This window comes from Biomphalaria glabrata, chromosome 13 (assembly GCF_947242115.1).
Source record: "Biomphalaria glabrata chromosome 13, xgBioGlab47.1, whole genome shotgun sequence".
In the NCBI taxonomy this organism is placed as follows: Eukaryota; Metazoa; Mollusca; class Gastropoda; family Planorbidae; genus Biomphalaria; species Biomphalaria glabrata.
The window spans coordinates 20,650,966-20,723,054 of NC_074723.1; the positions used below are offsets into that span (position 1 = coordinate 20,650,966).

Consider the following 72,089-nt stretch of genomic DNA (forward strand, 5'->3'; position numbering starts at 1 on the left):
AGAAAAACAAGTAATATTCCTAAGGAGATATCGTAAACTATACATTACAAACTTTAAAAAAAAAACACTTTCCTTTCTTCTTTCAAAGCAAATGTAATGTTAAAGAGAAACTAGGGTCTCAATGTATATCTTGTGTTCGATTGTACAAATGTTTGCTCTAATCATGGAACTATACTAATGGAACACCAGCTTCGAGATTTTATGATCAGAGTGCCGTCGCGCATCATTTTCGCGCACCATACCAATTTGAAAAATCGATGAGGATGCCAAAGAAGAAATTTACTCCGAGAGCCACTTGGATTGACCTTCATTGAGAGTAAAACTTCCCCACACTATATTTTATTAGATCTGTAAAAACTTTATCCATTTTCTGACTATCTGATAAAATAGATACAATTTCCCTGAATAATGGATCGTCACAAAAGATTTTTTTTTAAGGCCACTTCGTTAAAATAGGTGTTTCCAGTACTTCCTCATTTGGGTATTTTACACAAAATCTGGAATTTTTTTTATGTACATGTCTTTTTTATCATCTGTCCCGCGCAACAAAACCATCCACTTTTCCCGGTCACCAATGTTCTTAACAAGATATCAAGAGAGAGAGGCTGGTCCATTATTTGCGTAGTCCAGCCAGCTTTTTTTTTTTTTTGACAACCTTTTTTTCGTTCTCTCTCATGAAGGATATGTTTTGAAAATTAGTCTTACAAAATACAATTCCAAACCAACCCATGCAGTTATCGTCTTTTCACAGTTTTGAGGAGTCATCCTTTTTGCTAGCCAGAGTGTTAATTGGCAAAAGTGAAAAAATTCATTTTGTTTAATTTTTTAAAGTAAATATTCATAACTATATCTTTTATATAATAATATATTTTTAAAATAATAATCTTGTATATAGACATGCTTTAATAGATCTAATAAATGATTAACTCGGACCTACCAATATGGGTATATAAATACTTAAATCTGGGTATTTAAAATTTTGAATGCGAATTTTTAAAAAACCGAACTTATATTGATCTAGATTCTAGATCTCTTGTATAATATCTAGAATAATATAGATCTACAACACCTAGACTAAAGTTAAAGACTAAGGTCTAGATTTATTTAACGTTTAAAAAAAAATAATCAATAGATCTAATATAGACAGTCATGAGATCCACTCTATTTTATCTAGATGTAGACCATACATGAGATTAATAATTGTCAATATGAATATTTATAGATCTAGTCTAGAGTCTAGATCTATCGATCATCTAGACCTAGAATCTAGTCTGTCTATAGCTATAGTAGGCTATACTTATACAATACTATTATACACTTTTACAGTATATGAGTATACTCATACGAGTCATACTGGCTATACTATAGTATAGACACTATAGTTAGTATTAAGTATAGTTAATACTTTTTAATAGTAGATCTATAATCTATCAATTCTATCTAAATCTAGACTTCACTTTCACATCACATTCACACGATTATTGATACAGACAGTGAATGAAATGAATGCAGTGGTTATACTGATTATACTTAAAGTGACGATACTACTTACAGATCTACCAGTTGATAAACATCATCATCATAGATAATAATCTACATCTATAATCATAGTGCCCTTTATTTAGTCAATATAGTCAAGTCAAGATAGTGGAACGTAAACTCCAAGGTTTAATACAATAAAGTATGAGTCTATGAGTTAGTATAAGATCTAATTATTTTGTTACTTTGTATGTGACAGTAATTAAAATAATTAATATCATCAGCCATATCATTTTAAATATTTAAAAAGTAGACATAGATTTTTATTATATTATAAATAGATAGATTAGATCTACATATAATTTTACAAACTTTAGAAATGATTGATTTTATTTTTTATTGATAAGCCTTCTAGACTAGATTTTCTAGATCTAGCATCTCTAGTTAGACTCTAACATGTAGATTGTAGATCTTTGAATTGGATTGATATTCACCTTCAAGTCCTAAATTGTCTCTAAAGTCTGTAGCTGATTTGAGAGGCCCAACGAGACAAGACGAGTCTATTAGTACTATGTCTCTTGATCTATCTAGTAGGCCTACTAAGCTAGTGCATTAGCCATAGTGTAGTCAAATCTTTACAACTAGTCTTCTATATCTAAGCTTCTCGATTAATTAGATCTAGATCCAGTTTAGATTTAGAATATATAAAAGTTTTTACTACCTAAAATACTAAATCTACTGATCTAAATTCTAGATATATAGATCCAGTTCAGATTAGGATATAAAAATATTCCACTATAGCTAAAATTCTAAATCTACTGATTTATACTTAATATGTTAGATATTATATGACATCTACAAAAATTATTATTAAGATATAATTATAGATTCTAGACTAGTTATATATGTACATAAAATATATAAATAAAAGATACAATTTATGCAGGCCTAGATCCCATAAATTTATAATTGATCCAGATCTATCAGTAAAAGTTACCTTCGATTGGCAGTTTTACCCAATCTAATCTATACAAGACAATTTATAATCCATGCCTTGCCTACACCCCATATATATTAAATAATAGTTTCCATTCCATGCCATACCCAGACCCATGAGTTCATGAAATAATAAATGATGTGGTGTCAAGTTGGATCTATCCCCTGAAATTCAGTGCTTTAATTTAAAACTCACATATCTAGTTAATTATTTGCTATGACACTCTGATAAACTTGGACTTGTGTGATACATATATGTTTCTTATCAGATTTAATTAATGAAGTTTTGGTGCATTTTAACCAGTAATAAGGCTACAAAAGTAGCATCAGGTGTATTCTAACCATTGGTATTTTTCCTGGCAACATTTCTATTCTAGTCTGTGATAAATTATAAATAAAAAAAAATGTTTGTAATGTTTCAGTTATTAACAAGTAGAACCATGGCAACCAGTTCTGATGATGTCCCAGAATGGCTCAAGGATCATACTTATACTATTTCTACTCTCTGGGCATCCATTCAATATTTAATGTAAGTACTACTATACAATTTTTATTTTAGTTATCTAATAGATGTTTTATGAATTGTGTGATTTTCATGGTCAAGCAACATCCAATTATCTGGGATGGAATTTAACATTTTTCTCTAGTTTTTTTTTTTTTATTTATAACACTCTTAAGCACATTCATCTTTCATGAATGCCTAATATACCTTGGCTGTTGTGCAGGCCATTCCTTTACAATAAACTGTTAGATGAAATTAGGCAAAATTGTCTGATAATTTGTATGTTTGATACAACAATGTTTTCAATTTAATAATATTATTTTTTAATTTTAATGTTTTCAAAAGAAATTAACCAATATGCCTAATTGTATAATTACAGTTATGTTTGGAAATGCAAGAAAAAGGCATGCATTCCTGAAAAGTCAATGATTGCACCTCTTAAAGGTAAGGTACTGCAATTTTTCCCATGTACTTTTCTCATAAGCTGAAGTACTTGTATTTTTGAAAAACTAGTTTTCCATGAAAATGTAAATCATAATATATGTTATAGTTGCTTTTAGATTAGTTCAATGTGCATCAAATTAACTGAACATCTGCCTTCACCTATAGTAATAATTCATAACTATTAAGGTCAGGGCCATGTCCACACATTAACGCAGTAGCTCCTTTTAGGTACAGACTATTTTTAGAATGGCAAAATTATATAATTAATAACATATATACGTTTAGCATGGTCAACACATATGTCACACATATTTTTTAATTTTTTTAAAAATCCTTTTATTTATTTTTATAACTAGATAACTTTCTGTTATGAGAAAAGATGAGATTCTTTGACTCCTGCATAGCACCACCAGAAAGGAAAATCCCATCATGTTGCAAAATAAAAGTCTTGGACCAATTTTAATTTAAGATATATATATTATACTGTAAGCTGTATACATATTTATGTATATCCTGTCATTCAGCCAACAGGTTTGGATTTAGTATTTCTTTAAATCTGTTCGATATTGTACTTGAAAACTATTAATCTGAGCCGCATTAAAACAAGAGGGAGTGCAGTGGATGAGTGGTAAGGGAAATTTTACTTTTTTAAAATTAAAATAAGAATCTAACAAAAGTAAACATATAAAATATGGTGCATTCTCCTTAAAACTAAAACCTGGTGCAAAGGTTTAAAATGTTGGCAAAAAAAAAAGCAACATCAATTAAATATTTTTAATTCCCTTTGCAAAACTTACTGAGAAGAACATGCATGTTGTTCCCTCATAAGTTTCTTGACAGAGGAAATCTTGTTTATATTAGATTTGAATTAAGCAAATTAAGAAAAAAATTATAATCATTATTTCAAATGGTTGTATCTAAACCTTATGAATTATTTTTCAGTTATAAGTATATTGAAATGAATGGATAATCATGAAATTGTTAAATAATTGCTGCTATCATTCCATTGACTAAAGAACCATAATTTTTTTTTTTATTAATTTCAAAATTAATTAATTAATTTTCAAGCAGAGTTCACATAGATCTTGAGTGAAATTTTTCTTTTTTTGACTAATGCTTCAATTTTATTGTATCATTAGTTTTTTATTTTTATTACCCAGAATATTTTAAAAATGAGTACACTATTTTCATGTAATAATGTAACTTGGTATTCACACATCAAAATACGCTATAATCTTTAGGCCATATAGATTTGTATAAATATAAATTAACTTGCTTAAATACATTGTAAATGTATATTGTTTGGATAAGAATAAAGTTTTTCTGTAGACAATTATTGTTCAAGATTTGTTGATGCTCCTGCTTAATAAATTATATACACAGGTCATTAGTTTTAACACACTACTGACACAAGAAAAACTGGTCGCCCCCACTTCCATTACATAGATGTAATAAAACGTGACCTCAAATCAGTGAACATCAATACTGACAATTGGGAAGACATAGCTTTAGACCGCAACAGATGGAGAGACAGTGACCAAGAAAGCTATGGACAGTGAAAGTACATAGGTCTCAGCTCAGGAAGAAAAACGTACAATCCGAAAAACTGCCAGCTCCTTCCTACCACCGAAGCAAAAGCCACCTTAACCTGCGCTATCTGTGGACAGGAGTGTCTCTCCGAAATAGGGCTCCCCAACCACACGAGGAAGTGTGCTCTGAGATGAAACCTTAGTCTTTCTATTTCTACGACTGAAGGAGGCCAATGATGATGATACAGGTCATTAGTTTTAACACGTCTGATAATAAAAGACAGTACAAGTTATTGAATGAAAATTTGTCATTATTTCAGGTGCTTTAGGCCTACATCAATGTGAGGTACCAGTACTTTGATTGTGTCATATAACAATTTAAAGCAACATTTTGAAATGAATAGTGTGTAGAATTGACAGTAAATACATTTAAGTGATGGGCTGTGATCTGCATGAATTGAATTTGTGTTTTTGATCTTTACTTCAAGTAAATGTTAATGAACAATTAATTTTTAATGAATAAATAATTTAAAAATAAATACAAAGAAACCATAAACATCTACTTTATTTTAATAATTTTTTTTCATCAGAACAGAATTTCCAACTTTGCATTCTTAAAATAAAATATAATTTATTTAGAGTAGAGTCAGAACACAAAATCATAGTTTTGAAATTAAGTAAATTAAGCTAAGCTGTCATCTCTTATAAACATTTGTATATAGACTACACACAATTTAATTATTATTTTTCATCAAATTGCAGGAACTAGTACATGTACTTATGCATATTTGACAATAAAAAACCTTAGTCAATGAAATAGTAATACTAGTAAATGAGATAAAAGTAAACTAAATATCATCAATGCTATTGAAGCCACACTTGTTTCTTTTTATCTTGTTTGGTGGACAGCAATTAAAGTTGCTATTAATTTTACTGATTGTCTTAGCTGAAATGCCAGTGTCGTCTCTTTGAATCCTAAGCTTATTTTCTTGGTTACTGGAAGTCCAGATGTTTGGAGTTTCATTTTAAACACCTATATATTCCGAAACCTATTTGCCTAACATGTCATATGCACATAAAGAGGTACCACAGAAATGCTTTAAAGACAAGCTTAGGCGCCAACTTGCTTTAACTGATATAGAATAAGAGAGCACTTGGTTGCATACAGCTTCAGAGCGAGACAGCTGGAGGTCACTTACAAAGGTGTGGTATACACCAATGAAAATTAATTGCCGAGGGTAGGCGGCAAAAAGAAAAAAAAACAACTGATTCTACCACAGGTGGACAATGGTTATGCCTGTGCTCAGTGTGGCATAATATGTAGGTCACAGCTGGGGCTGAGTAGCCACTGGAAACATAGCATTCCTCATAAGTCTTCGGAATCAAAGACAAGCCTATCATTTTTGTAGACTAGTTTGTAGCTTCTGTAAATGCATGAAATGCCGTCACAAATGACACAAGTCCTCCGTGAGTTTGATCATAGTTTGATGGATTATAAACATCTTACTTCTTTGCCTTATATTAAATGGTCCTTCTGTCTGTTCCACTAGGTTTATCTAAATATCATTGATGTATCGTAACATGTCATCAAAATAAAAACTAGAATCTCTGCAACTGGTTTACAAGTCAGAAGTCATCAATAACATTTGCCATTTAAAAAAAAAAAAAACAATTTAGATTACTGATTAGTCAAATTAGTGACTGATTATTCGATTCATTTTAGGCCTATAATTTTTTTTATGTGAATATATAATGATCCTTTACACTTTGTGACTTTACTAGTAGATCTATACTTTGGAGTAGACTTGTTTGTTGAGCTAAAGTCGGAAGTACACATTGAATTTTACTGTGATCTAGTAATCATCTAGTCAAATGTAGTGATCTACTTGTACTAGATCTAGAGTCTAGTACAAGTAGTAGTAGAGAGAGTAGGCCTATCTGTCATATCGTGATCAGTAGGTGGCTGAAGTTTTATAAATCTATTCCATGACAAAAACCCTGGCTAGATTTAGATCTAGTGGTCTAGACATCTAGATCTAACTAGAATTAAACTAGAAAACTGAATTAGAGAAGTAGCTTTCTGGATCTAGAAGTAGAATCTATATATTACTAATATTAGATCTAGTTGCGTCAAACGCTTAATTTTTGGTTGTTGTTTTTAATAAATGCACATAAAATACATTGTATTTTGGCAATAAAAATACCCAGTTGGTAGTCAAGTAATTCTAATAATTAATTAATGAATGACTCTATCAGTATTTGTTTTAGATCTATCAGATTCATATGACTTATTATTTATACTTATTTTATATCATTCGTCCAAGAAAATCTAGCTCTAGATCTATTTCATTTTAGATTAGGCTATAGTTGTTTTGTTTTTTTTTTTTTTTTTTGTCATTTTATTTAGGCTACAATATTATCAAGATTAACTTTTTCTTTGTTTCCCACGAGACGTGTATGCCTATAGCCTAGTCCTTTCGATAATAAAAAAAAAAAAACGATTAGAAATGCGTAGCTTGGAGTGTCAAAACTGTATTAGGCCTCCTATTTTTATTTCGTGCAATTTAGTATATCGTAACAAATACGCATTTAGCGGAACGGTAGACAGGTCTTCATCCAGATTTAGTGTAAATAAACCAAACACAGAAACACTGAAAGATTGTATTTTCGGAATTTAGATTCTAATTTTTGGAAAATAAGTGGCATTTTATAGGGTGATCGAAAAAAATAACTTTTGTGACGATCTCTTATTCAGGGAAATTGTATCTATTTTATCAGATAGTCAGAAAATGGATAAAGTTTCTACAGATCTAATAAAATATAGTGTGGGGAAGTTTTACTCTCAATGAAGGTCAATCCAAGTGGCTCTCGGAGTAAATTTCTTCTTTGGCATCCTCATCGATTTTTCAAATTGGTATGGTGCGCGAAAAAAGATGCGCGACGGCACTTCGACTCTCTTTGTCTTTGTAAAAAACTCGAAGCTGGTGTTCCATTAGTATAGTTCCATGCTCTAATCATGTACATGTATTTGGTAATGCACAATTGTGAAACAAATTTTTTCAAGGATATTTATTATTATTATTATTACTATTATTATTATCATTTTTGTTAATCAGTTTTAACTTACACAATTTTTTTTTTTTGCGAATTAAAAAACTTTATCTATACGTATCACTTTTGTGAACAAGATTCACGATGTCAATAAAAACTGTAATCGCAATACAAATAAGTAAAGTACAATACTCCTTTCAGACATTGCGATCTATGGGGCACATGATGTAAAGATATGTGACTCAGAAGATCCCTAAAGATCCCGAAATTAATAATCTCAGTCTTCACCAGGATTCGAACACGGGAACTCTCGGTTTAGAAAGTTACAGACCTTACCACTCCCCCACCCGTTAAGCAAATTTTGTTTCTGTGAGAAAAAAAAGTTTTTATAATTAATTTTTTTTTAAAATTTCGCTCACAGAAGACAAAATGTTGCGGTTGCACCTGTTCCTAGCATGCTATAAAATTTGGTGAATTTGGTCTTTCAAATGAGAATTTGAGACCTAAGCGAGACAGACGGGAAGACAGACATACAGCAAACCCAAAACTGATAGTGGCATTTCCCCCCTCAGGCCTGCTTGAAAAAGAAAACGCTTGGAAAAGAATGAAAATATTTTCATTTTCAACAAAACAGCGATAAAACCTAAAGATATAAAAGTGTGAGATGGCGCAAACAGCAAACCAGGGTTTCACTCTATAATTACACGTAAAATCATGTCTTACATGGGCTGCATAAACACGGCTGGCCTTTACAAGACTCAGAGCCGTGGGAGACTACCGACTGAACACAAAAATTGTGATAAATTCGCTCCTAGCAGACGGGGAGCCTTATCAATGTATTATCTCCACTTGGGAGACGCCATTAAATTCCCATCATGCAATTTACAGGAAGATTAGGACTTTTCTGTGCGCGTGTGTGTCACAAGGAAGTCTAAGGTGGTCCTTGGTGGTTGGGGAGGGGGAGGGGTAATGGGAAAGGGAGGGAACGCTCTAAGGTGTCAGTGAATCGTGTTCAAAAGGTGTAGGAAAACCTTTTTTTTTGGGGGGGGGGGAGCGAAAGATATATCGTAAAATAATTACCAATGTGTTTATCTTCGATCCCTTATCATAATATTGGGTTTGCGTCAACGGGGCCCATTGTACCTGTGCTCTTCTAAACACTTGTTGTAGATGTGGGACCTTGTCAGTTTTTAGATGTGGGACCTTGTCAGTCTTTAGATGTGGGACCTTGTCAGTTTTTAGATGTGGGACCTTGTCAGTTTTTAGATGTGGACCTTGTCAGTCTTTAGATGTGGACCTTGTCAGTCTTTAGATGTGGACCTTGTCAGTCTTTAGATGTGGACCTTGTCAGTTTTTAGATGTGGGACCTTGTCAGTCTTTAGATGTGGGACCTTGTCAGTCTTTAGATGTGGACCTTGTCAGTCTTTAGATGTGGACCTTGTCAGTCTTTAGATGTGGACCTTGTCAGTCTTTAGATGTGGGACCTTGTCAGTCTTTAGATGTGGGACCTTGTCAGTCTTTAGATGTGGGACCTTGTCAGTCTTTAGAAAACAATATTTAAAAAAAAATTGTTTACCTTCTAATATTGTGGATATATAATATAACTAAGGAAAGATGTGTCTAGTTAGTTGCAAGTTACGGTTAGGAAACAGAGATTGCAATGATATAGTGTCTTTTGAGTTTTACAAAAATACTTTTTTACAAGAGCTCATTGTTTGAAGATTTGTTCACATGTCTCATTACAAAACCTCTATTCAACTCGTAGAAACTTCTGGGAAAAACCTGAACACGGATCTCGAAAACGACTCTAACGAATTTCCGAGGTATATGTCAGTTGTGTATATCGTTGGAAAAAGAATTACTAGCTCGTTGGCCACACTGGGAAAAATCTAAATTGACCGTTATAATGTTTCAAACTATAAGAGGAAATAAAGTTAAAATGATCTAGAACAGAAATATCCTCACGTATTTCCGCATTCATTTAAGACTTGAAGAGATTAATAATCCAATGTTTAGGAACGTTTTCGGCATCTGCTTCTAAGACTAGAACTAAAGGCCTATTATTGGGGTATTAAAAAGTCTAGTACATTCGCTTGACCAGGATTCTTTCTGTCGCGGGGGGGGGGGGGGAGAGAAATGGGGCGGAGTAAAACATGTTACTTTTTAAAAAACTAATATTCATTAGTTATTATCGCTCTACAATGTGCATTTAGGAGGTATTGTCTTTTTTTTTGCTAAAAAAAATATTTTATGTTTTTCTTGTTTTAGCTCTGAATTATGTTCTATGTAGATTTATAATCATTTCACGATACCTACTGCTAACATTACATCATTGATTCGTATCGAATTTTTGTGTGTGTAAAGATAGAATTATTAATGAGAATGTATGCTCAACTAAAAAAAGGGCATGGCTTTCGAACTGATGACTCTCGAGTTCGAATCTGGTTGAAGATTTTGAACTTCGGAATTCAGGGTGCAGATAAGCTCCTCCCAACTCTAATGGCTACGTCACAAACGTTGGAGGAAGGTAAAGGCCTTTTCGTTGTTGCGCTGGCCACATGACACCCTAGTAAGGGCCTAGCTAGTAGTTACAACAGATCCACGCTATTTATCTCAAAGAATTGTGTCTGTATAAAGCACTAAAATGTAATTTATAGACCTAAAACAAATTCAAGAAACTTTGCAAATAGGAAGAAAACCTACTTTAAAATTTTGGAATATAATATAATAATAATAATAATAACTACTCGTTCGTTTCTAACATAATAATAATAAGACTTGTCTTCGAGTAGAAGAATTATGAGGAATACAGCAAGTAGGGGGCTACGGAGCTAGCACTAAAAAGTGAGGCGCTAATCGGCGTGATCATTTTTTGTATTATCAATTGAAAAAAGCTATGACATCATGAGTTGATTTGTTTATCAAAATATATTACAACTTAACACCCAAATAAAAAAAGTTCTGAATTGTAAATTATCTTTCGCTTTACTTTTTTAATTAAAAAAAAATAAATATTTATCTTGTTCTTTATTCTAACGCCACACCGCAAACAATTCATCTACTAGACGAAACCTATCATTTTTTTTTTAAATTATAACATTTATCAGTATGAAAGAAATCTAGTTACGTGTCTGTACTCGTAAGTCACACATTTCTTAGTATATCTGTTTTGCAGGTAAAGGAGAGGTAACTGCAATGGGTACCCGACATTAGTCAGAGAAAAGTATAGGCTTTTGGTCGTTGTGCTGGCCACATGACAACCTAGTTAACCGTGGGCCATAAAACAAATACCTTTTCCAATAATGTTTAAGACTCTTAACCAACTGCATAAATCTTTTATTCGATTGTTTCGGCTGTATACGAGCTTCAGATCCGATGTTTTCTCACGTTATAACTCTTTTATAACTGCATTTACCTTGCACCTTTATTTGATCAGAATGTATGACCCCCTTTAGAAAGACTGAATTAATGGAAAACGAATAGACTACTTAGGGGGACATTAAATGCAAATAGAGGTTTTGATTAGAATTTTAAATACTAATTCAATTGTACAGCCTTTTTTAAAAAAATAAATCCATATTGATTTTCCTACACATATAAGATGTGTGGCCGAGAGTACGCTTGAACTTGGCTTGGCTACCTATCAAGGGGACTCGAGGTTCTAGTCGAGTAGAGTTGTGTTTACTGAGTGCCTAAAGCCAGCACGGAAAGCCTTCTCCCAGATACCCCCTTCCTCCACTGGTCCACAAATGAGATTGGAGCATGCTATAAGCATGAAAGTTGCGCTATATAAATGAAAAAAACAACAACAACAAATAGTACTGGCCACATCTATGCAACAACAACAACAAAGCATTATCCCCAGATGGATTCGATTCTCTGCATTTCTTCAGCTTCAACAACAAAACCTTAGCCCCCAGATGAATTCGATTCTCTGCATTTCTTCAGCTTCAACAACAAAACCTTAGCCCCCAGATGGATTCGATTCTCTGCATTTCTTCAGCTTCAACAACGAAACATTAGCCCCCAGATGGATTCGATTCTCTGTATTTCTTTAGCTTTCTAGTGTACTCTGGATCTTAGCTCTTCGCGGGTAGGATTTTTATACTTTGGTTTTAAAACGGATTGTAGGGTCAAATGGGAGACACAGTTCTGTTCCTAAAATTTCTTTCCCTGTATTTAAAGGTTATTGATTCCATGAACCAACTGAGAACTTAAGAGCCAGGCATTAACAGATTTTAGGCTAATGGCGCCAAACGGTTAACTCGTTTTTTAAGAGCCCAAATCTTGAGCCATTACGCTGAGGTCGTAAATCCACCTTGTTTAATGAGGGCATAGCTATGTCCCCTCCCCCTCCTGTTCCAGAAGAGTAAGAACTCGTTGACACTTGAAGCAAGGTGCGCAGATTTGATTCAAGGGCGACAGGCGGGCAGTTAACTTGTGGTGTAACCTGTTGTTTACAGCCAGTCAAGAGTTGCCTCCCCGTAGACTAAACAATAACAACGGTTTGACGTGAAGAAATATAAATAAAGAAAAAACAAAACCATATTAAAAATGTGAGGAGATTAAGGTCCAGATGGTTATTTATATGAGAGCAATGTGTTTCACTACGTGCCAGTGGGCTGTTGATATGTCAGTAAACATTAACAGTCTTTTTGGTGCGTTGTCTGTGATTGACAATTGGAAAATAGGGACCTGCACACATGGGCAAGGGGAAGCCACGTAACCAAATGCAATATACTTTAGTATTACGGAACACCTGTTGTTTTTGTTTTCGGAAACAAACGTGAATCAGGGGGGAAGAATGAAAGAGATAAAGGGGGGGGGGGGGAGTCAGAAAAGTAAAAACAGGAATACTAACATCATAAACACACATACACATACACATAAACACACACATATATATATTGGAGGCTTAATCGCACGTAACGACACCAAGTCTAGAGAGACATTGAGTTGAGTTTAGAGAGACATTGAGTTGAGTTGAGAAACGTTATATCAGAATGATTGTTGGTTTTCGTGTGTGTTTATTGTTTTTTAGCGTCCCCCGAAAGGGGAAAAGACGCTATTAGTTTTGTGTGAAATGTCTGTCCGTCTGTCCGTCCGTCCCGTTTAGATCTCGTAAACTAGAAGAGATATTGAAAATCCGACTTCACAATATTTTAGACCATTCAAAGTTCTGATGCAACGGCTACTTTTTTTTTTTCCTGAAAGCGAAAATTCTAATTTTTAAAATTAATTATGCAAGCAGTTTTTTTATAAGAAAAAGCTAATTAGTATGCATTTAATGTTAGACCTAATTTAAGACGAATAGTAATCTTATAAAAATCATTTTCGGGTACATTTTTGTATATAGCGGAATTTTTTTTTTTTTTTTTTTTTGAGGATTCGAATATGAGATTGAGCCTTTTCAAAATAACTTATTTAGTTCGAACCGAGGGTCCCGGGTTCGAATCCTGGTGAAGACTGGGATTTTCAACTTCTGAGTCTACCCAGCTCTAATGGGTACCTGACATTAGTTGGGGAAAAGCAAAGGCGGTTGGTCGTTGTGCTGGCTACATGACACCCTCGTTAACCGTAGGCACAAAAACAGATGAACTTTACATCATCTGCCCTATAGAGCACAAACTAGTTAGGCCAGGTTCACATCTAAGTTTACATTCACTTTCACGTATCCTTTGATCTGCGGGACGGTTGGGGCACTACACAAGATCTGTTAACCTTCTTTCTCCATTCTTATCTCTCATTTGTCTTTGATATAATTTCATTCGGATTTTCTTTCTGAAAATATTGACGCCTACCTGGGTGGACCACTGGTCGTGCGGTTTGCGCGCTTGACTGTCGTTTGGATTTATCGACGATCGAAGGTTCAAACCCTGCCTGCTCCCATCTCCCGTCGTCCTGCGGGAGGTTTGGACTAGGAAGTAAACTATCTTCAACTCTGAAGGATTATCCGAATTATGTAAAAATTTTTACTTCGGGGGCCGATTTTGAGTTTGTGTTTCCACACAAACTGTCTTTTGTAACCTTGTTTTTTTTATAGTGAGTCTCTGATTCCTTAGCTGAACTCGGTGCGCTAGGGCAAGTTCTCTGTTGTGGAAATTTAAGGGTGAGGAGGGGATTGGGGCTTTTTGGGATAGGATTTCCGTGCTTTGGGTCAATTCCCAGTCAATTTCAGATTTAAAATTCCTAGTTTATATCGGGATTCACACTCGAAACTCTCAGTTAGGAAGCCAAGTGGGTTTTTTTTTAAACACTCAGCCACTCTTGTTACTCTATGTGCGTTGGTGTTAAAGAAAGAAAACCCTTTTGAGGACTCTTTTGTAACTTATTGTAGTTTAGACCAAGTCTTGCTAATCAACACTGTAAGATTTACCTATAGGTTCAATATCCTAGGGCCCCACTTGCTTAAGGACTTTACTCTTAGTGATGAATAATCTATTATTTTACAATCTTTATACTTCTTAGAGTACATCAGTTTAACGCTCTAGATTTCCGAAAATTTGTGCATAGACCTTTAGCATCCGCATTTATCAAACAGTGTGGGCCCTATCAGGTTTAAATCTTGTCCTGCCTATCATTATTGACTCAGCGGCGTAGCAAAGTAGCGCATAGTCCCAGGTTCAAGAATTTGATGGTGAACTCACCTCCTGCCGTAGGCTGGGTTTGACACAAAAATTAAATCGAGTCATGCTGAATGTCAGCCCATTGACACAATGCTAACCATTTCAGTGGCGGTAGCAGGAAGAGAAGCTGGATGGACATCTTGAAAGATTGGACAGGTCTCTATCTTGGTATTTTGCTATTGACAGCTGCTGACTTGGAAAAGTGGAGGGATTAGGTTACGTAAACCGTCACAGCAACGACGCAAGTCAAGGCACTGATGTTGATGATTCATGCACAAGCTTTAACAAGTGAATTTAAATTTTTAAAAAAATTCTAATTCAGTTACGACTTCTTTTATCGTGTAAATTCACGGCAGGACTTAAGTATGTGAAGGCCCCGCAGCAGGATTTTTGTGGAGACCCATACAATTTTTCAAAAGCTTTGATAAAGATCCACTTGTAGATGAAAATACTTATATCTAAAAGCATGCTATATTTTAGAAGAAAGAAATAGATATTTTGCAAATTGAATCTCACTTTCCTTTATAAATAAATTTGATATGCCTATTTTAGTTAAAAAGTGTATATTTTTTAGATTTTAGAGGGTAAGGCCCTAGGTAGAAACACTGTCGTAAATTTCAGTAATCCCAGCATGCTTCAAGCATACGCTTCTTAATCACAACATTTTTGCCAGCCGTAAAAATTAAAAGTTTCTGACTCCTCGAAATTCGGATTGGCCTTTTTATTTCTATTTGTTGGGGCCCATCTCTTCTGGAGTCCCAATTACCTCAACAGACAGATTCTTTCACCAAAATAAAGTGGGGAAATTCATACATTCCATAGATAAATATACACAGCTTTCAACTTCAATATAGATGTGTAGAAATACCAGTTAAAAAGTGATACTTTAACTCTTTCTCTCCTAACTGACGATACCAACGTTGATTCCACCAGAATGTGGTAAATAATTACGGAGAGAAAGAGTTAACCAAGATCTGACTCACTAAAAATACACGTTTTTCTGTCTCTCACGTCTCTCGTCATCCTCCTTTTCAACTGCTACATCTCTATTAGCTTAACCTACGACAGACCAAGTAGTGGTTTCATCAGAATCTCTTCAGCCTTCACAACCAAACCATTTTACCACCATTGCTCGTGGCTATATGAGAAACCCTCACATACACTCCCTAACACCTGGACACTGTCAAAAGTGGAGAAAGCTTTTCCTACTTCATCTGAAAGCCTCAGGTAATCTTTAAAGGCCGAATTTCATATTTCGCCGGTAACATACACATCTGTACAATTGCGGTATCGTTGACATTTTGTTTGAATAAGAAGTATTCGTCTAAAAGATTACTTTTTTAACATTTATATTATACTAGCCGGACATGGCCCGCGGGTCTTTGTGTATCTGTGATCTAGCGCCATGTTCCCTTACATAGCTAATATAAAATACTGTTAAATGGTTTTCCCGAGTTGTTAAAAATTGTCTTTCCTTACCAGAAATAAGTTTGGGTAATTATATATATATATATATATTTCTTAGGGCCTTGTTATGGGAGAGACATTTAACATATACTACGGTATCCGATGTGATCTAAAGAACATCCATGACAATTTTATCAAGATTGGTCTAAAGGTTTTGATTTTTTATTCGGGTCATACATACTTACATACTCTTTACATTGCGCTTGATATATAAGACGCATGTTACAAACCATTTTTAAACGTGATTGGTTTATATAATCATCCAACAGTAGTTTCCCAAACAATATTTGCTACATCGGTTTTGTGGAATTTGTAAACACTAGGTCTTACTTAATGATTCAGTATCTATAAGTATGGGGAGGTGACTGTGCGATAAAGCGATTGGCTTCAGAACCGGCTTGTCCCAGGTTTTAATTCTGGTAAAGACTGGGATTTTTTAAATTTCGGGATCTTTGTGCACCTATGAGTGCACCCAGTTCTAATGGGTACCTGACATTAGTTGGGGAAAAGTAAAGGCGGTTGGTCATTGAGATGGCCACATGACACCCTCGTTAACAGTGAGGCAAAGAAACAGATGGCATTTATATCGTCTGTTAATAGATCACAAGATCTGAAACGGAAACTTTACTATCGATAAGTAAGGCTTATATAGGATTTATAAGAGAGTTATGGAGAGAGACGGTTGACAGATCATGTGTGGTGCCCCAACGGTTCAACAGACTAAGGGATAGTTAAACTTCTAGTTGAAGGTAAAAATAATTTTCAACATAAATATTCAATGTTCAGGACATTGTGCTAGTGCTCTAATTATAAGGTACACTTGTAAAACGATTTGGGCTCATGTCAAGGAGCATAGTTCTTGTCTCTATGTCGAGATCTAGTCTGGAGAAACATTCTCGACGAAACGCATCACATATAATGAGTTGCGCATACCTGGGTGCTAGAGGAGCCAGTCTCTTCCCGTTTTGTTTGCTTTTATTTCATGGCTGTCCATAATTTGCTTTGTCAGCACCTCTCCCCCATACAGTGTGGTCTAAGCCGACTCTAAGCCTTTAAGGTTATGACCACCGATTTAAGATCCAGTGTGATTAAATCATTCAATCACAGCGAAGGTTGGGAAGATTATGTTTTTCTTTCGCCACTCTTCGCAAGTTGTTTATGTAGGCTATATGACATAGGATGTCTGGAAATTTGTTCATTCCCCATACATCGATATGACAAACTCAGCACAGGCAGAATCGGCTGATAATACTGAATTTACTGTAGAGACACAGTCTCTGTGTTGCTTGCTCATAACTTTCAGAAGAATGGAGACAGTGGGAGGAATTGAGATAAGGCTCTTGTTTCTTGTATGCTATTGATAAAAAAAAAGAAATTTTGTGGCGTGTTATGGCACGATTAGGAATTAATTATTTGTTTCGGAAATAGTGGATGCCTTGACTTGGAGACAATGACGTGACTAGTAAAAACAAGAATAGGCTTTGAGATAGAACGAAATATCAGCCGACGAAAACAGACCACTCACAGGACGCATTCGAGATTATCATTGCTGTTCAACTTTTTCGACATTCAGTATCAGTGTTGACTAACTTCTATTGATCGTCTGGCCTTTCGACGTTGCTATTGGTTTACACATTACGTTGAGTGTTACCTCCATTATGTTTAGTTGCATTAGACAGCACGGAAGCGCCCAACAGGAGTAAAACTCATTTTCAAGTCAGTAACCAGACAGAGTTTATGTAGGGCTCTACGGAGCTATCACTAAAAAGTGAGGCGTGATAATGTTTTGTATTATCGATTGAAAAAAGCTATGACATCATGAGTTTATTTGAGCAATGTCGATTTTCTGTTTTGACTTTTAACAACTAAAAGTTGATTTTTTTTTCTCTTATTCTAAAATTAAAAAAAAACAAACGAAAGTTATTAGTGTATTGACTTATTATATATTACACATATAGGACAATATAAAGAATGGACGGGCCTGTCATTGAAAGTGTTTACAACTCAGAAGAATAAGTACATTTAAAAAAACTATTGGTAGAATTTGGAGAAATATAGGCGGTCCAACAGACTCAGCGATAGGTAAAGATAAATTAGCAAAACTTTTTATTATGGAGATGAATAAAAACAATTGTTCCTATTAATTTAGCTTTAACTGTGAAATGAAATGGTTGTATTGTGCCTACACAGTACTGCTACGCCATACATTTTTTTTTTGTGCTTGTTTTTAAAAGGGAAATAACAGAACATAATTATTCATTTACATTTATTTCCATTACCTCCCTTGAGCTTAAAAAATGATATCTTTCAAAATAATCGACATAAGTTCCACTGAGACTTACAGAATTTCATTCATAGCTCATGGAGAGACACTGGGGTGGTATAGCCCACACCCGATGGGAATCGATTGCACATTTCTCGTATTCTAAAATGTTAATTAAGGCATTCATATAATATACATAATTATAAAAAACAAAAACAAAACCTAATAAAATACTCAGAAAGACACAAAGAGGCACATTCCTTGTTCCATATGATCTGTACAAATGCTTCTTCTTCTCTAGTGCTACTAGAATATGGAATGGGTTGCCTGAGTCAGCTAGTAAAACAATAATTTGGCAGAATTTAAGTCATTGGTTAATATGAATGACTAGATTGACCTAGCCACAAGTGTAATTATCTTCTTTTTGGATGTAACGTCTGTATTTTATAAGATAAGATAAGATAAGATCCGTCGTCCACATGCTTTACACTTACACACTATTACATCTGCGTATCTGTCTCTAGTACTCTACAGATGAATGTGTAGTGAGAAAGCTAAAAACATGAAATAGCACTAAACAAAAATAATTGGTAAAATAGGATTAATCACACAGATTAATTGTTGTTGGCTAGATCTATTACACACTTAACTCATTCATGCCAACTAATTGATAAAATGGCACTTCGTATAATCTTTTTTTTAAAAGTATTTTGTATTTTTTTCTTGGTACCTATTGTTTGTTTAACGCAACCCAATGAGTTTATATTTCCCAATGCGCTATGATCCTATCACGTGTCTGGACCAGTTGGGAATAGACTGGGGAATACTGTGATAGCTTTTTAAATGTATTTGTAATGAAACAAATAGTTTAACGACCTGAATTGGGTCTCGAGCGTTAAAGCCTCATCAAGCTTCCTTAGGTCAATACACAGACCACTGTGCCAGGAAGTGGTTATGAAAAAAGGTTTTACAGTTATCTATTGTTTGTTTCAAACCTTTCTCTCTACAAAGTATAAAGGGAACTAATTCAACTTATACCACCACATCATCCAGCACAATTGTATTTCCCTTGTACACCTTCGTTGCAAATACAAATAATTATTGAAAACTTTAAATTACTTTACTGCGTATAAAATTGATTGATTGACATGCATGACTAGATTGACACATGAAATGCGTACGACGTAATTATCTTTTTTTTTGAAGTAACGTCTGTAATATATAAGGTAAGATTAGAATATCAAATTAAACTATCTGAAATATTTGGATAGTCAAGTGTTCCTTCACAAAAGAAAAGAAAATACTTCACACCTGACCTCGTGGTTGGCGCTTTGGATAGTTGTATCACAGGTCCGGACTTTGAAACCGAACCGCTCTGGTCACCTGATTTGACTCTGATGTATATCTATATAATTCTCTACGTCGCCCAGCCACGCGGGACACGCACGCCAGCTCTCTAACCCTCGATGAAAGTCATGGAAAGATAGCTCTGACTAGAATTATCCGAAGTAACTTTCGCAGCGACAGAAAAAAGGGGGGGGGGAGGAGAAGAACAAGTAATATTCTCTTCTCTGTATATATAGTTCTCTACGTCGCCCAACCATGCCGGACACCAAGCACGCTCGCCGACTCTCTAACCCTCCTCCTGCACCCGCGCCTTCTTCGCTCTCCAGGCTTGCGCACGAAATCGTTTGCCTAAACCCACCCCATTTGTACAGCTGTGTCTTTCAGGAAGCGTCCACCCGTCACTAAATAGCGGCGTACGCTACGCCGCGGGTCGCTTGTTCCTAATAAACCACATGCCTCCATTTCAGTGTGTTCTAGCTCATGTATATATCATATATCATTTTGCTTACATTGTTATCCCATGGAAAGAGGGCTCCCTTGCCTTAGGCGGTCAGCTAATACAACATAGCTCAAGTGGGTATTCGAACTTGAGCCTCCTTGATTGGGAACCAAGCTGTTTATGCAACTCAACCACATGTCCTTTAGGTTTGCAAGTTGGTTTCATATCTAATTAATTTCTGTAAGATTTCAAAAATAAAAAAATAAATAAAAACAGCTTTTCGATACTAAAAGCTAAGTATTGATATCTGATCGCCAATGTTTTGCATGCTGTTAAAGAGGTCTCTATTTATTGCCAATTATTAAAGATGTTGAGCTTGTGGTTTTAATCATTTAAAAAAAAAAAAGGTATAAACTACGTTTTAAAAAAATGTCATCTTTAATGTGCAATGCTTTGCCTTAATATGATGACGTGGCTTTTAGGCGTTTACTATGACTCATCATGACACATACAGATTAGTATTAGGCTGTGTCAAAAAACTGTCTCATAGGCTGATCGATGTATGCCAATCAAATCTTGGTGACACCCTCATTCGTTTAATCCATTTGTCAACTATCAGTACTTGTACAATTGTCAATCTATCTATCTATCTATCTATCTATCTATCTATCTATCTATCTATCTATCTATCTATCTATCTATCTATCTATCTATCTATACTATCTATCTATCTATCTATCTATCTATCTATCTATCTATCTATCTTTCTATCTATCTATCTATCTATCTATCTATCTATCTATCTATCTATCTATCTATTTATCTATCTATCTATCTGTCTGTCCGTCTGTCTGTCTGTCTGTCTATCTGTCCGTCCGTCCGTCCGACCATCCATCCATCCATCCGTCCTTCTATCTAGCTATCTAGCTATCTGTCTGTCTTTCTGTTTGTCTGTCTTTCTGTCTTTCTTTCTTTCTGTCTATATATCTGCCTTTAGTCCTTATTCTGTTGCAATTCTTTATTCTTCATCTTGGATAGTTTTTCTTTCTATTTTTTTTTTCGTTACTTTGTTTGGTTTTCTCTCTATAAAATGTTACTTCAATGCTGTAGTTTTTAAACTTTCTACAGAATTCTCATTTCCTAAAACAAGATTTGCTTTGCTCATCAAAATGTCTCAATTTTATAAATAAAATGGATCGATTAGTTCTTGACATCTTAATAACCAGCGTCACTACAACGCCTCAAGGGGGCTGCTCCCCTCCCTAATTGACATTACCGCGGCTCATCAAAGGGTCCTTCTATAAAAGTTCATCCTGTATGTTTGAGCATTCAACATTTTTTAAGGTTATCTTTTTTTTTTCCTTTTTTTTTAAAACTCAGAACTTAAGTAATTAAAGTAATTAGAAATATTATTATATAGATCAGTGTTTTGACACTATCGCGCTTGTTAAACGCATTTCATTATTGCCTGGTTTCAGCACCTGACAAAAAAAAGATCAGGAGAAAGAGAATGGAATATCAATCTCTTTGCATTGGTGAGTAGATCATCATAGGAAGACTTATTTTTTAAAAAATGACACAATGTTATGTGTCATGTTACAAAACACTGACACGCTGCTATATATCATGTCACAAATCAATGACATAGTGTCAATGACACAATGTTATATCATGTCACAAATAAATGACATAGTGTCAATGACACAATGTTATATCATGTCACAAATCAGTGACACAGTGTCAATGACACGATGTGCTGTGCCATGACACTAATCATGGTGTTTATTATATTTTGAGACGTTGTACAGTCTGGCAATATACAAAACTGAAGATGTCATTCAACATTTAGAAATAGGGAGAGCACAGTGTCACCATTATCTCCCTTTCAACAATATATAAACTAAAAAAAATAATTTCTACTTTATTTTCAAATAAATTTTTTGTTGTTGTTATCAGAAAATACAAATAATATCAAAGGGCCTTAATGGGGAATGAAACATTACGTTCGTGTTATTAGCCACGAGGCTCTATCTACTTATCTAGCCAGCCCTACTCCGAATTGATACATTTTAGCTGGGGAAGATATAAGTGTTTCCAAAACTGTGCTACGCGGAACACTTGGCCAAAAATAGACGTTCCACAAACTATTGGAATAATTTGCTAAGGCCCTCGGTTGACCCACCGCCACAAAATCTGAGATGCATTTATATACTATGGGCACGCTACAAGCGAAGACTTGTTGTCTATGATTGTATTAGACAGGCGATGTAAAGTATTGTCAGTTACAGCAAAAAAAAAAAAAAAAAAAAGGTAAAGTTCCACTTTCAGACATTGTGGTCTATAGGGCAGACGTTGTAAAGGTCAGCTGTTTCTGTGGCCTACGGTTATCGAGGGTGTCATGTGGCCAGCACAACGACCGCCTTTACTTTTCCCCAACTAATGTCAGGTACCCATTAGAGCTAGGTGGACCCTAAGACGCCCGAATATCCCGAAAAGCGAAAAGAAAAATGTTAGAAAAAAAAAACAACACTTTTTGATTCTTAGAAATTAGGATATTTTTATTTATTTATTTCTATTGTGGCCGCTCCTCTCTTGTGGACTCCACTGGTAGCAGCCCCGCCTTTCCTACCTTATATCCGGCCCTGACCATATAGAGTAATATAGACCATGGTGAATAACTTATTCTTTTCTTTTACAAATGTTACGCCTTCATTACCTCCCTTGTATTGAGTGCTTCTGATATATCATTCTGTTGGTTTTAGAGCAGTAGGCCTACATATGAGGGTCTCAATAAACAAACAAAAAAAAAGTTTACAAAATAATCGCATAATAATTATGAAACATAAAGGAAAATAAGGTTATATGTATAATTATTCTATTGTGTCAATACACTTGCATTAATTAATTAATTTTCATAAGGGTCTTCAAAATATGGTTGGGGCCGTCACAGAAGTATTGCCATAGCCGCCACTCACTTACATCCTGCACTTGTGTCATTCTGATGTATCATAGTCTAAGTCCATAGTTACATATCTGATATTCTAGCTACAATGTAAATGCTTGTTGTTTTCCAATCCTCTAGCTATAATGTTAACGCTTGTTTTAATCCCCTAGCTACACTGCTAACAGTGTTTGCTGTAGTCTCATCTCAGCAGCAGCCTCCAGCTACAGATAAATGTATGGAAGAGTTCCAGAACGTCTTCAACCTGTGCATCAACGAAGTGAAGCTTTCCCCTGGGAACGTCTTGTGGTTCATTACTAACGGAACCAGCCCCAAATCTGAAGCCCCGGCCAACCCCGAAACTTTCAAAACCCAAGTCTGCAGGTACAACATTATGTCTGACTCTACTCCTCAATATACATGGACTATAAAATGTGGTTAACTTCTTTACATGCATTCCTTCCTAGGTTTCAAACTGTATGCTCATGACAATTTGATTCCACCTTATCTCCCTACAGTGTACAGCAACCTATGGGAGCATGCATCGTGGACAAACTCAACCCAGTTCTGAACTCAACCATCTGCTCCGGAGCCTCTACTGGCACAAATTACTTGGAGATTGTTAGAAACCAGCTGGGACTTCTATTTAGTACATACGACTCCAAATGTATGCATGGTAAGTACTTTGACTAACAATCTTAGCATTGCAAGCGCTGCTTTTTTTTTCTCTCTCTAAATATATATATATATATATTAAACCTGGTTTCTAGGCTACTTATACAGTAAGGAAAATAGATTCTGGCTCAAATCCGTCTTCTTTCAAGACGCGCTTAGAGATGCAACCGAAATACATGACAAACTGAAAATTGAAAGTAAAAAAAAAAAGAAAAGAGGGTGATCATTCTCTAATATCTTCTTTGTGTGATGTTCAAATTTTAAAACATTCAAGAAAGTCAACAATAAACTTATATGTATATATAGATCTGTGCAGCCAAGCCTATTTTCCATAGATATATTATTTGCAGATGAGTAAGTTAGTCGTGCTGTAAGTACTATCCTCACTAGTAATGATAAAAAGTGTCCTTTTTTTAAGTGATCAGGATTGGTATTGTGTATTGCTCTGTTTCGACCAACTGGGTGACATACTGTTCTTATTTGGATGACTGAGATGCAGGTCGTCTGTCTCTGGTATGACTGCATAGGAGTGGTTTAGCTTTAGTAGACAGTTGAGTGCTGAGACAGAAAGTCTGGTTATAATGATTAAGATATAAATTAATTAGTTGCATAGGTATTAATATAATTTGTTCTGTATAGTAGTCTTCTATTAAACAGAGAGATAAGGTTGCCTTTCAAGTTGTAATTCAGTAGGCTCCATTGCTATTCAGCCAAGAGCACCAAACTAAAAAGACTGGTCCTGGGTGCAATTAAAAAAGATAGCATTAAAATTACACTGAATGATTTGATAAATGTCGTTAAGCCAACTCTCTGACGATGTTATTCCTACATTATCTTGTGTTTTATCTTGTAGCCTGTAGAAGTACTTTGATCACTGACATTCGAGAATGTTACTCAAGCAACGGTGTGGATGGAAGCTTGTTCGCCAACAACGTCAGCAACGGAGCCGTCTTGGGCACATCCCAAGTGGAGGTCAACAAATTCTGTGGGTAGGTCTTTCCACGTCTTGACCGAGACAGGTAGTTGTGGACATTGAAAAAATATATTTAAACAGCATTTTCTTACAACTATTTCATAATAAGACTTTTGTTTGCACGATTCTCACCAGAGCCAAAGACAAAATCGTGCCCTGCATGCAAGCCAAAATAGATGCCTGCCCTGAAGCTCCTCAGATCCTTCAATCTGTTGGAGTTGAATTCAACATTTTTAATAAAGTCGTCAATATTCTCTGTGCTCATGGTTCAGGTAAACTATTGCAGTTTTCAATGTATACCTTTTAATTTTCTAAAACTTGAATTTATTGTTAATATTCATTAATCAAAACCATTTCTATGCAAGAGGTGGAGGTTATATTATGTACATGATCATGTATAAAAAAAAACAACTGTCAATTTATGTTGAAAGCATTTTATCAGATTTATAAATTGCATATAAAAAACATTTTTCTGAATGAATAAAAAAAAATGCATGTGTATGTCTTGCTGCTCTCTGCTTTTTTTGTGAGTGCCCAAATAATAATTGTAAATGATGGGTGAAAACGTCAAAGAATATAAAATAAATTATCTCTGATTGACCAGCCTACCTGGACAGTCTGTCCTGTTTAGCCGGAGCTGCCAACAACGAGGGTGATTGCCAGCAAAGACATGCTCAATCCTTGATGCAACTAGACGTTGAAGCCAGACAGAACAACTGGTCTGAGGAAAGATTCTTCCTATCTTTCTGCAAGTAAGTACATAGAACATTACTACAGCGAGTTTGTGTTATTTCTAAGCTTTAAGAAAGAAAACAACATTAACAAAACAAAGTCTATCAATCAAATAAACAAAAACATCACAACAGATTATTTATACGTATGTATGTATGTGCTGTTTGTAGCCTCGCTTTGGAACAGATCAAGTGTGACATGGGCTCATGGTCCAGGAAAAACCATAAATCTTGTTCCCAGCCTGGAGTTATTGAGTTCAGAAAGAAATTGGCTTGTGAGTTCCTGGCTCCTCAGTGCAAAGCAAACAAACCTCTGGTGAGATTTAAACTTTCATTTCAAAAACTAAATAAGTGAGATATCTTGATAAGTGAGGTATATGGATAAAGAGATATCTTGATAAGTAATATAGATAAATAAGTGTGATATATTGATAAGTAAAATAGATAGTTATAAATAAGTGAGATATACGGATAAGTGAGTTATATGAATAAGTAAAATAGATGGATAAGTAAGATATAGATAAGTAAGATAGATGGATAAGTGAGCTACGGATGATTTCGATAACTTTATACAATTGATGACTTTATAAGGATATAGCATTGTAAGTGATATAACTTGATAGGACCGATAAACGCGATACTATGATATGGATACTATAACTTGATAAGCCAAAAAATTGGATAAGGGAGATTAATAGTTAAGTGAGATAAAGGAATAAATGAGAAAATGCATTATTGAAAGAAGGATAAGGGAGATAAATAGATAACAAAATTACATTGATAAGTGAGATAAATGAATAAGTAAGATAACTGAAGAAAACAATTGTAAGAACCCTAATATTTATTTAAAAAAACAACAAAAAAACAACAACAACACTCTATAGCTGTGACTTATTAGTTCCATACTTATTAGCAAACGAAGAAGTATCATTATGTGTGTGTGGAATTGTCTACAAACTTTGAGATCCAGATTTTCACTCATTAATAATGATATTATACAAAGCTTTTGTCATCTCTCACTAATTTAGAAATGAATTTCTTCTTTTCCCCTTGGATCATGTTAGAACTTTGCACAATTATTTATTGTTGAAGACAATACATGAATCAATAAAAAAAAATAGCAAAAAAGTTATTAAATAGTGGTAATCATTAATTTTGTTCAATATTATAAAAAGGGAGATAATTTGTACCGTGTTAAGGTTTAAGGCTTCAAATGTGGAGCTATTTCCCTTTAATAAGCAATTTATTATTTTATTTTGCTTTTTAATACCTGACTTGTGGATGGATAGGGCCGTGTTTAGGCGTGACAAGTTTTCAAAGGGTACAAACAATGGATACGTTTGCTTACGCTCATTACCATTACGTACAAAATGTTCTCCATTGTAAAGAAGTTATATGAATAAATGGAAGAGATAGTACAATCTTCCGTTGAGTACTAGTGTATTGGAGAATCTATCTGTAAGGTTTGATTCTTATTAAAGCTTTATAAGATATAATTATATTATATTATAATTATATTCTATTTGAAACTTATTCGAGAGATAATTAACTGTTTTACATTTAGTATGATTTTGCTTTTCCTTCAGATAATGGGGGGGGGGCACCTGCATTTTGCGTAATAATCAATATTTAATGTAAAAAAACACTAATTTAGGGGGGGGGGGGCTTTAAGTGGGGGCCCGGGTTAATTTTTTAATTCTTTCCCGTCGTCCTCCACCCTAGCTACACCGCCAAATAACGAAGAATACAGTTTTTGGAGATTAATGTTACACTTCTAGACTTCCACAGATCACGTATACTTGCAACAAGTTACATAAACACAAACTGATCATAGTTTACAATTTTATTAAATACATACTAACAAACTCTTTTGCTGCAATGAGACTTACTAGTGAGCGTCCTTAAATACAATCAAGTTCTGTTAGTCAGGCAGAGGTGTAGTAAGGAGGGGATTAAGGGGAATACTATGTCCCGGGTGAGCCACACGAAGCCTATATTTCTATGTGATGTTCATGGAAAATGGGGGGAGGGGGGCGCCGATAAGGTCCCCTTGCCTTGGGCGCACGTTTTGCTCACTATGCCTCTGCCTCAGTTAGGCTTTCTTCAAGAAAATGTTATTGACTGCCTGTTTGTTTCTTCCACTCTTGACTGAATAGAAAGAAACGTTTGAGCCTTGGCCGGCAGCAAGTCTAGGAGAAGGAAACCGACAGCAATGTGTTGATATCAGCCATCTCAGACTTCTGTGCCAGGGCGGACCGCATTAAGTGTAAAGAGTGCTACTGGTCTGTGCGAGCCAATTTTCACTTTAAAAGTTCTCTACGCAGAATGGAGGCAATAATGTCTTTTATATAACTAGCCCTCAAAATGACTAGTCACAACATACTCGATAAAGGAATACCTCTCACAGTCGCCTGCAGGAATGTCCGCACAAGACAGGACCAAAAGCAAATCCACTGCCGAGGACAGACGTAGACAGTAAAATTGAAATCTAAATCGACCACTGGTGGACAATGGTTATGTCTCATCAGGGGCTGCGTAGCAACGGGAAATGCTACACTCCTCATTTGTCTTTGGACTTGAAAAGAAGCCTTTTTTTTTTTTGAAAAATTATGACGCTTAAACCCTAGTTTTCACCGGTGTTCAAAATCTAGTAATTGTTTTCCCAAAGATTTACATTAACTTTCAAATCCCCAAGAAAATCGTTAGAACAAGACTAGAATGATAGGAATTATAGTAATGGATAAAATACAGAGTATTATTTTACTAACCATTTGGGAGTTACAGAAATCTAACTTTACATAACCTTCAAACTTATATGTTTTAAATAGCCATCAAATAATAATTCTTTAATAAAATTTATGATAAGTCTATAAATAGACTTCCACCATACTGAAAAACTCCATTCTACTCTGTCATCTTGTATTATTTCTAACTTAGTGGATCTCAAATTTTTGTTATCTCTCATCAATTTAATTGTTTAACCTCAAGTGGCAAAGTCAGAAATAAAGTTAAAGTATCTATTTCTAAATTATTTGATGCTTCTCATAGAGCAAGCGAGGCCAAACTGCTTTGTAATAGAAATTTTTTTTAGTAACTTTCGCAACTTTCAAACTGACCAATCTGCTGAGTTCAATGTCCGCCGCAAAGTAGATAGTAACGTGTATGAAGTGATCATGTGTAGATAATCTGTTGATAAACCCTAGTTGTTGAACAGCAATACAATGTTGGGAATAAACTCAGTCCTAATGTTTCTAGGAAAAGAACACACAAGACTGACAATATATAAGACTGACAATATATAAGACTGACAATATATAAGACTGACAATATATAAGACTGGCAATATATAAGACTGACAATATATAAGACTGACAATATATAAGACTGGCAATATATAAGACTGACAATATATAAGACTGACAATATATAAGACTGACAATATATAAGACTGGCAATATATAAGACTGACAATATATAAGACTGACGATATATAAGACTGACAATATATAAAACTGACAATATATAAGACTGACAATATATAAGACTGACAATATATAAGACTGACAATATATAAGACTGACAATATATAAAACTGACAATATATAAGACTGACAATATATAAGACTGACAATATATAAGACTGACGATATATAAGACTGACAATATATAAGACTGACAATATATAAGACTGACAATATATAAGACTGACAATATATAAGACTGACAATATATAAGACTGACAATATATAAGACTGGCAATATATAAGACTGACAATATATAAGACTGACGATATATAAGACTGACAATATATAAGACTGACAATATATAAGACTGGCAATATATAAGACTGACAATATATAAAACTGACAATATATAAGACTGACAATATATAAGACTGACAATATATAAGACTGACGATATATAAGACTGGCAATATATAAAACTGACAATATATAAGACTGGCAATATATAAGACTGACAATATATAAGACTGACAATATATAAGACTGACAATATATAAGACTGGCAATATATAAGACTGACAATATATAAGACTGACGATATATAAGACTGACAATATATAAGACTGACAATATATAAGACTGACAATATATAAGACTGGCAATATATAAGACTGACAATATATAAGACTGACAATATATAAGACTGACGATATATAAAACTGGCAATATATAAGACTGACAATATATAAGACTGACAATATATAAGACTGGCAATATATAAGACTGACAATATATAAGACTGACAATATATAAGACTGACAATATATAAGACTGACAATATATAAGACTGACAATATATAAGACTGACAATATATAAGACTGACGATATATAAAACTGGCAATATATAAGACTGACAATATATAAGACTGACAATATATAAGACTGGCAATATATAAGACTGACAATATATAAGACTGACAATATATAAGACTGACAATATATAAGACTGGCAATATATAAGACTGACAATATATAAGACTGACAATATATAAGACTGGCAATATATAAGACTGACAATATATAAGACTGACAATATATAAGACTGACAATATATAAGACTGACAATTTATAAGACTGGCAATATATAAGACTGACAATATATAAGACTGACAATATATAAGACTGGCAATATATAAGACTGACAATATATAAGACTGACAATATATAAGACTGACAATTCATTATTATTTCATTATTCCAGATGGAGAAAGCTGGCAATCCATGCAGTGTTACGGATCAAAAACCTGGTCGCCAAAACTAAGAAGACTTGAACCATCAGGAACACAATTTAGAATCTATTCAAAGTCAATGTGACATTACCTACATTTTTCTTAACAAACATCGGCATTACAAAACTACAAACCCCTGGCTCTCCCCTTTCGCCCCCCAGCAATGGAGAGGTCACTCCATTTCTCGAGATATCGTTATTGATTTTTTTTTATTGAACAAACTAAATCTATTTTTTTGATTTACTTATTAAAGGATTACAATAAGAATAAGCCTTGATCTTTTTAGTGTTTATTATATGTAGCTTAATTAAATTATTAATGACTTTTATAAACCTGTTTCATCTTGCTATCTACTATGTAACTATACTGAAAATAGATTGGTGTCTTACAAAACGTTAATAATAAAATTTTAAAAATTGTTAAACCATTAACTTTGGAATTTAATTCGTTACGTAAGACCGAGACTGTTCCAGGAAAATACTATATCAGTAACTCATTCTTCATTTTTTTTCTGTCTCGCTGAGTCTCACATTGTCTCAATTTGACATCTCGTCACTATTCCACCCTACAATAGACTTAAGAGGCACACAAACTAAGGGACGCACAAGAGACGTTCAGCGCATTGACAGCAATCTGTCTCCAGAGAAATAGGTCTCCAGTTTGCATCCTCTTGTCAACTGGTGTCCTCTACCTTTAGATCCTCCATGGAAGTACTGCTGCTCCCTGATCTACGCGGACATCCATGTTGTTACTACTTTGGGAGAGCGAGAGATTCATTCCACGTCTCTCCATTAATGTCTGATAGAACAAAGTTTATGTACCAATTAAGTCTGTGGTCCGCGAACCACCAGGGGTCCACGAGCGATTGAGGGGGTCCGAAGAAAGATAAAAATTTTATATATTTAAAAAAAAACTCTTCGCTAAAAGCCACTTAATCCGATCGGATAGTTTGTCTTTCACTACTGTATAGACGTAAATGGGGTCCTCGAGAAAAAAATTGTTAGAACCTCTGGTGTACATGATCTGGACTTCTATTTGTGTATCATTATAATGTAGGAAAATAAATGTGACTGATGTACACATGATAAAAGTCACGAGGACATGAAGGATATAAAGTAATATATATTGCGATGATAGCAACAAACAGCAGTACAATTCTAACTAAATGTTAAGTGCACTAGGAGAGGATCATGTTAGTAAGGGAGATGATAATTGCTATTTTCAAACTGTTCAATTACTAATAAAGTTATTCCCCTTTAGCTGAAGAATCCAAAGCATTTAAAATTAAATTGTAAATAGAATTATATTACCTCTTGTTAAATACTAACTAGAGCAACAGAATGTCAATAACAACATACTTGCTGACTCTTTTATGCTCTGCTGTCCTGTCGCATGGAAACCTAATTGGTTGTTCAAGAACATTTTATTTTGTTCCGTTGAGAACAACATCTACAAAGAAGAATTGATTTCCTTCAAGTACAAAAAATAACAAGGTTGCAAAGATAGTTTTAATAGATGGTAGTAAACATGCCAGTCTCCACCAGGATTCGAATCCGTGACCCTACGATTTGGTAAAGCGTTGTACCACTCAGCCACCACATCTCCGTTTATACCTAAATGGTATAAGAATTACACTATTCAACTCAATAGTCAACGGTTTCATATAATCAATGAGGATTCTTATTCAGTTCACTCTCTGTCTGACCCTCAATCTCTTCCCCCTACATCTACCCTTCTCTCTCTCTCACTCTGTGTGCCCACCTCTTTCTCTTCATCCCCTCTGTAACAAAATAGCTCCTGACTTGATACTTAACCTGTACACTAAGATATAGTGAACAACTACGAGCCAAGATCAAAGCAACGAGGTAGAAAGCAATATTCACCAAATCTTCCAAGATATAAAACATCAAAAGTTTTTTGTTTAATTTTTTTTGTTGTTTTTTAAAGCAATCCCTCATTTATGAAGATGATCTTATTTCTAGCAGCCAGGGGCGGACTGGGTGTCAAAATCGGCCCGGGCATTTCTATTCAATCAGGCCCATAAATTGCAAATTATATGATGGGCATCCAATTATAGGCATGCATGTCCTCAAAATAGGTATGTGGAGTTTGAGTATCGATAACTGTACACATGCATACATTGAGCTCTATATTTTTACCAGAAATAGAGGCCTTATAATGCTTTTTAATCGCTAAGTGTGTGGGCCTTAAAAGGAGGAAGCCTACTAGTAACACTGTGGATGTAGGCTATTACATTATTTCGGAAAATGTGTTAGATTAAATTAGTATTACAATGTAGAGAGATTTCTTTTAAACACGATGCCGCTTTTATAAGAGAATATTATAAAACCTTTGACAATTTAATTCAAAGTGGCATCCATGCGGCTCTTGTGGTGGCCCACCGGCCCATTTAGGTATCGGCCTACCGGGCATTTGCCCAAATGCCCATATAGCCAGTCCGCCACTGCTAGCAGCGATTATTTTGGCTCTTGATAACTAATGAATGATAGATTTTAAAGAATGAAAAACTTTGTACACCACCCAAATCTCCATCTCGAAAAAAAAAAAATCCTGGTGAAGAGAATGTATAAATTTACTCATTGTATAGAAAATTCGACTGATAGGCCTTTAGGTCTAGACTTAGAGGAAGGTGCGCATATTGTTGCTGAATGTTTATGTAATGAAGACATGCTAGAATACCCTCAGACGTGTATATGGTGAAGATATAGAGTGTCTAGACCTCCAGACGAAATTTAATTTTTAAAAGATTATATTGCCAATTAGCTAGTAATTGTTTTCCCAAAGATATAAATAAACTGCCAAATATGTAGGAAAATCGTTCGAGCCGTTTTTTGAGATTCATGCCCACCCAGGTTCCAGTTTTTTGACCTGATATTAAAAAGTTTTTAGTTTTTTAAACAGGTTTTTATAATTGAATTCCTATGTCAGAAAACATTTTCAAGTGGGTAAAAACAACAACAAAGCAATACAAAATGAGTGTTTATTCATCGTCTTAATTAAAGGAGCACCTATAAGTTAATAGCATGGGCTAAGTTATGCACATCTGATCTCAGGAATCAAATTAAGTAGGGAACATTTTTCATGATTGTAAACTTGTCGTCATGCTCTGACTGGGGTTAGTGTTTGAATGGACCTCATTCACCAAGCGTAAATAAACAACATTGAGCCACGTGATTCTCTATCTCTTCTATACAAATTACGATCTAATTTTAAATAAACAATGATTATCACGTGACATTTTTTGTTGTTGTTTTATCAATATTACCACGTGACCGTTAGTTTTGGTGAATGAGGTCCATTGTATGGAGCTAGCCGTCGTTTTTTATTGATTTCAGTTGTATCCAATAGTGAATGTTATGAAAAGACAAAGAAATAGTGTCTCACAGTAACAGTTTTAATTAATGTCCGGGGACATTCAAAGATACGCTTGCTGGTACAGCTATATTTATAGATCTTGAATAAAAAATATTAAATGTAGTTACAATTTATAAAGTTACTGTGCTCTCAAAGAAAACATTGATGACCCCTTGTAGCCAACATCAGCCCCTTAATAAAATAAATTTCCATACAAACAAACATTATTACAAACATCAAAGTAGTAGCTAAAGCTAACTAATATATATATATATATCGACAATCGATAAATATACATTAACTAGCCCTACATTACCCGCGGCCTGCGGGCCTTAGTTTGTGTATTGCTGATGTAGTCACTGATATAGTGCATTAGAAACAATTAAAGACAATAATAATGTTATAAGTAAAGCGAATGCATGAATTCATTAATGAAAAAATACTATGAATGGAGCTAAAAATAGCTAATTGACATGAATCCAATTTATTAATGAAAACATTGGTTTGTGTATAGATCTATATTTAGAAGCACGCGATATCAAGAATAGAGTTGCACTGATGACGAACGAATGTATGTAAAAATGCTTTAGAAAAAAAAATAGAATGTTAATTTGATTAAAATATGAAATGAATGAACTGTAATTAGTATGTTCATGTGTTTAATTATAAAACTATCTTTGCTAAGAGAAGTTCTATCACCGTAGAGCTGAAATAGTTTTTTAGAGCTAGGAAAAGAGAGTTTCGTAACATTTTGGTCTGCGCATGCGTGGCCATTTCTAAAGATTACACGAATGAATGAAAGTATAACCTTTCGATAATGTCTAATAAAAGAATGTACGTCAGGAGTTCTAAATTCGCAGATATAAAGAACGAATTTATGTAAAAAAAAAAAAAATTAACAATTTTTGAAACACAAATTTGAAGGCTAATTTTATTAAATAATGAAATTAATAGACTATATTTTGTATTTCCATGTGTCAAAGTAAAAACTATATGTACAAAGTGTAGTTCTTAAAATTAGATCTAGATCTAAATCCTTTTCTCATGTCAACATTGTAAACAAAGCCTAGATTCATAAAATACTATAGCTTTAACAGAGTCGGTCAACATTGTTTGTTTTTTTTTGAGGGTCTTAAGTTTGTTTTAGGGCTACAATACATACACTACGGCCTAAGTTAGTACCCAAGGAACATTTCTGCCAAGTTTTATCAAGATTGGTCAAGCGCTTTGTATTTCTGTTCCTAACATACATACGGCTCACATTCTACTTTATAATATAGATTTAACTCTAAGCAACTGAATTGTATTAGATGTAGTTTAGCGCACCAAAATGGTCGAGTTGTGAACGCGACATAAGAAGTGAAGTAGATGTAGAGTAGAATTTAAAATCATTATAAGATAAGAGACAGCGTAGAACCTTCACAGAAGTCAGAGACAGAGACTTGAACTGATCGCCGCATGTGAATTAAAATAAAAGAAAGTTATACCTCCTTGTTATGTTGGTCATTCCCAAATTTTGTAGTATCCCTGCTGTTTAAGAACACGTGTTTAGTCATCAACTGCGTCAAAATCGATTACACATGTATATGTAAATTCAAACAGCAATCTTACACCATCGGCATATTACACAACATAGTGACCAAATGCCAAAATACTACAATACTTACTGGATTTCACAAACATAAAAACTGTAGGTCTTATATAGCGCTACTTTCATGCTTATAGCATGCTCAGAGCGCTATGGTCCATATCTCACATGTAGACCAGTGGGGGAGGGGGTATCTGGGAGAAGGTTTTCCGTACTGCCTTTACGCGCTCAGAAAACACAACTCTGCTCGAGTCCTCGAGTCCGGTGTCGAGCCTCGAGCCCCCTTCAGGTAGCCAAGCCAAGTTCAAGCGTACTTAGCCTCTAGATCACTCTTTCCACCTGAGAGCTCTATTTCGTGTATCCTTTGTATGTTAACATGCCCGATAGTAGTAGATAACTAATTAGTAGCGCATACACACAAATACCTACCAATCGAGCTTGTGTCATGATAGTTTGCTAATGATAGCTGCTGTCCGGGAAGGGTGGAGGGGTTTGGTTACGCAAACAGTCACAGTACCCCCCTGCGACTTAAGTCAAGGACTGATGATGACGATGAGACATGTATAACCATTCGCACATATAAATACACATAAAAGGTAAGAATAAAAGAATAAAGCTTATCCAAGGAGAAAAGCTCCGCACTTACAAATATATCTCTCAAAAATGTAGAATTATTTACCTTATTCAATATCCAACAACATATTTTAAAAAAAAATTGACTAATTTGTTAATTCCGCAATGATTCTTGTTTTGTTAGATACAATAAATAAATGTCTAAAGTTTAAATTTGATTCGAGAATGGGTGTGAGAGAAACATTTAGTTCATATATCTAAGGAGAACAAACCAAACATATTTAGCCATATATATAATACTGAAGGAGTAGTTTCCCTTGTTGGTCTAAAAAAAAAATAATGACTAACCAGTAATTAAGTTAGTACCAGCAACAGACCTAGGCAGGCCTTAGAGTGGAACCCCCAGGGAACAAGACGCAGAGGAAGACCAAAAAGAACATGGCGACGCAGTGTAATTGAAGAAGCAGAGAAGACCGGGAATAACTGGGAAACCAAAAAAAAAAAAACTAGCAAGAGACCGTGGAGCGTGGCGTGTTTTTGTCGAGGCCCTATGTTCCATGAGGAACTCAAAGGAGTGATGATGATGAAGTTAGTACTTGGTAATTTTTGTATTTAATTCATGTCTTGTCAATGCCGGTGATCCGAAAAATGTGTATGGGAGAAATAACGTGTAACAACTTTTTACTAGACAGACAGACAGACTGACAGACAGAGTGAGTTGATGATAGCTTTGGAAAACTTTCTCCATATGCAAACAGAACAGACAATCAGAAGAGCGAACAACTCAAGCTAAATACAAGTACCTAAACAATTGGCATCTAATCAAGGTAACTTACAACCTGGTTCTAAAACTGTAGTGTTAAACATTGTGTCAGTGTCGATGAGTCTACTGAAACCCATCACAGGTCCCATTGAAATGTGAAGTAACATATTTTATGTAAATCTTATAGGTATAATGCAAGCATTGTATGGCATATTCATTATCAATAAACGGATAATTACAAATAAACTCATAAATTCAAAAAGAGGTATATACCTATTGGCATTCAATGTGACATTTTAATGTGTACCACGAACGTATAAAACCTTTTATTTAATAAGATTCATTAGACAAATACAATGGTGTGTCTTAGAGACTAGACAAATAGCATGGATGAGAAATCTACTTGAGTATAGGCGCTTTCCTCTCATTTGGCTCAATAGCACATCAGTAACATAATTTTAAGTGATGCCTTAGATGCACAATTTACAAGTTGACGAAGGTCTAAAACCAATGAAAAACACTGGTGTCAAGGTCACTCAAGTGCGATCCCTTCTCTCCCCCCCCCCTTTTCTATGACCAAAACCAAATCCAATCAAAAGCACTCTCTATTATTTTACGTTTAATTGATGATGTCATGGTCGGGGCGTTAGGCGCCCACCGAGACTTCTTTTTTTTTTCCCAAAAAAACATTACGATACCAGCCACGTCTTTGAGATCGTCTGCAGTAAAGTAGGATCATCCAGATTTAGCCTCATCCATCAAGTTTGTCTTCCCTCATCCTGCCAATGGCTCTGTGCTTCATACACGAGTTCATGTAGGCAATAGCCCGGGGCGGGAAATTAAGTAGGGAGCAGGTCAAACTGTTTTTTAATTTAAGTTACTTGAGCTATTAGACAGAAGTAATGGGGGACCTTTTTTTTAGACTGAAAATAGATCTACTGACCTTTTTTAAGATTGAAAATAGATCTAGTGACCTTTTTGTGATTAACAATAGATCAAGTGACATTTTATTTTTGATTGAAAATAGATATAGTGGCAATTTAATTTTTATTTAAAATAGATATAGTGACCTGTTATTTTTTATTGAAAATAGATATAGTGACCTTTTATTTTTGATTGAAAATAGATCTAGAAACTTTTTTAAAATAGAAAATAGATCTAGTATCCTCTTGATTGAAAATAGATATAGTGACCTTTTTTTTGATTGAAAATAGATGTAGTAACTTTTTTTAAAATAGAAAATAGATCTAGTGGCCTTTTGATGGAAAATAGATATAGTAACCTTTTATTTTTGATTGAAAATAGATCTAGTAACTTTTTTAAAATAGAAAATAGATCTAGTGGCCTTTTGATTGAAAATAGATATAGTGACCTTTTATTTTTGATTGAAAATAGATCTAGTAACTTTTTTAAAATAGAAAATAGATCTAGTGGCCTTTTGATTGAAAATAGATATAGTGACATTTTATTTTTGATTGAAAATAGATGTAGTAACTTTTTAAAAATAGAAAATAGATCTAGTGGCCTCTTGATTGAAAATAGATATAGTGACCTTTTATTTTGGATTGAAAATAGATCTAGTAACTTTTTTAAAATAGAAAATAGATCTAGTGGCCGTTTGATTGAAAATAGATATAGTGACATTTTATTTTTGATTGAAAATAGATGTAGTAACTTTTTTAAAATAGAAAATAGATCTAGTGGCCTTTTGATGGAAAATAGATATAGTGACCTTTTATTTTTGATTGAAAATAGATCTAGTAACTTTTTTAAAATAGAAAATAGATCTAGTGGCCTTTTGATTGAAAATAGATATAGTGACCTTTTATTTTTGATTGAAAATAGATCTAGTAACTTTTTTAAAATAGAAAATAGATCTAGTGGCCTTTTGATTGAAAATAGATATAGTGACCTTTTATTTTTGATTGAAAATAGATCTAGTAACTTTTTTAAAATAGAAAATAAATCTAGTGGCCTTTTGATGGAAAATAGATATAGTGAACTTTCATTTTTTATTGAAAATAGATCTAGTAACTTTTTTAAAATAGAAAAAAGATCTAGTGGCCGTTTGATTGAAAATAGATCTAGTAACTTTTTTAAAATAGAAAATAGATCTAGTGGCCGTTTGATTGAAAATAGATATAGTGACCTTTTATTTTTGATTGAAAATAGATCTAGTAACTTTTTTAAAATAGAAAATAGATCTAGTGGCCTTTTGATGGAAAATAGATATAGTGACCTTTTATTTTTGATTGAAAATAGATGTAGTAACTTTTTTAAAATAGAAAATAGATCTAGTGGCCTTTTGATTGAAAATAGATATAGTGACCTTTTATTTTTGATTGAAAATAGATGTAGTAACTTTTTTAAAATAGAAAATAGATCTAGTGGCCTTTTGATGGAAAATAGATATAGTGACCTTTTATTTTTGATTGAAAATAGATCTAGTAACTTTTTTAAAATAGAAAATAGATCTAGTGGCCTTTTGATTGAAAATAGATATAGTGACCTTTTATTTTTGATTGAAAATAGATCTAGTAACTTTTTTAAAATAGAAAATAGATCTAGTGGCCTTTTGATTGAAAATAGATATAGTGACCTTTTATTTTTGATTGAAAATAGATCTAGTAACTTTTTTAAAATAGAAAATAGATCTAGTGGCCTTTTGATTGAAAATAGATATAGTGACTATTTATTTTTGATTGAAAATAGATCTAGTAACTTTTTTAAAATAGAAAATAGATCTAGTGGTCTTTTGATTGAAAATAGATATAGTGACCTTTTATTTTTGATTGAAAATAGATGTAGTAACTTTTTTAAAATAGAAAATAGATCTAATGGCCTTTTGATTGAAAATAGATATAGTGACCTTTTATTTTTGATTGAAAATAGATGTAGTAACTTTTTTAAAATAGAAAATAGATCTAGTGGCCTTTTGATTGAAAATAGATATAGTGACCTTTTATTTTTGATTGAAAATAGATCTAGTAACTTTTTTAAAATAGAAAATAGATCTAGTGGCCTTTTGATGGAAAATAGATATAGTGACCTTTTATTTTTGATTGAAAAAAGATGTAGTAACTTTTTAAAAATAGATCTAGTGGCCTTTGATTGAAAATAGATCTAGTAACTTTTTTAAAATAGAAAATAGATCTAGTGGCCTTTTGATTGAAAATAGATATAGTGACCTTTTATTTTTGATTGAAAATAGATCTAGTAACTTTTTTAAAATAGAAAATAGATCTAATGGTTTTTTGATTGAAAATAGATATAGTGACCTTTTATTTTTGATTGAAAATAGATCTAGTAACTTTTTTAAAATAGAAAATAGATCTAGTGGCCTTTTGATTGAAAATAGATATAGTGACCTTTTATTTTTGATTGAAAATAGATCTAGTAACTTTTTTTAAAATAGAAAATAGATCTAGTGGCCTTTTGATTGAAAATAGATATAGTGACCTTTTATTTTTGATTGAAAATAGATGTAGTAACTTTTTAAAAATAGAAAATAGATCTAGTGGCCTTTTGATTGAAAATAGATATAGTGACCTTTTATTTTTGATTGAAAATAGATCTAGTAATTAATTAACTTTTTTAAAATAGAAAATAGATATAGTTGCCTTTTATTTTTGATCGAAAATAGATCTAGTGACCTTTTATTTTTGATTGAAAATAGATCTAGTAACTTTTTTAAAATAGAAAATAGATCTAGTGGCCTTTTGATTGAAAATAGATATAGTGAAATTTTATTTTTGATTGAAAATAGGTCTAGTAACTTTTTTAAAATAGAAAATAGATCTAGTGGCCTTTTGATTGAAAATAGATATAGTGACCTTTTATTTTTGATTGAAAATAGATCTAGTGACTTTTTAAAAATAGATCTAGTAACTTTTTAATAATAGAAAATAGATCTAGTAACTTTTTAATAATAGAAAATAGATGTAGTGATTTTGTGTGAGCAGGTCAGGCAGGCGCGAGTGGGAGGGCCTATTCTCTTCTGCTCAACATTAAAATTTACCAACAGTAGGCAGATGTTTGCGCTACTGGGTGGGCTCATCTGTGACACCTCAGTCTACGACCAAGGGGCTAGAGTCACCTAAGTAACCAGACATACTAAACTAAACTAAATGGAAACAAGATAACAAACTTTAGTTTAGTATAAATAAACAAAATGAAACTTTATTTACATGGAATCAAATAATAATAAAATATAATATATACACTAACCACTATAAACTACCCTCTAAATCTACACCACTACAAACACTACCAAACTAACTATCTGACACAAACTGATCAAAACAACTATCTAACTTAATCACCAAAACTACTACACTAGACCTAGATCTACAATAAACACACTACAATAAACTAGCCTAGATCTACAATATCCTACTATTTCACTCATAACACTAACACTAAAACAAGAATATCTTATCCTTAGGCTCAGTACCTTACTATTCACTAAGAACAGAACTGAGAAACAGACTATAAATATAACTAAGTTTACTAAGGCGATAATAAAGAAAAATAACACTAGATCCTAGATTCCCTAGAATTAGAATAGATCTAACAACAGCAGTTATAAACAACAGCTAGATCTATAAGCAGTAATATTCAGCAGCTAAAAGGCAGCAGTTAAAAGCAGTAACACAGCAGTTACACAGCAGTAATAATAGCAGGCCGTCCCAGGTACATGAATAAAAATATAATTAGATGACAGACCACAAAGATATTCAGCTGTCACACAGACAGATATGGTACTGACCACTGGTCAACTGTACACTGAACTGTTTTAAAAACAGCGTGGGCATCACTTTTTATAAACAAAAAGCGGAAGTACAAATGATAAGTTTGGCACTAGCCTATAAAAATAAAATATATAAAAATATAGCTCTGGGAGCGCAAGCTCACATTCATCCCGCCTTAAATTTTTGCGTCCTCGCAAAACATAATACTAACAAACTACTTAAAATGCATTACATACATACTGCTGACATATTATACCATCAAAGAAAATACACACTAAAATCTATTTCACACAAAAATATACATCTCCATGACATGACTTAAATTATATTTCTTTACAAGGACAAAAGCAAAAAAAAAATATACACTTCATCAACTAAAAACACAAGAAAATACTCTTGATTCTGTACATTCTTAAATAGGTACAGCAACTACTAAGCTTTAAAAAAAGCTTTTAAATACACATGTAGATAACATGTACTCATAGAGTTATTACAAACTAATACATCTTGATACATTGGAACGCAACCAACATATTAAATAAAAATTACAAATATACAAATGAAGAATTGTGCTAGTATGGTGAGGAAACGAACTTCATTTCCTCCTCTCTTACATATCGGTAAGTACTGCCGTCTTCTGCCTCCACCATGTACCAGCCAGAAGCATACTTGGGTACTGCAGTAATTACAAAACACGAGGGTTCATACTGCATGAACATTCTTCCCTGGCCTCTGACTCTCTGTTCGACAAGAACTCTGCACCCAATGTTCAGAAGGTCGTTCCTTTTCTTCTGCAACTCAGGAACCTCATGGGAAAGCAATGTGGATTCTGGTTGGACCGGATGAAACTGTAGGAAAGGATTTGTTTCCCTACCTCCTTCTGCATGATTACTGGAAGTGTCAGGTGAGGCGACTTCTGTACGCATCGACATCATTTCTGCCACTGCGGGTTGGTTTCTGCGAACAATTGAATCAGGAGCAGTGTTGGATCGCCCAGGATTCGGTGGCACCTCAACCGACAATTCTGTTGGCTTGGGAGCAGGTTGCAGTTGTACTGCCTGTGGTTGTTCCACTGAGGCAACCTGAACGCGATTCACTGCTGCAGTGACATCAGGGCAAGCTCGGGTGAAGTGGTCCCGGCTTCCACAATTCGAGCAGTTGCTTCTAGAAGGGTGTTGCTGGTAAGCCCGGTTCCCTGGCTTCTTTCGCTGACCTTGGAACCTGTTCTGCAGCCTGCAATTTCTTGCAAGATGGCCAGGTTTGCCACATGTGTAGCATTTCCTGTTCTTCATCGTTGGCCTCTTATGGTTAAGAGTGCGCTTTGGTTGTGAGACAATCTGTCTCACCTTGCCGCTAATGTGATCAGGTTGATGGTGGTTGCAGTGGGGACAGTTAGAGTTCTGTGGTCCCGAAAGTTGTAGGAGCACAATCTGGGCTGCAAGCTCCTCCACTTGCTTGGAGAGCGCAGCTAGCTGGCCTTCAATGTTTATCTCACTGCATGTGACGTTGACTTGTGGTGCGACATCCTCGTCTTGTGCCCACCTAATGGCCATGTCTCTTAACGCCAGGAATTCAGTTTCTGGCCTGTCAAGTAGTCTCTCTCGCAGATCTCTCCTTAGGATCCTGTCACTGAGGTTTTCTACAAACTGGTCCCTCAGGATAGACTTGCTGAAGGGAGTTTCAGATAGAGCTCTCTGCCTGTCTGTGAGTGCTTCAAATGCTTGAAGGAGACGGTGTGAGTATGCGCGGACAGACTCATACTGGTGCTGGCTTATTCGGAACAGCTCCCCAATGAGGCAGTTGATGCTCCGCCTTTCTCCATAAGTGGAGCGTAGAACTTGTACAAGGGCATCTGGACATGCCCTTGTCGTCTGAGGGTGACACCTAAGTTCGGCCTTCACTGCCTCACCTAGATGTGCAAAGAGGAAGTCACATTTTTCCTCTGGATGCACCATGTGTTGAGACTTCCAAGCTCTCTCAACATTTTGAAGGAACTCTTCAATTTCCCTGGCAGGACCATCACCATGGAAGCGCCGGATACTCATCTCTGTCCTAGGCACCAAGATAACTGTCTGAGACGGCTGCATTCTTGCTGCTGCTGCTGCCTCGCTGTTCATCTACGTAACTACTCAACAAAACTAAAGCCTAATAACCTCTCTAACAAACGCCCAAAGAAAAACTGAACTATACACTACTTCCTATCAATGCCTAAACTCCTACGCAAACCTAATCTATCCCAATAAAAAAAATACAAGTCTGGTCACTCAAGCACAGATCCCACTTCTGACACCAAAAATGTGAGCAGGTCAGGCAGGCGCGAGTGGGAGGGCCTATTCTCTTCTGCTCAACATTAAAATTTACCAACAGTAGGCAGATGTTTGCGCTACTGGGTGGGCTCATCTGTGACACCTCAGTCTACGACCAAGGGGCTAGAGTCACCTAAGTAACCAGACATACTAAACTAAACTAAATGGAAACAAGATAACAAACTTTAGTTTAGTATAAATAAACAAAATGAAACTTTATTTACATGGAATCAAATAATAATAAAATATAATATATACACTAACCACTATAAACTACCCTCTAAATCTACACCACTACAAACACTACCAAACTAACTATCTGACACAAACTGATCAAAACAACTATCTAACTTAATCACCAAAACTACTACACTAGACCTAGATCTACAATAAACACACTACAATAAACTAGCCTAGATCTACAATATCCTACTATTTCACTCATAACACTAACACTAAAACAAGAATATCTTATCCTTAGGCTCAGTACCTTACTATTCACTAAGAACAGAACTGAGAAACAGACTATAAATATAACTAAGTTTACTAAGGCGATAATAAAGAAAAATAACACTAGATCCTAGATTCCCTAGAATTAGAATAGATCTAACAACAGCAGTTATAAACAACAGCTAGATCTATAAGCAGTAATATTCAGCAGCTAAAAGGCAGCAGTTAAAAGCAGTAACACAGCAGTTACACAGCAGTAATAATAGCAGGCCGTCCCAGGTACATGAATAAAAATATAATTAAATGACAGACCACAAAGATATTCAGCTGTCACACAGACAGATATGGTACTGACCACTGGTCAACTGTACACTGAACTGTTTTAAAAACAGCGTGGGCATCACTTTTTATAAACAAAAAGCGGAAGTACAAATGATAAGTTTGGCACTAGCCTATAAAAATAAAATATATAAAAATATAGCTCTGGGAGCGCAAGCTCACATTTGTTTTGAGCTTTTTGTTTTTGTTCAAGACATACATCAAAAAGCCTGAGATCCTCATCTTGGTTTCCACCACACACACACACAGAGACACACACAGACAGACAGAGAGTGGTGTTTTAGTTTCTTGTCTAAGTAGCATTAGTCATGTGACGTGTGGTACATCGGACAGCTGGACGGAACAGTTTAGAGAAATAAACATAAGCGCTTCAAAGAGGAAAATCTATTAGAGCCCAAAATGAACGCTTGCAATCAGAAGCATGTTTGAAGGAAAGGTCACGACTTATATAGCTCGTTTTTATAGTCAAGTTGACCCGCATGAAACAGGAGTGGAAGTCGTAACTGGTGTCACTATGTACGACGCTGACATTTTGCAAACGTAGAGGGAAGCCGCAAAAGAAACTTTCGCCCCTAGGAGTCACTAATGTAGGACCTCCTTTTATCCCCCCCCTCCCCACGCCCCACTCCTCATTTAGTCTCATCCTCTCACAAATACAATATTTAGTGAATTAGCAAATAGACATTAGGCCATCTAAGTCAAGGGTGGAGTTGGGGTCAAGTCAAACATTTCGAGTTTAAATGTCATCACTAACATCAATGTCAAATTTACCCTCTTAGCTACACGATCTATTTTTTTTAGCCATTGGAATAACTAGAACTGGGTTGGGTTTCTTAAAAGTATCGAATGCTTTGATTTATCGATACTCTAAATAATCGATATTTCCTGCCCTATCTCTACGTCACTTGTCCCTTAAGCTTACCAAGAAACTAAAGCCCGGATCTCATGACCTGGACGTCTGCTATTGTTGGTTTACAACAACAAAAAATTTAAACCTTTTGTATTCAAACTAGGGTTTGAAATTTACAAACAGCAGTTTTTAATAAATATTAAGATATTTTTTTAGGTGACATTTATTTAATTGCAAATTCTAACCACAGCCAAAGTAAACAAACAAGTTTATAACACATACATTCTTCTATGGATTATTTAAACAGATCAATAGGTATGTACCTAACAAAATGATTCAATGCTATAGAAATTTTAAAAAGTTACAATGTTTAAAATAATGTTTACTTTTGATATATATTTTTATTATTGCATATTCAGACATCATATAACCGGGTATATAAAGATAGCTGGAATATTTTTTTGACATTTTTGTTTAGAATTTTTGTGAATAAATACAAATGAATTCTTACTCTACTGTAAGTCTAGAAAATTTGAAGCTCAGTATAATCAAATCGAGGCTCATTTATTCAATGCGAGGCTCATTTATTCAATGCGAGGCTCATTTATTCAATACGAGTCTCACTTATTCTATAAGATGCTTATTTATAAAAAGGGAGGTTTATTTATTCAATGTGAGGCTCATTTATTCAAGGCGAGGTTCATTTATTTAATGCGAGGCTCATTAATTCAATGCAAAGGTCATTGATTCAATGCAAGGTTTATTTATTCCAGTATTTTCCACTGTTAAGCTTTGATGTAATTATTTTCTGATTATTTCGGATCCATGCCATGCAAGTATCTTACAGGCAGTTACAGGAAGGTCTTTCGTGATCCTTTAAGAGTGTAACTGACCAAAATCTATCTATCAATATCTACACGGATAGTTCTTTTGTTATCTCGTGACTCTCAATTAGACAAATTATTGTTAGATTTCATGTGGAGATTTTTCTTGGACATTGCAACAAACCAATGCATTTACGTTGAATAGGATGTGACATGGGACTTTTTTGTATGTAGAAGTATAGTTTTCAATCTATCTATCTATCTATCTATCTATCTATCTATCTATCTATCTATCTATCTATCTATCATCTATCTATCTATCTATACCATGTTGTATGTATATTGTACAATGTTATATATATAGTGCACAATGTTGTATATATAGTGCACAATGTTGTATATGTAATAAGTGCTAGAACAAAGTGCCTCTGCCGGTAAAGTTTTGCTTTTTAATCTCATTCCTCCAGAATGTTGGCTACAAAAATGCATGCTGTAGAAAAGTTGTAACCAAACTTTATTTCTCAGAGCATTTGTTTTTCATCCACTAATTAGTTGTTGTTTTTTTATAACAATACATTGAATTGTTACATTAATTCAAGTTTTAGCAGAATATAAAAAGGTAAAAAGCCGTTTTTAGTTTTGTTTGGTCCATTTGTTCGTCCATCCATTAAAAATCAGATTATATGATATCTCAAAGCTTGCAAAGCTTTGGTGCAAACCAAAGTTTTATCTTCTGAAAGTGAACCATTTTGTTTACAAAATTAAATATATAAGCCCTATTTTCATTTAAAAATTTTTTTAATAAGGTTTTACTATTTATAGTACAAGAATTACTGTTTATCGGCAAAAAAACAACAACACAATAGTCAACGACATCAAAGTACTATTGTTTCACAACATTAAAAAGTGAAAAAAGTAAAAAAAAAATATATGAAAACCTAAGCTTAGAGGATTAGGCTATTATGAAAGTTCACTAAAATAACGACAAACTCTGTTGTTATATCTTTGTAAATGTCTTAAGAGTTAACTCTAAGACTCTTGGATCTCTAAAGAAATTTGCCTCTATCTGCCTGTCTGAACAGCTTTATGCAAAAGACCCAATCAGATGTACATTATTGCATCCCTGTTAAGAATGGCTCTTATTTCAGGACGCTTGGATTAGAAGCGAAGCCAAAGTCAGTGCAGCCCCTTGCAGGTTTCCACCATTAAAAAACGGCCTCTTGAGGTGTGGTTAGCGACATGTTTATTGGACTCGGACACGGTTCTAAGGCACACCAACAAGGGCTTTGTTTGCTTCCCTGATCGTCTCCTCTAACCAACAGTTCCATCAGAGTGCCAAGGTGAGGTTGAGAGTCATTGCTCAAGTGTTGTTATATCCACCCAGCGGACAGTAACAATCGATCTGGATATACATTCGAAGCTCGAAACATTATTTCAGAAGACCATCTAAATCGCTAGGACATTTTTCAGTGGATTAATTAAGGGAGCTACAATTTATTTTGTTCCTCTAACGAAATCGATATTTCTACCAGTTTTGCTTAACAAACAATGTGTCAAGCCTTCGGGGGATAACTCTGAGTTTGTAGGAAAACACACCCTTTTTTTGTAATGTTGTTTTTTATTGATATATTACGTATGAAGCATGAAAATGATTTTTTTTAAAGAAACTTAACCTTTGTTTTCAGTTCTAGCTACAGTTTTAGCTGTTTATTTCCTGTGTCCTTCACATCAACAAACTGCAGCCCCTAATAACAAGTGCATTGAGGACTTTACCAACGCTCTCTTTGGTTGCGTGAAAGACTCTGGAATCAGTACCGGAAATTTTCTGTGGTTTACTACAAACGGGACAAGCGCCAAATCGGAGGCACCCGCGAATGCAGACGCCTTCAAGACACAGATTTGCGGGTACTCTTATACCTCTAGATCTTATAGATGCTGTAGTAAGAGTATAAGGAAAATGAGTCTATTAAAGCAGGAAAAAAAAAAAACAGATTTGAACACGAATAGTTGCTTTCTGTTGTTTACAGAATTTAAAAATAATGCAGGAATTATTACTAATAAAAATTTACGTTTCTATCTGGTAGGTCTTTTAGAAGAAGTGTTTTGTTTTCTATGGCCTCAGTAGTCGCAATGTGTCAAGTATTACGACGCTACTTTATTTACACATTTGTACTATTTCTTCTTCTTTTGTTTGCTCCAAAATCTTCTAAACTTTGTCTTTAATGAATTTATTAAACACACTTTGTAACAAAGAAAGATTCGCTTTTACATTTTTCATTACTATATTGATGAATGATCTTTTTTTTTCTTTATTTATTTTATTACATTTTTTTTGTTTACTCAGCGTTCAGCAAGCTATGGGCGCATGCGCATTGCAAAAGGTTGGTGCAGTAGTGAACACTACGTCATGTATTGGCACCTCCGCAAGTACTAGTCAGGTGGAGACAATCACAAAGCAGCTGACCAATCTCTTTGGTACTTACGACGTAAAATGCATGCATCGTGAGTAGAAGTTCTCATTGCAACTGGTTAACATTACCTTGACTTCGTCTGCAGTCTCATTGTTATGTTAGTAGGGTTCAGATACTTAGGCCGAAATCTGAGATGAACTGTGCAGTAGTTTCCAAATCAGTCTGTTTACCACACAAGTTCTAGCTTTTTTTCTTTATAACCTATAAATCGGACTGCATGTCAAATAATTGTTTTATACCGTAATATATAAAATTCGATTATACTTATAGAAAGGTCAAGATGAGTATTTATAATCTAATTTTATTTTAATAGATAAATCGGAATAAATGCGAGAATGACCGTGACTACGTTTTACTGTCTGTGTGATATATAAATGGTGAGAATGAAATCATAGTGTTCACTAGGTGAGAACTCTTTGAGGTATGTTTATGTATAGATTGAATCAAGTTACAACGGGCCGCGGATGTTTTTTTGTTAAGTAAGACACTAGAAAATCTCTATATACAAAAATAGAAAACATTTAAACTTGTATTTCGGCTTATGCGTTAACGATATTGGTATTTTTACAAAGCTTATATCAACTTTGTCTGTCTGTCTTGTAAAAAGTTTGTACACGTTATTTCTCCCCAAAACAATCTCGGATTAAGTTGAAATTTTGCACAATTATTTTTTTACCTGACAGCACAAGAATCAATAAAAAAAATCTTAACCTATTAGTTAATTTATTGGTAATTAACTATCTTATTTGGTATCTCGAACAAGGGAAAGAAATTGTTCTTGACTGAAGTGGTGTGCTTAGTGAGCACAAACATGAAATAGATACAAAAGATAATTATACAATCTTCCATGTTCATAAACTCTTCGCTAGCAAAGTGGTTAACGTGTTGGATTGAGCTCACCCAAGAGTACCAATTCAGGTCATTCACCTTTATTTAAAACATATATTTAAAAAGCAATTACCCAGACAACCGGTTCTTGTTCCCGCCACCCCTTTCCAACTGGTCCAGACAACTGATTAGAATCATGGCGTATTGAGAAAACTTAAACTATGAAATTGCGCAAAACAAAAACAATTGGTAAAAATATTTCTAATCACACAGATTTATTATTGTTAGTCTAAATCTATTACCAATTGAATGACATGACTGATCCAAACTAATTGATACACACTTATTACAAGCTTTGCTGTTGTTTTCTTTTAAAGTATTTTTTGTATTTTGCTTGTTTATACAACATAAATATTGCAGCTAAATGGTGAGACAGTCTAAATATAAGTAAATACAATACTAGAAAACATTCAAACTTTGTATTTCGGCTAATGTGTTAACGACATTGGTATTTTCTTTTATATAACATCCACATCACATATAAATACATCTATAAGTGAATAATGATGTGTTTTGTATTTGTACAGCTTGTAGGAACACTTTAATACCAGATCTTCAGCAGTGCTACACCAGCAACGGCGTGGATTCAAAACTCTTCGCTTCTAACTCTTCTTCGGGGGCGGCCATAGGAACGAACGAGGGTGAGACCTCCAAATTCTGCGGGTTAGTTTTTGTTTCAACTTTGGATTTAACTCAGCAAATATAATCTCAATTAATTAAAAGTTTGTATGTCTTATGACAAAGGTTTAGAGGTTAAAAGTCCTAAGATTCAGATGACTGTTAAAAGTCCTAGGGCTCAGAAGACTGTTAAAAGTTCTAGGATTCAGATGACGGTTAAAGTCCTTGTACTCTGATGGTCAAATGTCTAATGGCTCAGTTAGGCTCAAATGACAGTTGAATGTCACATGTTTACGTATAAGCTACACGCGCTAAAATCTAGGGCCCAAACATTTTTGGAAGAGCATACAGTTTGTTACCAATAATAGTGACTTTAAGTTAAAGATGTATTACTTATATTATTTATTTGACATCTAGGTATTTAAAAAATCCTATTTGGCACTGATATAATATCTTGGCTTATGAATGGTCTTCATAAAGTTCATTTTTCAAAAAGCTTAGGGCCTTATCAATTCTTAATCCGGTCCTGGATCAGATGATGCTTTAATGTCCAAGTGCTAAGTATAAAGATAAAAGTCACATGACGGATTTTTTTTCAGAAATATATAACTATACTTTTTAGCGGCCCCCGAAAGGGGAATAGCGCTATTGGTTTTGTGTGCAATGTCCGTCCGTCCCGTTTAGATCTCGTAAACTAGAAAAGATAGTGAAAATCCGACATCATGATATTTTAGAACATTCAAGGTGATGTTGCAAAACTATATTTTTCTTTTCTGAAAGCGAAAAAATTAATTTTTAAAATCAACTATGCAAGCAGTTTTTTCATAAAAATACACAACTTTTACAACTATTCACTATTAATAGTAAAATACATTTAAGACTATTTAATAAGGGAGATTAGTATACACAATATTTTCGTCACTTTTATGAAAACTCTTTTAGATTCTTTGTAAAAAAAAGTGATTTTTCAATTTTGTACTGCTAAATTAAGTAATTTCGTTCATAATAACTACTACATTTAAAAAATGTTTTCTTTAAACAGAAAAAAAAATCTATTTAGTATGCATTTAAGTGGAATATAATTTAAAAGAACAATTAGTAAGTCGCGTTTCATATTATACACCTGAACTTTACCCCATACAAGTTATTCCCATTTTTTTTTGTTAAGGCATTGATTAAGAGATTGACCCTTTACAAAACTATTAAACTATTATTTTAATTACATAATCATTTAATAACATCAGTTAGGCCAGGCTCACATTTACCAACACCTATCCCTTAGCCTGTTGGGCACCACACAAGATCTATCAACCGTTTCTCTCTCTCTGTCTTTTGCCTTGAATAGAATTTCATTCACTGACAGGCCTGTCCATTCTTTGATGTTGTGTTCCCATCGCTTTCTCTGTCTTCTTCTTTAACTTCGTCCTGGTACAGTTCCCTGAAGGAAGGTGTTTGCGAGCCCTAAGGACCTTGTGATGTGACCATAGAGTATAAGTTTACGATTTTTGACAGTGCTAAGCAGGTCATCATTAGGTCCAAACGCTGTATTAATCATGTTTCTAATCCCTTCATTCCTGATGTGGTGTATGTCAATGACGTCTAGGATTTAAGTATAACTGCATAACTATCAGTTCATTGAATACATATGAATATTTATAATGTAATAATAATAATAACATTAATAAATCTCAGTATCTTGTGGTATCAAGTCGTTAGTCATAATAACAATACAACATCACGTCTCTTCTTTTTGTATCTATGGAAATAGGGTTGTAGTTGTTGATAGTTTGTAGTTTATAGTTTCTGAAATTCTTTCTGAATATACTGAACCTGCCTTTTTACCTGCCTGAGTGGACCACTTCGGGGACCGATTTTGAGTTTGTGTTTCCACACAAACTGTCTTTGTATCCTTGTTTTTTTTTTTTTGCTTGTATATGGTAAAAATGAAACAAATATTTACAAATAAATGACATTATATTTATAAAAGAAGATATGTTTCTTTCAGCGTCAGAGAAAAACTTATTGCCTGCATGAAAGAGAAATCTGACGCTTGTCCAGAAGGTCCTCGAATCCTGGCAGTACTTGGCTTGAACTACACCGTGTTCAGCAAGATGACCGAGATGTTATGTGGCAATGTTCAGTGTAGGTCTAACACACGTTCTCAAGCCCTGAGACTCTAGTATTTAGCTATAGAACAAATCTGTATTACGATATTTGTCTTATTATTATTGTATCAATGACATACATTTGAAACATTTTTCTCCCCAATGCCACTAAATAAACAAAACAACAGTTCATTTGTCATGTTAAAATTTACTAGGCAATGGAATGAACTTTCCAGTTATGATTCTTATCAGTTTATCGTCATTTAACCGAATGTATAAATGAAATCATCATATCTTCGATTTCTTGACCAATTCACAACCTAAAGACAAAATCCCTTTAAACAAAAAGAGAATCCTCTCAAACGTTCTGGGTCCTAACCCAAAAGACCTTCTGAGCTGGTCAAAGCATTACGTGGTATCGCGAAAGAGCAATTTAGATAAAGTAATTTTATACAGTGATACCGATAACTAAAAACGAACAAAAAAAAGACATGGTTGAAGAATGTACATCAAGAACAATTGTAAAATGATGAATGAATCCTCTTAAGGAGACTATACAAATGACACAGCAAAAACAACTCTGTATCTTTATATATTATTGGTAATTCTTATAATTCACTTCATTTGTTTAAATATATAAATATATATATATATATATATATATATATATATATATATATATATATATATATATATATATATATATATATGTTTGCATGTGTAAAATGTCATCATATTTTCCTTTGCTGTCCAGCTTACCTGAGTGGTTTGTCTTGCTTCGCTGAGACTACAAATGATGTCCAGGTGTGTCAACAGAAACAGGCCCAGTCTATGACGCAGCTCAACGTTCAGGCCACTCAAGGCAACTGGACAGAAGATAGGTTCTTCTCTTCTTATTGCGAGTATGTCACGTGATTGTCTATTGACATTATATTAATGTACGACTACATTTATATTTGGAGCATATGAAATGGCCAATAAATACATCTAGTTTGCTAAGCATTAGATGACAGCCATTCATTCCTTAAGTAACATACAACAAATACAACTATAACTATTATAAAATTTATAATAATATATATTATATATATAGGCCTATATAAATCATCATTACAGAACATTTTGACTAAAGTTAAAGAGTAGATATATTTTTTTAGTTAGCTGCCATTATTTTTGTGTGGTGTTATAGATCTATACTGATTGCTTTGTTAATGTTTGGTTTCCAGAATCGGCATAGAACAAATCGGATGTGACATCACTGCCTGGTCCAAGAAGAACCACGAAGCATGTGTCCCACAAGTCATTGCACTTAGGAAGAAGCTGGAGTGCGAATTCTTGCCTCAGCAATGTAAAACTAACACAAAGCTGGTAAGTGGAATTGAATTCACTTGAGAGTAGGCCAGCAAGAGATTAGGAAAGCAAGAGTAGGACAACAATGGTAAGCCAGTAAGAGTATGCCAGCAAGAGTAAGCAAGAGTAGCCCGGCAAGAGTAAGCAAGAGTAGGCTAACAAGAGTAGGCCAGTAAGAGTAAGTATGAGTAGGTCAGCAAGAGTATGACAGCTAGAGTAGGCCAGCAAGAATAGGCGAGCAAGAATATGTGAGCAAGACACAATTGAGATATTCTAAATAGGATCTGTCCTTGTCATACAATTTAAATAAGTAGATCTAGATAACGAGGGTGCTACTATATAGCCTATGAGTCCATAACTGTTTTTTTCACTTTCATAGCTATGTTGTCTCTAGAGAAAAAAAATTAAATCTTTAGTCCGAACAAAAGTTTCATTACATTCAGATTTTACTACAAGTAGTTTTCGAGTTTTTTAGCAGCCTCTGAAAGGGGAAAAGACCCTATTAGTTTTGTATGTCCGTCCGTCCCGTTTAGATCTCACAAAACTAGAAGAGAAAATGAAAATTAAACATCATGATATTTTAGATCATTCAAAGTTCTGATGCAACGGCTACTTTTTCTTTTCCGAAAGTGAACCATCTAATTTTTAAAATTATATATGCAAGCAGATTTTTCAAAAAATTACACCACTTTTCAATGAAAATTTTCAGCGGAGGCAACCTTTGTAAAAAGGTCATTAACAACTCAAGCTTCATTCATAGATTCGTGCATTGGCACAAAATATTTGCATCTAGGGTCACAATGGTGAAAGTGTCAATGGATCATTATAAAATATATTTTCCATTTATTTACTAACTCATTGAATAGAATACTGATTGAAATGTTGTTTTTAAAAAATAATTTTGATACGAACTTCGTTTTAGTTATAAGTTTCAAAAATAACAAACTAGTTTTATAGCGCGCAGTTTTGACATATCCTTATCACAGGAGCCTACGCTTGACAGTCTAAATAAGACAAATAGGGCCCAGATCTAGATATATTTATAATATATATATATTATAAATGTATTGATAATTTGAACATAATTTTCATTATTAAGGCAATAACTTATCTTCTGACAGCTTAGGGTGCAGATTTATTTATTATGTAAACAACAGTATCACAATAAGAAATGAATCGGATATGAACAGCATAGTAAACCATTTCCCGGTAACAAAACCCCTACAGTTCATGATTATAACATTGGCCTAGATGTCTCGTAATTTAAAGTTTAAACATGTATATTCATACGAGTTCTAGTCTAGATATAGTAGATTCTAGATCTAGATCTATATCTAGACTTAGATCTAGACTTAGATCTAAGTCTAGATCTAGACTTAGATCTAACTCTAAATCTAGACTTAGATCTATTTCTAGATCTTAATAAATAAATAAATAATACATAACACCGCTTTAAATTGTAAATATACAACAGACAAGTTAATATTTACACAAGGGGAAAAGCGCTATTGGGTTTGTGCAAAACGTCCGTCTATCCGTCTGTCCGTGTGTCACACTCAGATCTCGAAAACTAGAAGAGAAATTAAAAATATTATTTCACCATGCGATGCGGCTTGAAAAGTTTAGGTGCAACGGCTACTTTCGGTTTTCTAAAAGCAAACCGTTTAGTTTATAAAATTAATTATGCAAGCCATTTTTTCATAAAAATACACCAATTATAAAACAATTAAAAAATGTAAGGGAGACCATGTTACAATATGTTAAGAAAGAAAAACTTTTTATTTTGTATTTTCAGTATCACTAAGTCAAATATATTTATAAAATGTATTAGAAATGTTCACAACAAATATAAATATTAGTTAGAGGTCTTGTTTCTGGTCAACTAGCTGCTAAAATTAAAAGAAAACATTTATGTTTGTTTATAAAGGCTAAGAATGCACTTTGTATGTAAATATCATGCACGTTTTTTAAAATGGACTTTTAATGCAGCGACTTTCGTGCAGTAGCGTGACAAGCATCTGGAAGACATGGTGCTATCAGTTCCCTCAATTTTTTTTTAAATAATCAGATTTTATTTATTTTTTCTTTAATGCCCCCATCAGAATAAAAGAGGATAATTTTTGTGCGTTTTGTCGATCGGTCGGTCTGTCCGTGACGTTTAGATTAGAAACTATAGCTCTATTAGCTATTGAAAATCTGATTTACCCTTTCATGTTCCTCCCGTAACATCTCAATAGTTTTAAGTATCTATAATTGATTGTTCCGGATGTTTTTGTGCAAAACTAATCCATGCCAACGAATGTTTGTTTGCTCTTTTAACCTATATTACATTTAATTTCCATGCTTAAACGTTGCAAAAACACATTATCAATAATGTGTTGTTCCGTTTTTTTTATGTAAAGGCTTATAAATGCAAAATCGAAATCTCTATACTAACAGTAAAATTAACTGTACAAATTTTCCGATATTGTTTTTTAAAAATGAATTATGTCAAATGATTGCTTGAAATCGCATAATTGACTAATATTACACTTATACTCTTTGACAAAACGTTACTATAGTTTAGTTATCGATATCAAATTGTTCCGTATTTACATCTTAAAACAAATTTCTAAATATCGACAATAGGTTGTTCAGGATTTTAAAAAAAGTAAGTCATTTACTAGAACCGATTATTAATAATAACTTTTTAGACTTATTTTACATTTAATTTCCTTGCTGAAACATAGCAAAACTTTTTAATCGATAAAGAATGTTCCGGATTTTGTTTTGAAAAGAAATCGACCTAAATTATTTACACTTTTTTTTTTTACAAATTGTCGTGAAAAAATTCCGAATTTCATATGAAAAATCTACTAACGCCAAATAACTGTTTGAAATCCCTCTTCTTATTAATAAAATAAATAATCTTTGCATTTACAAAAAAATGTTCCGGATTTTTATGAAAAATATTTTAACTCTATTTTTATGTAAAATCTCATTTCTCTCTTACAGTACATTTAACTTTCTAGCTAAAACGTTACAAAATCTATTTATCGTTAATATTATATTCCGAGTTTTAAGGAAAACAACTTCCAAACACCAAAGTATGGTATAAAAATCTCTCCACAAGGCTGTGGTACATCTAATTTTTATACAAGACCATCCCAAAATCTTAATTAACGATATTGCATTTATCTGGAATTCCCTTTTTTTCTTACTATTTATACAAACATCTGGAACAATCTATTATATATACTTAAATCTATTGCGTTCATACCTAAAACTATTGCGATGTTTCGTAACGAAAATTAAAGGTTAATTTTCAATTGCTTTTAGTTGTTTTCTTTAAATATATAAACATGATGGACAGACAGACTGACAGACAAAACGCACAAAAATGCGGCTTTAATCCTCTTTAAATAAATTATATTAGAACTCAGTGCACCAATGTCGTTAAATATCTTGTGTTAATAAAGACATTTTTTGATAGTAGCACATTGCGACGTAATGGAATTTTTTTCCTTTGACGTCATATGAATTGATTCTTTAAATGTAATGCTAAAAAACTCGGTGCACCAATGTCTATGAACCATCGAATAATTGCTTATATTGATGAAAGCATTTTATAGTCTAACTAGTCCGTGTGACGTAGTGTATTTTTGTTCCTTTGACGTCATATGGAGTTAATTATTTAAATAAAATGCTAAAAGAACTCACTCGGTGCAATAATGTCTATGAACACTTGATAACTGGCTCGTATTGATGAAGGCATTTTTTGTCTAACAAGGCCGTGTGACGTAGTGTATATTTTTCTTTAACGTCATATGGAATTAATTCTTTAAATGAAATGCTAAATCAACTCGGTGTAGTAATGTTTATTAAACCTCGTTATCTGACTCGTATTTTAAAAAGACATAAAAGCTAGATTAAGATCTTATCTAGATTTTTTAAACTAGATCTAGATTTTTTACAGTAGGCCTATATCTATATTTTTTACACTAATTTTACAGTATATCTAGATTTTTAAAACTAGATCTATATTTATATTCCAATTAAAATCATTTTAGGTCTAGTTTAAAATGATATAGACTAGATCAAGATATGGAATTTCAATTTCTAGACTTAAAGTGTAGATTTTGATTTCCAAACTTCTTGATCAATATTGCAATGCTATAGCCTAATATACTAAAACTAATCTACTAATTTTAAATTTAATATTGCATTCAGTCTATTAGTATTTTATCTAGGCTTTTTATTTTCATAAATCTAATTACATCTAAATTATTCCAAATTAATATTCTAGATCTAGATCTAGTAGATATAGATCTTAAGAGTGCTAAATCAGAAGTTTAGTTTAGGTAGATCTACATCTCATGCTAGTTCCATTTAAATGAAAATGCCAATAGCTCTGTTGTTAACTGTGCTGATACATCGAAGTAGGCCTACAAGCAAGATATCTATTCTTTTCTTCTTCTTTTTTTCAATTACAAATCAATGCTGAAAGATTATCTAAAATCACTCGCCTGACATATTGTACATATCCGGTAGATATCATGCCGCTATGTGTAATATATCTCTTTATCAATAATAAGCTATTAGTTTGTAACCAGTTTGTTATTAAGTTAACAGCAATGCCTGGTCGTGCGGTTAGCGTGCTGGACTGATTATCTCGACGGTCCCGGGTTCATACCCAGCTCGCTGCCATCCCCCGTCGTCCAGCGGGAGGTTTGGACAAGGAAGTTAATTATCTTTAATTTTGAAAGAACACCCTAAACACGAAAGAAAGAAAAAAAAATTACAACGGCAAATAAATCTTTGAAACATTATTACTTTTGACAATCAAAATAAAATCATCTTGAATATTCCTTGCGAATAGTCGGATCTGACAGGGATCCGACGAGGCCCGCCTTTGAGTTTGTGTAACAACACAAACTCTCTTTGTAATCTAGTTAATGTATATCCTTACAGACGTTTTTTATCTTCACTTTACAACTCTATGTATTGGAGCCGTGCTTTTATTTCTTGCTGACTTCTCTGAACAAAACATTTTCTAATTGGTACTTTTATCTTCAGATGGAGAGATCAGACAACGTGTGTAACCCAACCAAACTTGGGAGCAGCGCCCTCTCTTCTGGAAAAGGAAACTGCCAAGCCTTTCTTTTGCTTATAATCCTAGCCTTATCTTTGGTTATCTCCATGTAATTTAATTAATAATAATTGCAATTCAATAATTTAAAAGGAAATTGTACATTTTTATATTATTAATGGTTTTTTTTGCTACACAGGTATGTTTTGTTGAGATACTGTGGTAAGATTGCCAGACTCACTCTTGTGTTTCTAATGTGTTTAAGGTTTGCAGTTACAAACCAAGGTTTTCCTACTGATATCATTTTATGGACAGCTTTTTATCAACGTATGGCGATATATGAGCTTGATACAGATTGAGCATATTTCGCAATGTAGGATCAAATCGATGACAATATGACGACATTGATTTTGGGATTTCCAATCAATGAAACTGATTAGCATGCATGAATGGTAAGGGTGTCATGTCTGCATACAACGAACGATAATGAAAACTCTAAAGACAATGAATACTTTTTTAAGCTTCATGTACGAGCGACTAGTTAGTATATGTATTCATTTTAATCTCTCAAAATCAGTTGGGCTGAGATAATTTTTCTGAAGACAAAAATAGAATATGCATAACATCTTTTATTTGCTTTAATGTGGCTGTCAGTTTTACATTGGTATAAATAAGCAGCATGCATATCTGTAGCAGTTGTAGTAACAATAGGTCACTGCTACATTGCGGAATTCCACGAGAAAATGTCTGACAAAAATATCTGTCACTGAAGAGACCAACTACAACACTGCACAATGAGAATTGTCTATAAAAAATGTATGTGTGTGTGTCTGTAATGTTTAATGTGTTTGTACTATTGTTTTAACGCATTACTTTAACTTTAGTTCAATTCTGCACTGCATTGTTTTCATAATATATAATCTTCAACGGACAGCAGGAAATCCGCCTGTTCTATACATCATAATTCTCTCATTGTATTATTTTATGTGTTTTATGCTTTGATTTTGAAGTAATATTCATCGATCTTCCTTTATTTAATTTTTTTTTACAATACCTCTATTGTAATACCTCCAGAACTTCATGGAACCATCTGGAACCTGCACGGGCGTTGATCTCAAAAAACGGCTCTTACGATTATCCTAGAAATTAAACAATTGGTGTATATCGCTGAAAAAAAAAGTTGACCACACGTAGAAACTGTTAATTTGATCGTTTTTCAAAGTAAAGAATAAATAAATGTAAATTTGGCTTGAAAACTAGACTTAGATCTATAGCCAACATCGGTTTTGAAAGGACTGTCGCGTTCTTGTAAGCATTATCGCCTTCGGGAATTTCCGAAAATGGGGTGTTATTGATTCATGAGTTATCTACATTAATGTTATAAAGAAAATTTTGCGCATCGTCTTCTAAGTCTAGATTTAAAAACGTATCATTGGAATTAACTAATTTAAAAAAAACATTGCCTAGTCAGCTTAGGTGTACGATTGCGGAGTTGTTTATTAAATTTAAAGATGCTATAAGTTTGTTGATAGATTACCTAAGCTTTGCTTTTACTTTTACGTAAATCTACTTTAGATTACGTCTTTATTTTAGATCTTAAGAGTTCTACGTGTAATGAAGGTACCTTTAAATAATTCGTTTCTTATACAATTCCCGCTGGCCGAATCGGTAACGTTGTTCAGGCAGAGCTGACGATGTCATACTCACGGTTCGATTTTTTTTTAATCTTCAAATACTATTTCAATACTATTTTAACTTGTATAATGGAGGTATTGTCTTTTAAAAAAATGTATTTTCTTGTTTTAATTTATTTTATTGATTATTTTCTTTATAAATAATAACGGAGTGTCACTTCGTGTTGTGGTTATTATGTTTTGTTTTGTTTTTTTTAAAGGGTACAATATTTACAATAATCAATAATAAATTAAAACCTGTTTTAGGACTTGTAAATTTTTAATAAAAAAAAACAAACAATCATTTTGTTTTATGGGATGTAATAATGGGAGAGGCGGAGAAATAACACGTATAAATAAATAGATTTTTTAATTCTATATTTTAGTCTCCATATATATTTAATCAATTCTAATTTATGTCACCCCCACTTCCAGTACCAGATGTTCAATAATTGAAGATCCTGGGCACCGTCAATATAACAATGCAAAGAATTTAACAATTTCATTATTATTTTATTATTTTATTATAGCACCAATGTGCTACAAGGGCAGTTAATTAAAACAGACACAAATGTAAAAGGTATACAATTAAAATTTAGCTCATGTGGAACGGGCCCTCAGTAAGATTGGAAATCCAAGCTGCTTGTCAATATAACTAACATGGAGGAGGGGAGATAACAGTTACAGCGTTCTCACTTGTCTGCCCTTGTCTCCATAGAAACAAAGTGAGACTGTTGGTGTCCTTGAGAATGAGCTAGGCGGGAGGCTGGTGATTGGCAAGTACCAAACGATACCTAAATACATCTACGCAAGGCTTCAGCTCCTAAATGTGGAGTTTGGGTTTTACTGAAGATACATTTCGGCCTGCTCGTTCTCTGTTTTTGAGAAAACGTATCTTGGCAGACATAATGTTTGGGTGACCAGCACATCAAATCTTATTTCTATGAATGTTAGTCTTACAATAAAAAAAAGAATCTTGGCTTTGTATTTTGTTGATAGTGTTTAGAGCAATGCTGCTTTTTTTTTTTTTTAGTTTTTTTTTTTAGTTTTGTTTTGTTTTCTTTGAATCTTTTTTTTTTTTTTTTGTTAAAGTAAAATATTTATCGTCAAGCGCTTAACCACTCATCCGCCCCGTCCCCCAATAATAAGTTAAAATATGTTAGAGTATTATTTATGTGGTTAGACTGGTATCGCCTTATAGCCTCGCTTCTAATCCGAGCTTCTTGAGATACGAGCCATCGGTAGTAGGGATTGTTATAGCTCAATAGTAAGACGCGTAGAAGTTGGCTTTAATTGGGGATTTCCTTTGAGACGTTTCGATACATTAAAAACCTAGAACCTCAATAGATTAGAGACAGACTAAAGACGAGCAAGACGTCATATAGAAACGCTTAAGAAAGGACATGTGTTTCTTGAGCAGACGACTAAGACTGTGCCCTTTTTATTTGAATCATCATCATCGTCATCAAACTCCATTAGAGTGAGGGCTTGAGAGGTTCAAATCCTCTCTTGCAAAAGCCCTGGACAGAAACCCTGCTGTCTTGCGTAGTGCATAAATGTCGCCATACAGGTCGAGAATTTTGGGTTTCCCAGACCTGTCGAGACGGAGATCAGCAAGTCTGGGGCAATCAAACAGAATATGAGGCACGGTTTCCTCATCTTCCCCGCAGTAATACTTAAGAAAGGACGTGTGTTTCTTGAATAAATGTTCTATTTCTAAAAGGCCAGAGTAACGTATTTTATATTTGTTCCGTTGTGTGAGAGGATATATTAAAGAACTACAAACAGAAACATCACATGTCACATTACATTCACAATCAAGTCAACAGAAATAACAAGACCTCCCTCAACAGGATGCAGTAATTGACATCTGCTTGGATGTTTCCCAGACAATAATTTTTTTTTTGTGATAGTTTTTCATACATATAGATTGAGTTTTATTAGGACTATAGTTCTAAGAATCTTAGTCTCAAATCTTTGGGCAATTACAACGAAGAAGAAATATTTGTTAGGTCAGAAATTCATATCTCTTTTTGAATAATATATTTTTCTATAGTGTTAGAAAGTTACCTTAAAAGTTACCTTAAAAGTTACCTTAAAAGTTACCTATCTGTTCTATAGATGGCGAGGTCTGAAAGGACAACTGTACATTAAATAATTGTTTAAAGTTTCAACTTGATCCGAGAATGGGTGTGGGAGAACTAGCATTTATATAGTGATACTAGACCTTATAACCCTACATATTTAGTCCTATCTGGGAATACTAAAGGAATAATTTCTATTGTTACTATCAAACAAAATAATAAATTACCAGTAATAAAAAAATAGTTAATTTTTTGTGTGTAACTGTAGTAGTTAGTATGACAGAACTTACTTAACTTAGCAATAAAAATGTAAAAAAAAAATATTTTTTGGCTAAAAAATCTACAACCGTTTGCATAAATGTGTTAAAAATATGGTAAATGGTCATCTCCCTTACTTAAGAGCCTACCGTGTTTATTACTATTTTAGGCCGGAAGGATCTCTCCGAAACCACAAGCTTGGATATGGAGTTCTTCACCCCAAGTCCGTCTAAAGGTTCCACAATGGCAACGACCATTACTACGATTGGGTCGTACTAGATACGTGACGCGCAGCAACAAGTGGCAAAATACAACCAGGTCTAGGCAGACACCACAGGAGCCGCGGAGTACTGAGATACTTCTTTGTATATAACTATAACTGGCACACATTCACGTATAAATGACACCCACAGCTATAACTGACACACATTCACGTATAAATGACACTCACAACTATAACTGACACACATACACGTATAAATGACACTCACAACTATAACTGACACACATTCACGTATAAATGACACTCACAACTATAACTAACACATACACGTATAAATGACACCCACAACTATAACTGACACACATTCATGTATAAATGACACCCACAACTATAACTGACACACATTCACGTATAAATTACACTCATAACTATAACTGACACACATTCACGTATAAATGACACCCACAACTATAACTGACAAGCTTACATGAAGAGTCCAACAATAATGGCATAAGATTAGTGGATTTTGCATCAGGAAAAGGAATGTCTATCAGCAGCACAAAATTCCAACATAAGAATATTCACAAGGTTACCTGGATCTCACCTGATGGCAACACCCAGAATCAAATAGATCATATACTCATAGATAAGAGACATGGATCAGACATACTAGATATAAGAAGTTTTATAGAAGCTAATGCTGACTCAGACCACCTACTAGTAAAAGCTAAACTTAGACAAAGAATAAGTACCATACACAATTACCAATGAAAGAGAACACAGCAATATGATAGTCAAAAACTCACAAAGGATCCACTTGTTGCAGAAACTTATAGAATGGCATTCCAAACGCAACTGACAACATTAGAAAAGGACAGCGAAAGTAACATAAATGAGCATTGGGAAATAATAAAGCATGCTATCAAAAGAACATCAGAAGAGGTAGTTGGATTTAAACAAAAGAACGAGAAAATAGAGTGGTATGATGATGAATGCAGACAAACTATAGAAGAGAAGAACAATGCCCGAATGATAATGCTACAGAGAGAAACCAGGAACACTAGACAGCAATACAATGAAGCAAGAAGAAGGGCCACAAAAGTTGTGGGAAAGAAAAAACGGGAATGGGAAAAGTCCAAGATTACTCAAATTGAGGAACTAGCAAAGGAGGGAGACATGAGAGGAATGTATATGAAAATTAAAGATGAAAAGAACGGATTTCAAGCTAGATCACACATGTGTGAGAACAAAGATGGGCAGCTTATTACAGAAAACAGCAGGGTCATTGAGAGATGGGCTGAATACTTTGAGGAGATCCTAAATACCACTGAAGATGGAGACAATGGAGAATATGAACTGCCACATGAGGGACCAGGTCCCTTAGTGAACCCTCCAACACTCATTGAAACATCAGAAATAATTAGGACTATGGAGAATCACAAAGCACCAGGAGAGGACCAAATCACAGCAGAACTAATTAAATATGGAGGGAAAGACTTACATTCCCAAATACACAGACTAATATCAAGAATTTGGGAAGAAGAAGTAATACCAACAGAATGGGAAACGGCTCTTATAACCCCAATACACAAAAAAGATCCAAGTTAAAGTGCTGTAATTACAGAGGAATCTCTCTACTAAATGTGACTTATAAGATACTGTCTAGGCTTATAACTAAGAGACTTGGAAAATATTCAGAAGAAATCTTAGGTGACTACCAATGTCGTTTCAGGCCAAACAAATCGACAACCGACCACATCTTCACACTAAGATGTATCCTAGAAAAATGCCATGAATATAACATACCAATCCACCAACTCTTTATAGACTATAAAATGGCTTATGACAGTATCAGAAGGAAATACCTATATGACACTCTACAGGATTTTGGAATACCCAACAAGCTGAGTAGACTTATACATATGACATTAAACAACTCAAAAAGTAAAGTTATAAAACAAGGAGAACACTCACGGGAATTTAGGATTAAACGAGGATTAAGACAAGGAGACGCACTTTCCTGCATGCTTTTCAATTTAACACTGGAGAGAGTTATAAGAAATATACACATAAACACAAGGGGAACTATTACTAACTACTTCAGGAGAGAAAACATGAGTCCACAACCAACAGGGACGATATACAGCCAACCTCTACAACACCTTGCTTATGCCGATGACATTGCCTTATTGGGTAAAGAAACCTCTGACATCGCTAGAGCCTTCACACAACTAGAAGAAGCATCTCGACAAGGACTTGAGGTCAATGACAGTAAAACCAAGTACATCACAATGACAAGAGACAATCAAACAGAGGGACAAAATATCAAAATCAAAGACCACGAATTTGAAAACGTCCAAACTTTCAAATATCTAGGAAGTACTATTAATTTCAAAAATGACCTACTAACGGAAATAAAGGAAAGAATAGCAGGAGGCAACAGGGCATTTTATAGCATCCACCATTTACTTAAGAGCTAAACGATTTCAAGGAAAACCAAGATAATAATATACAAAACTATAATAAGACCAGCAGCAATGTATGGAAGTCAGACCTGGACATTGACAAAAACATCTGAAAATTTACTTAACACTTGGGAAAGAAAAATTCTTAGGAAAATCTATGGTGCCATACAGGATGCAACAGGGTGGAGGACAAGCACTAACCATGAGATATATCAATTGTATGAAGACCCACCAATAGTGACCGAAATAAAAAAGAACAGACTACGTTGGGCAGGTCATCTTGAAAGAATGTCAGACAACAGAGGAGCGAAAATCGTATACAGGCAAAAACCAAAAGGCAGGCGACCCAAAGGCAGACCCCGAATGCGATGGATAGATGATGTGGTAGCAGATCTGAAGCAGCTCGGGGTTAGAGCGTGGAGACGAAAGGCCCAGGAGAGATCTGAATGGAGGGATGTGTTAAAGCAGGCCAGAGCCCTCCATGGGCTGTAGCGCCACTGGGATGGATGGATAAATGACACACATTCACGTATAAATGACACCCACAACTATAACTGGCACACATTCACGTATAAATGACACCCATAACTATACCTGACACACATTCACGTATAAATGACACCCACAACTATAACTGACACATATACACCTATAAATGACACCCACAACTAAAATTAACAAACATTCACGTATAAATGACACCCACAACTATAACTGACACACATTCACGTATAAATGACACAACTATAACTGAAACACATTCACGTATAAATAACACAACTATAACTGAAACACTTTCACGTATAAATGACACAACTATAACTGACACACATTCACGTATAAATGACACCCACAACTATAACTGACACACATTCACGTATAAATGACACCCACAACTATAACTGACACACATTCACGTATAAATGACACCCACAACTATAACTGACACACATTCACGTATAAATGACACCCACAACTATAACTGACACACATTCACGTATGAATGACACAACTATAACTGACACACATTCACGTATAGATGACACCCAGAACTATAACTGACACACATTCACGTATAAATGACACCCACAACTATAACTGACACACATTCACGTATAGATGACACCCAGAACTATAACTGACACACATTCACGTATAAATGACACCCACAACTATAACTGACACACATTCACGTATAGATGACACCCACAACTATAACTGACACACATTCACGTATAGATGACACAACTAAAACTGACACACATTCACGTATAAATGACACAACTATAACTGACACACATTCACGTAGAGATGACACCCAGAACTATAACTGACACACATTCATGTATAAATGACACCCACAACTATAACTGACACACATTCATGTATAAATGACACCCACAACTATAACTGACACACATTCACGTATAGATTGCACCCAGAACTATAACCGACACACATTCACGTATAAATGACACAACTATAACTGACACACATTCACGTATAAATGACACAACTATAACTGACACACATTCACATATAAATGACACAACTATAACTGACACACATTCACATATAAATGACACAACTATAACTGACACACTTTCACGTATAAATGACACAACTATAACTGACACACATTCACGTATAAATGACACCAACAACTAAAAATGACACACATACACGTATAAATGACACACGCGTATAAATGAAACGCAGACACGGACACTTGACACACAAACAGGCGCACATATCACACTTATGCACACACCTGACACACAGACACGTACTAATTAATCTATCGTCATCAATAAATCAGAAACAGCAATAAAAGCAATTATCTTCATCGATATTTGCATAAAGCAAAAGTTTAGAATCGGTTATTTTGGGGTAGGAAGGGTCACATTTATATTATTATGTATTCAAAGAATATTTTCTTGTCACATTTAAATTCTAATTTATTTAAAGAATATTTTCTAACAAATATTTCATCATTGGAATATTGCCTTTTATGTACAGAATTCCAACAGAAATTATAAAGCGGGGAAAAAAAATTTCGATTTAAACTTTTCATTTCAATGTAAAAACAAAGCATGTGATTAAAAAAATAATTAAAAAAAACAACAAATTAATGCTAAAAATTGCCATGAGAAGAATTTCATTACGTCATTCAATAAAGGAGAAGCCATCCATCTCAACACTGTTCGGACATCCACATTCATTTAACTGTGTCACACCGAGTCTCAAAGAAAAATGTGTTGACCCCATTGGAAGTATACTGTTTTGTTTTTTCTTAAGCAACTGAAATTTTAAATGAAACTTTAGTTCAAAATGTTTTATATGTATTTAATATAAGAAATGGAAATCTTCCTCCCCCCCCCCCCCCCCAAAAAAAAAAAAATAGAACTATTCCTTTAAAATAGAATTTTTAAAGATGCCGACATTTCTTTTTTTATATTTTTTTCTTGCAGAGATAAAGCATAAAAATTGGAAAGCGTCAAGGTACGTTGTGAAAATATTGTCAAATAATGTCAAATATTGATATTATTATTATTATCATCTTGCATGAGTAGAACCTACCTGGGTAGACAGATATTTCGAAAACGACTTAAGGATTTTCCCAAAAATGTGACAGTTACGTAAACAAACAATACTAGGTAATTAGTCACTCTGGGAAAACTCTGGTTTGACGGCTACAATTTTTCAATAATCATCTTAAAATTAAATTTGGTCTTAAAATTAAATCTGAGCACACGTCTTTGGGAATCCCTGCATGAGTTTAGTAAAGAGTTAAATTAATAGGCGTTCAGGAATATTTTGTACACAATCTTATGTAGACATCATTAACTAGACTTCTAGAATTAATTTTAACAATATAAATACTGTGACAGTACTTATACAATTTGTGGATACACGATATCAACACTTTATCTCTAACTTAAATCCGGTTTTCTAGTCTAGACTATTGTCTTTTAATGTTTGCAAGTCTGCATCTATATCGCTAAACTAGAATCCTCTATATTGTAAGTAGATATATACATGGCGTAACATGATTTTTTTTTTTGCCGGTTGGGGAGCAAATAGATGCGTGGTAAACATGATCCTTTTTTACTTCTTAATTAATTAAACATGAGTTATTGCGAGCGTAGTAATACCACTGTGGCATCAGTTACATAAAAGGGAATTGTTTTTTAATTATATTTGTATGTTGCTCCATTTTATAATTGGAGCTCAATCAACGAAATTTTTCCTTTACTAATTATTGTCATTTATTAGGTCAAATTTGCTTTGAAAAAAAAAAAAGAATTTTTTTTAAAGAAGTGAGATCCACAATTTAAAAAAACAAATGACCAATGACTTAATTGACCAAGTCCTGTAGTTTTTCCATTTACCTGCCATATACTAGCCAGAGGGCTAAGAATTAGGAAGTTGAAAAAAGAGGATTAGTCAAGGTATGGGAAAAGGTAGAGGCTCGAAACCCTTGAGGGCAATCTGTTGGACGTCACACTTGTTTACCTTTAATGAAGTGTTTGTAGTTAGTACATTCACGCATGTACTCCATAGTTACACTGACGTCATGTCCGGTCTCCATTAGGTTATTAATAAATTTAAAATTCACGTTTTCATAAGTGTAAAATTTAATATAAATACTCACACTAGATCAATACGTGCATTATTAATGGCGACGTAAGCAACGATTACCTCAAGTGAATGGATAAATATTAAATATTTCTGTATATATTTTACTTTAAGATATATTGCTTAAAATACAATTCGAAATATAGGAATTCCTGTGTGTATCTAAGTTTAAAACTATTTAGTTATATATCATATTACTGACAAGTAAATTTTAGAAATCCAGCCAGAACAATTAAAATATAAAAACAAAGATTACCATAATGGACAAGTGGACATCATTTGGTAAGTAATTCCTTGCTTATAAATTAAATTTAAACCATTATGAACATGATGAAGATTAACTTCTTAAACAAGTTCACTTAAAACCAAAACTTTATTGTAACAATATATCACAACATTTGAAATAGATTTCTTTCAATTAATAGTTTCTTCATAAAATTTGATAATGAAAGAGTTGAATTTTACCTATACAGCTAAAAGAAATATACAAATGTCTTTGTATTCACCGAAAAAAGAGTTAGTTTTTGTCTGCGTTTCTGAAATATTGTATAGGCAACCACCGGAGCATATGAATATAGAAGAGGCAGAGTTGAAATCAAAAGAATGTATGCTATAAAGAAGGGAAGAGCGATTGAGAAAAGTAAAAATCAGGATCAGAATCTTGTGCGTGGGTCAAAGCGAGTTTTTTTTTTTTCATAAGACTTAATTCGTGTGGTTAAAATAAACTTTAAGTCGATATCCAGAAAGCTATAAGTATATTAAATGTTAGATGTATTTGACGTTTAGGTGAGTGGGTCATTCATCCTATCCTATATTTTCATCTAATTTTTGTCTAAAATTTCCAAAAAAAAAAGAAAAAAAAAAAAAGGAGGATATCTTGTGGACAGCACAGACAAACCGCCTTTACTTTTCCCCAGCCAGCCAATGTAGGTACCCATTAGAGCTGGGTGGACTCAGAGGGGCCGTAAAGATCCCGAAATTAAATATCCCAGTTTCACAATTATTTGACAAATATCTGACGTGTCAGTACTCATTGGTCTCAAACTTTATTCATTGAGATATTTTTGTTTACTCAACAGTGTTTATACTCGCTAATGTGTTTCTATTGACCAGTGGTCAGAATGCGTGTCAGTCCAGTTTTCTGACCACATTGAACTACTGTTTGGGCAACAGAACTGTAAACACAGACAACTTCTTGTACTTGGTCAGAGATGGGAAATTGGGCAAAGCGGCAGATGACCCTATTGCCTTTTTGAACAAGCTGTGCTCGTGAGTACTGTTATAAAACATAGACTTGCACGTGGGAATAATTGACACTAATACTTTTTATAATAATGTGCGTGGCTGGTCGACATAAACCTCTTGTGAACCTAATTAGTGATAGAGTTCCAATCCCAAACTAGACCAGGAATGTTTGGACCATAACTACTTTGAGATCAAATAGAGTCATACATTCACACTAGTGACAGATGGGCCAGAAAACTGTGAACCAAATTTTGTTCTAGGAATTGCAAACCAACAATAATAAAATCTATATACAAAATGTATATACCTAGACCTACGTTTTATGGTTTTCACAGTTGAATCAACTATCTTTAATTAATCCATTTGACTCTCAGTGGAGCATAGAGCCACGTCCATGATCCATCCTGCCATTCTTGCAACTTGGTCTCTACGGATCTCTTAAATGTTTGTTTTGGTCGCCCAGCCTTTCTCTTCCCTTGTGGGTTCCAGTCCAGAGCCTGCCTGCAATATTGTCTGCTGATCTTCAGACTGTTAGGACACGGTCAGGAATTTGGCGCGAATAAATATTTGTTTCATCAAAAGGGGGTAAAGTTTTGGCTTAGCGACAATGACGTGACTATGGAAAAACAAAAACTAGAATTCGGGGCGTAACGAAATTGAACACAGAATACTTTTGGCGGCTTTAGAGAGATGCAGGTTTTACGGACGTAGAGATTTATTAGTCGACATTCGACGGTTCTCTTTATTTTCTATTAAACACATAATTTGACAGCGTTCATTAGTGTCGAGTATCTTTGCATTGTTGACCTTTCGCCTGTGTTAGTTTGTTACCTGAGTGTTACCTCCGTTTAGATGTATCTAGACACAAGACACAGCGCGGAGACGCCTTATAAGAGTGACTGATTAGCAGTAAAAAAAACGTTAGTTTCTCCAGCTATTATACCAACAACTTCCCAAACGTGCCTACAGCGTCTAGCATTCTTAGTATAAGTGATTTCTTATTTGTAACCGACAACCTTGTATTCATTTAGATGTCTTGGTAATGATAGGGAAACGATATGTTCATCTCGTTGTACAGAGTAAGAGAATCCTTGACCAGCTGTGTCAGAGCTGGAGTGGACACCGTACAACTTATGCCTGATACTCAGTGTAACTCTACACAGAAAGCCAGTATAGTCAATCTTTATAAAAGTTTCTTCAAAGTCGTCAATAAGAAGTGTGAAAATCGTAAGTACAAGCTGGATACAAAATAAAAAAATATAAACAGCCAGCGTGATTTAGGCCTAATAATAAATGTTAATTATTTTTCAACAAATATATCAATCTTCATCTGCATACTTAAAATTAATATTAATTTTAATAACTCGTAGAGTAAAAAAGGCCTTTATTGTGTGTGTGCTGTCTTTGTGTCTGTTTGACTGTCATATCTTTAACTAAGAATTAAAAGTTTGAATAAAAAAATGCAGTCTTCAACATCGTCTTCATCGTACACAAAATAGATGTCGACGTAGAATCATTCCTTGGTTTTCAGGTTTAAAACTAAATTTAATTTTTTTATGCACGTATGTTATTACCATTTTTTTAAAATAAAAGGCATTTCTATTTTTTTTTCTCTTTGTAATGAAGCTATTATTATAGTTCTCTGGCAACATCTCATTTTGTAAATCCACAAATCAACTTGTACAAAATCTAACATAATAAGTTCAATTCAAAATTAAATTCTTAATATTTCATAGAGTAACAGTTAGGTAGGATCTGTCATAAACTAAAAGAAATATTTTTTTTTTAAATTAAAGGCTCTTTTATGTCCTATAACATTTGTAACCCTAATTAATTTGTAATTAGTCTTGAGAGATTTACAATAAATCAACTACACGCATTGATATCAGATAAGACGTTCTTAATGGTGACGAAAATAAATTCTGAAGTTTCATTGGATTTAAGCAAAACTTTGTACAGCTACTA

At 34.0% G+C, this 72,089-nt stretch overlaps 3 protein-coding genes and 1 long non-coding RNA gene across 4 annotated transcripts in view; all 4 read left to right on the forward strand.

Moving 5' to 3' along the window:
• Positions 1-2,293: 2,293 nt before the first annotated feature.
• LOC129922530 (uncharacterized) lies at positions 2,294-4,754 on the forward strand. The gene is made up of 3 exons (XR_008774543.1): positions 2,294-3,004; positions 3,357-3,421; positions 3,778-4,754. It is a non-coding gene; the product is annotated as an uncharacterized LOC129922530 (long non-coding RNA).
• A 16,721-nt stretch (positions 4,755-21,475) lies between these two features.
• On the forward strand, positions 21,476-30,490 carry LOC106059553 (uncharacterized). The gene is made up of 8 exons (XM_013217200.2): positions 21,476-21,678; positions 23,258-23,468; positions 23,603-23,760; positions 24,613-24,748; positions 24,868-25,004; positions 25,337-25,484; positions 25,635-25,779; positions 30,191-30,490. The coding sequence occupies exons 1-8, from the start codon at positions 21,654-21,656 to the stop codon at positions 30,248-30,250; spliced, it is 1,020 nt and encodes a 339-aa protein (XP_013072654.2). The 5' UTR covers positions 21,476-21,653; the 3' UTR covers positions 30,251-30,490.
• A 14,588-nt stretch (positions 30,491-45,078) lies between these two features.
• LOC106059554 (uncharacterized) lies at positions 45,079-60,388 on the forward strand. Its single transcript, XM_056008746.1, has 8 exons — positions 45,079-45,528; positions 47,723-47,942; positions 48,382-48,539; positions 49,924-50,059; positions 52,020-52,156; positions 52,874-53,021; positions 53,346-53,487; positions 58,525-60,388. Exons 1-8 carry the CDS (start codon positions 45,504-45,506, stop codon positions 58,651-58,653), a joined length of 1,095 nt encoding a protein of 364 aa, XP_055864721.1. The 5' UTR covers positions 45,079-45,503; the 3' UTR covers positions 58,654-60,388.
• An 8,417-nt stretch (positions 60,389-68,805) lies between these two features.
• The window catches only part of LOC106059555 (uncharacterized), a 5,742-nt gene continuing 2,458 nt past the window's right edge, over positions 68,806-72,089 (forward strand). The window contains exons 1-3 of the mRNA XM_056009246.1: positions 68,806-69,161; positions 69,959-70,148; positions 71,203-71,351. Of these exons, the coding sequence (XP_055865221.1) occupies positions 69,140-69,161; positions 69,959-70,148; positions 71,203-71,351 (361 nt within the window). The 5' untranslated portion in view covers positions 68,806-69,139. The remainder of the gene's footprint in view (positions 69,162-69,958; positions 70,149-71,202; positions 71,352-72,089) is intronic.

Coding starts and splice junctions, on each gene's coding strand:
- LOC106059553 (XM_013217200.2), top strand. CDS start 21,654: ATGGAATATCAATCTCTTTGCATTG. Junction 21,679..23,257: donor ATATCAATCTCTTTGCATTG/GTGAGTAGATCA, acceptor TTAATCCCCTAG/CTACACTGCTAACAGTGTTT. Junction 23,761..24,612: donor CGACTCCAAATGTATGCATG/GTAAGTACTTTG, acceptor TTTATCTTGTAG/CCTGTAGAAGTACTTTGATC.
- LOC106059554 (XM_056008746.1), top strand. CDS start 45,504: ATGGATTATTTAAACAGATCAATAG. Junction 47,943..48,381: donor TTCAAGACACAGATTTGCGG/GTACTCTTATAC, acceptor TTGTTTACTCAG/CGTTCAGCAAGCTATGGGCG. Junction 52,157..52,873: donor GTTATGTGGCAATGTTCAGT/GTAGGTCTAACA, acceptor TTTGCTGTCCAG/CTTACCTGAGTGGTTTGTCT.